The sequence below is a fragment of the Myzus persicae genome, unplaced genomic scaffold (genome assembly GCF_001856785.1).
Source record: "Myzus persicae strain clone G006 unplaced genomic scaffold, MPER_G0061.0, whole genome shotgun sequence".
NCBI classification, from domain to species: Eukaryota; Metazoa; Arthropoda; class Insecta; order Hemiptera; family Aphididae; genus Myzus; species Myzus persicae.
In genome coordinates, this window is record NW_019102426.1 from 95,151 (window position 1) to 167,239 (window position 72,089).

At 32.6% G+C, this 72,089-nt stretch overlaps 1 protein-coding gene and 1 long non-coding RNA gene across 2 annotated transcripts; one reads left to right on the top strand and one right to left on the bottom strand.

The window, feature by feature from the left end:
- Positions 1-691: 691 nt before the first annotated feature.
- Positions 692-18,257, top strand: LOC111032137. Its single transcript, XR_002604285.1, has 2 exons — positions 692-949; positions 18,054-18,257. It is a non-coding gene; the product is annotated as an uncharacterized LOC111032137 (long non-coding RNA).
- Positions 18,258-66,043: 47,786 nt separating this feature from the next.
- LOC111032138 lies at positions 66,044-68,286 on the bottom strand. The gene is made up of 2 exons (XM_022312367.1): positions 67,701-68,286; positions 66,044-67,416 (listed from the first exon to the last, which is right to left on the bottom strand). Exons 1-2 carry the CDS (start codon positions 67,867-67,869, stop codon positions 66,524-66,526), a joined length of 1,062 nt encoding a protein of 353 aa, XP_022168059.1. The 5' UTR covers positions 67,870-68,286; the 3' UTR covers positions 66,044-66,523.
- Between the last annotated feature and the right edge of the window lie 3,803 nt (positions 68,287-72,089).

Consider the following 72,089-nt stretch of genomic DNA (forward strand, 5'->3'; position numbering starts at 1 on the left):
GATATAAATAATATAATATAGTCTTTAAAAATGGTTTTTCAAAACTATGAAATAAAGATGATATTGGAACTAGTATTTTTACAAATCATAGATTTTATTAAATATAATTTTTTTTTTTTGGGGGGGGGGGTCAAGGCTTGAAACTGATATTAAATACCGATTTTGAATAATGGTTAATACCATAAGAAACCGAAATCTATATCGAGACTGAAAATAAAATCAAAAAAAAATCAATACTGGTAATCAAAACCGAAATCAAAATCGGAAAAATAAATTGGTACCGATAACCGAAAACGAAATCAGAAATAATATTTTAGGTTTCAAGAAATGCTTGTATAGGTAAATATATATTATGTTTATCAACAATTTGTAAAATGGTCCATATATGATTCACGGTAGAAGAGGGCCTCCTCTTATTTCAAAAAACAAGCTTGTATCTCCGAAGGACGCACCTTTAGTAGTACGAAAAATCCCAAGAATCAGAAAATATTGCAGTCCCCAAGGCGTGTACCTATATATAAGAATTCCAAAAATCAGATTTTGAATAACTCATTTACTAAATAAACTAGAGGGGAGTGAGCAAGCAAGGTGAATCACCCTGTATATACGTGTACACAATATACAATCACCAGTATAAGTGAGTAAAAAGGTGTATTTACATTACACTATTATACTTCATTATACTACGAACGAAGTGGTGCAATAATATACACAGAAAAAAGTCTACGTAGTTCACGATACGCGATGCGTTATTGTTGTTATTCCGTTTTGGAGTTATAATATTAAAGTAAAGATCGAGGATGGGATTGCAGTGATGTGTATACGTGATTATCGATTTGTCGATCATATGATATTATTGTAAATCCGATTGGGCTTAACTGAGGACAACCAGTCGGGGAAGGAAATTATTGAGGCAGCGTATAATATCTTAAGGTAGCTGATCGGCGTGGTACGTATACTAATTTACCGTCAATTCTGCAGTTATGCAGTCCGTACTATAACAGTCATTCCGATTTCCGACGTACTCTGTAAACAATTCGATACAACAATATGGAATTCATAGTAATAATTAACCAATACGTCTTAATATATTGTGGTTGATCTCCTTCGATTTTTGGAAATCGATTATGTAGTATACGGATTGGTTCACCTGCAAGCACGCTTCCCTCCCATTTTTTTTTTCATTTCGTAATGAATGTGTTCATAGTGATCATATTATCTTCCAAAACCATTATCATGGACCTATTATTCTTAGTACACAATGTTAAATAGCTCAAAAATAATCTATTTGAACTCTAGTTTTGATAAGACAGCAAACAAACAGTTTAAAAGGGGGGAGAATCTCTGTTAAAAAATGTACGTCTTCACGCTGATGGAGTTCATCACAGACACTCTTGTAATAATACATACACCTAGAACAAAAAATATCGAAATTTCGAAAATATGGTCTAAAAATCAGATTTTGAATAACTGCATTGTTGCATAGTCGAGAGAAAAATAAGGTGAGAGCTAGTGGCTGATTAATTCTTTAGGAGTTCACTGCAATATAAAACTATAACTATAGTTATCAGTAGAGCTCTTTTTTTTTACATTTTTGTAATTTACTTCATCAGTACAACAAAACTTTCAAATACACTGGTCTTGGATGGGGCCAAAATCAAGCTCGGCGTGGATAGTTCATATATGTTTATAACGATATAATGTTGTTATGTATTTGAGGTCAATAACGCTAATGACCAGCGAAGATCGTTATTTTCCGTTTAACTTTAACGCCATTACTCATTTACCGTAACGTAAAATAGGTACAAACAATAATAATGCATTACGCTGCACTCTTACGCTGCAGCTGCACCTCTATAATATAATAGTATGTGATAAACAATAATATTATATAAGTTCATTATTAAATATCAATACGACCGGTTGACGATTAAGTGCTCGCGTTTGCTATAACTAATTTATTGTCGAGTCGTGTATGCTGCAGATATAGGTCACGTGCTGCACCACAACAATAATAAACACAATATTATATTACCTGCACATTATTGCATTCGATGTATAGTACTATTAATTATAAAAGTCGTAATGTTTATAATATGGAACGCGTGAATACAATTATGAAACATTGACCGCGAAAACGCAATTGCCGCCGCGGTCGATTTATTTGAATATACAGAGATATAGTTCTCGGTAAAATTCGCGATAAATAACTTCGGTAGTAAAAAGCGCTCACCGGCATTCGAAATAACGTCCGTAAAAAATCTCTTCCGAAACGATAATAATGTTTTGACTCCGAGCGTGTGGGTTCCGAGAAACAGCGCGCCTACACCACTGCAGATCGCGTTTGCCGCGTATAGCAGACTTAACATTATATTATATTATATAATATATTATTGTAGTTTTTTATGGTCGCGTCGCTTAAAATAAAAATGAAAAATAAGAATCAACCGTTTTCCGGCCGAGTTGAGGGCGCACAATATATTTTAATATTATAAATTATAATATTGCACGTTTGTATGCGCGCGAAACAGCGAAGATTGCCTACCTACTTATCTTCGTATACCTATAAAATTTATTTTCACAATAATGCGTGTGACTTGGCCGCGGGATTGCGTTTTGAATATTATTATTATTATTATTATTATTATTATTATTATTATTATTCATAACGTGCTGTGTTGCAGCAGTGTGTGCGGGGACTGGAAAAAACCGCAAAAAGTCGTAAAATAGTGTAACTAATTTACTATTTATTATATTATATTGTTGCGTCGTAAACCGCGGTATCGTTATTATTAGGTACTCTACCCCCTTCCCGTCCCGTTCGCGTGTAAAAAACAATCACATTTAGTTAAAACACGCGATTTGTGAGAACGCGAGTGTGTGTGTGTGTTTTTCCTCCTCCGCACGTCTGTCTGCCGGATGCCACCGACACCTGTTGCTGCCGCTCGGTGAGCGGTAAACGGCGCACGCACATAATAATATTATATAATACAGAGCACAGTAACAATAATGATAATGGTGACGATGATGATGATGATGATGATGATGATGATATATAACGAGAGCGAACGGAGCGCCGCCTCCGACATCTGTAGAGACAGCAGAGTCTGTCCTGCAAGGAATAACATAACACAATAATGAATGGGGGGGGAACAAAAAAAACGCTGAAACCGGCAAAAGGATTATCACTAAGATGTACACACTGCACTCGTCGAGGTACGTCTCCATATGGCTTACGTGAGCACTGTACGGAGGAGGCAAAAAAAAAAAAATAATAATAAGGAAGGCCGCGAAGTAATCGCCTATACTTGGCTGTAAGTCGAAGCTGCTTCGATAAAATGCGCGCATTATATACCGAGGGAGGGTAGTAACCGCTGCCGCCGCAACAGTCGGCCACGAACTGAAATATATGTATAATAATACTCGGACAGGTGGACCGCTGAAGCCGCTTTTTTGTTAGTATTTTTTTCGTCTCTGGACTCGCGATGAGTTTTTTTTTATCCGTCGACGACCTCCACATAGTCGACCGCGTTCGGTCCATTGACCTCTGATGCAGGGTTCTGCGCAATTTGTACCTAAAAGTTAGGTTTTGATGCTATTTTTTAATATCATAACAATAAAGGTAGCGATGAGAGTTCTAAATTAAGTGAAGCGATTAATATCAGTCGAAAATGACACAGTATAATAAATACCGATATAATATAAAAAATAATTATAATAATATTCTGTAGTTGCCACAATAGTAATTATTACACCCTCGAATAGTAAGTTGGCAACCATAACATAAGACTCTTATGAAAATAATTTATAATATAATATATCCAACACATTTGTTGGAGACTTGTTGGACATATTTGGATTAATCTCCGACTTTGTTGGATTTTTCATTTTCGGAGGTAGTGCTTTTGTAAAGTTTCGCACTGCCAACTACATACTCAAACAGTATTCAAATTTATAATGTTAATTTTTTTATCTATTTAAAAAGTATTATTTTCTTTTATTCTAGTTGTATTATAAAATCAAATAGGTCTAAAAATAATAATAAGATAACAGTTATTTTATTTTATTTTTTAATTTCTTTTGATAACAGTACAGATGTATAGTTTAAATTAAATGTACTATTTTAAAGTGATGTATAATATGTAATATGTGTAAGGGCCACGCTTAAATTTTGAAGAAATTCATTCTTAATATATTTTCTTATCGAATAAATAATTATTACTAATTTATCGACATTGTGTTTTAGGTTTCTTTACATATTATGTTTAAAACACCTTATATCTCCGTTAGTTATTAGTACATAGTTACGATTAGGCTTGAAACCGATATTCAATATTAATTTTGAATAGTGGTTAAGACCGTTAACAACTGATATCAAAACTTAAAATGAAATTAAAAAAAAAAATCAATACTGGTAATCAAAACCGAAATCAAAATTTGAAATAATAAAAACCTATAACCAAAATCAAAATAGGAAAAACCGAAAACATACTTTCGTTTTCAATCCCTGGTCATTATAATGGTGTAATAATACAGGGCTTGAAACCGATATTGGATACCGATTTTGAAAAGCGGTTTTAACCGATAAAAACTAAAACCGATATCGAAACTTAAATCAATATTGAAAAAAATCAATACCGGTAATCAAAACCAAAATTTAAATAGAAAAAAGTAAATGCCTATATTCAAAACTAAAAACGAAATCGGAAAACAAAAATACCGATATCCAAAACCGAAAAAAATATGTCAAACCCTAGTTACAATTGTTGATTTGTATTCAATTACTATCCCTAGTTACTGTTTATAAACTCATTGTATATGGAATATTGTACATGGAATCATAATTTATTGCGTTGTATTAATATACGTTTTGAAATTGGGAATTTAGCACGCTCGCTGCTGAGTGAACTATTCCCCAACTATAATTTATTGTAAACAATTACTATCACATACATTCGGAAATTCACAGATTTCAAATAATATTTCAGTTGTGTATTATAATAAATATGCGTAAAGTATAATTTACTTAGTGTTCGATATTATAATGACAACCGATGTCAACCGACGACAATGATTCCTTAACCATCCGAATATGCATAATATGCAAACTACAATACATTTCGTATACGAAATATGTTCCGATTTGAAACGCTGACATATATTTTTAAACAATTGTCAGTTGTGCATTGTGCACTCGGTATGAACATGAAAATGAATTTCGAATCCGATCGACCATTTTATGAAGCTGTAGGATACAACACTATAAGCAATTTATATTAAACGTGTTGGCGTATTATGAAGTCGGATTTTTTGTATTTATTTTATCGAAATCAAGTCAAATACAATAAATTACTATTATTCACTGGACTAGTCTATTTCATCTGCAAGGATTCACATATAAAATATACTTTGGCCGTAAAATGACGTAAGTACCTATGACCTTGAAACTATTTCATATCCCTGCCTGGGATCGTTCAGGGACTTCCAGTCACGATAAAAGTACTTCACGTTTCTGTCGTTGATAAATTTGTAATAATAATATTGCAAATCCCCCCCCCCCTAACACCGTTCAGTGTTTGTTTTTGAGGTTCTCGAGAGATGTTCATAAAACTGTATTTCAATCTTCTGAGAACGTGTGAGTAAAATTAACATTTTCAATTGAATTTACATCGTTTAATGGATTTAATATTATATAATATTTTCGAACACAGTCCGCATCCATCGTTTGAATATGCACTTGTCTTCTCATACAGTTAAGACGCAGGATACATATTTTATTATATTGACACACATTTCACATATTATAATAGGTATGGCCGTTGTATTATTCCTCATATAAAAAAACATATTTTATTATTTTATAAATATTCCGAACAAACTTGATTAGAGTATAATAAGTACTAATTAAATATTTAATGTAGAAAGTGGTATCGAATCTATAAGGTACGAAAAAAAAATAACAAACAGGTTATATATTTCTTATCGAACTATCATGTTCTGTGTTTTAAATGTTCTGTAGAAATTCGATATAGGAATGAAAACAATTATTTTTGATAAGTGTTCATTAGTTTGTATACATATACACCATGATAGTGCACTATAGTACATTTTAATTATTTGTAGATTGATTATTTTCATTGAGCCAAGAAATTAATTTAAATTAAAAGGAACCTAGGTATATGTAAAAATGTTTTAACAGACATGATTTGTATAGAATGTTCAAACAGTAATGAATACAATAAACGCGTTCATTAAAACTGTTTCATTATAATTAATAATTTAACATAAATATCGTACATAATTATGTACGTCAAAAAAGTTTATGATGTTCTCAGAACTTGACTTACGCATGACCTTAGATGATTTTTAAGAAATGTAATATATATAATATACATTATGCAATATTTTAATGTTGAAACTTCTTATTTTTTAATACAAAAATAACATTTAAACAATTTGTTATATTATTTTACATTTTGCTTAATTTTATTTTAAAGAAATAATGATTGATAAAAAAACCACTGTGGGTGAGTTGATTCCTGCTGATACTTACTTAATGTATTAATTGTTTGCTGAGTTAATTTTGGGGGTCATATGACTATTTGCAAAATACTTACCCCCATTCTATCATAAATATTAAAAAGCTGGTCAACAATTTTTGATTTAGATATTAAAATGTTGTCAATCATCGTCCTAGTATGCTTTTTTAATATTATAAAAAGGAGTAGGGTTCTTTTTAAATAATGAGGGCAAAAGTTAATAACATATTATGGTTTTCTGTAATTGAGGTTTTGGTTATACTTGTGCATCTTCCCCTTATAAATACTTTTTTTCTCATTTTTACTGAAATACAATAAAAAAAGAATCAAATTATAAACACCTCTTAATTATCCCAAAATCAATTCACCTGTCTTGATTTATGTAAACAGGTACCAACATGAGAATCAACTCATACGTATGCAAAATATAACCACACATTAGGTAACCAATCTGCTGCACAGTGAGTGTCGAGTATGGATATTGTCTGACTATTTGGGGCTGTTCCACTTTTTTTCAAAAATTGACCTTTAATAGCTTACCACAAATATAATAATATATATCATAATATATCCATTTTCCAATTTAAATTTTGATATCAAATTATTATTAAAAAATGTACAAGGTTAATAATTGCCAATTATTTTAAAAATAACTTTAAATCTAACTAAAATAATTAATGGTAATTGATTATAGATCAAAAATATTAAGAACACAAGTAGTGTTGTAATTACAATTAAATGAATAAAGAGCCGGTGTCTCATAATATTTTACGCTCTATCAGGTATTACAAAAAAAATTGTACTTGTTTAATAAAAAATAATTAATTAATAATAAAACTTAAAATATATCAATAATTAATTTTAATTTAAATCACATAGAACACGTATATAAGTTATATTAGTGAAAGCTTGATAAAATAATAAAACTATAATAACACTTCACCTTAATTGTCACATGTATTGCTAACGCAATTAATATTTCCTCTACTTTTATTAATAGAAAAAAGCCAAAAGGTACAAATAAAAAAGGATTAAATACGTGATCTACAATAATATAAGTTATCAATTCTTCCAATTAAGGGTTAGCAAAATCTAAAAACTTCAACATTTATTGTGGCGGAAAATGGAATTATATATATTACTATACTTTAGTTAAGCCATTGTACCTAACAAACAATTATTTTAATAGTATTAAAATTTTAAAATAAACATCATAATATTTTGTTGTTGGTTTTGTACGTTTTCTTCCTCAAGTAGGGTAGATATTTTGACGTCAAAAGTGGAAAATTGGATCCAATTTACAACCAGAAACCTCACACATTTCTATTAGAAAGTGTCGTATTCAGGCACAAAAAAAATTTAAAAATCACATATCATCATTTTAAAACCAATACATCATTCCCTCCGCTCAGAATCTAAAATCAGTTGAATTTATTTGCGAAACATAATATTATTACTAATTTAAATTACACTGATAAATGATCAATGCACGTCTATACGCAATATGAACTTACAATCAAATAGAAATCAATAATAACTTTTTGAAAATCTGTAAAAAAAATCTAAAAAAATTCAGATTCCTACGTAAAATAGTAATTAACCTTTTTATACCAAAGTAAAATGTGTAATCAAAAATTCAACTATCGTTGTATAATGTAGCTGTTGTATAGAGGTTTTAATAGACCTAACCTAACCGACACATTTGGTTCTAATTGAACGCTCTCACGTCATTAATATCGATAATTTATTAAATTATGCATGCTATTAGTGAACGGATTTTAATGGACCGGACCCTATCAGAACTTGACCTCAGCTCGGAAATCATAAACTATGAAAATAAAATACAATACAGAATCACTAACATATCTTGTTTGGACACTTATCACATGTGAAAGGCTGAAAGGTTATTCGCTCCCGCAGCGTATAAAATAATAATAAAATATAATACAACTTATATTTGAGATAAAATAACATAAAATAAAATAATATTATGTATGGGCCGTGCGACGAACGTTCACCGGCACAATCCACCGAACATGACTTATAGATCTTTCACAAAAGTCACAACATATGTCATCGTTTGAGTGAAAATTATAAAACGTGTATCGAATGTCTGAGATGTGTGCCTTGTTATGTTATATTATTATTATTATGTAGCATATCCCCGATTGGATTTATCTGGATCTTACATGGCGAACGATCGAATGAAATAATAAAATATCATACTACTATAGCTTTTCATTTTTTTCATACACAGATGTTTACTCATGGAAAATGTTTAAATATCATTGGAAAATTCGTACAACAATTAGTTATTTAAAAGCGCATCTGAAAAATCGTATGATATGACTTCAAAATAACAGCTCAAAATGCTTCACTTTAGAATTTGTATGTACCTATCGAATTTTGAATACAATGTGTCGTTACACAGTGTTATATTATGCACATATTAATATGTACATAGGTATCTTACCTATTATAATTGGAGTTGATTCAAGTGTTGCTGGTAGACATTTTATTAAATAAATACGAAGACGTTTGTATATTATAACTTGTATACGTAAAAGAAATAGTACATTATTGGTGCATTACAATAATACGCATAAAAAATACAATTCCGAGTTTCATAAAAAAAAACCTGTAATTCGCCTAAAATGTTGAGCAGCCTATTTGCGCCAAAAACCCACGAGACGATGCCTTTGATGATGATTTACAAAAAACGTCTTCGTCGTCAGACTGTTCCGTTAAAACGAAATACATATAAGGACTAAGGAGATTTAATGTATAATTTTTTTGTTTTGTCTATTGCACTTTTGTGTTGATTCGTTGGTAACTTTTGAAGAATTTTAAAGTAAATGTCATCACATTATTATGCATTTTGTTTGATTGTATTTAATTATTAACTAGGTTACTTACTACATTATAGAGGGAAAAAAGGTGAAATGTTCGTGTTATATCGTCGAAATTATTTCGTTTGTTATCGGGATAATATTATAATAATTATCAATAATTAGCTGATTAAAAAACCATCGGGATACAGCGTTGATGTTATTTATCAGTGACCGTTTTGACTTTTAGAAGGAGAAAAAAATTTTTTTTCTACATCTTATTGGTGTATCATAAAAAATACAAATACGCTGACGGCCGATCCATAAAAGTTATATTATAAAAGTATGCCGTTACGGAAACCATAATCATAATAAATAATGTATTGAGCAGGTTCGTTTGTTTATTATTTATAGATATTTAGATTTATAGATGTACGCTATTGGTATACATGACAATAAAGCTATACTTTCAGCATCCAACTTTGCAATTTTTTACTTCGTTTAATCACTAAATAACATACAGCCCTTCAACCACCCCCCCCCTCCTACAACATTCACTACGCACACTCAAAATACACGTATTCGCTATATGACTGAGAACATTTCGGCACCCCTAATACTAGGAAAAACTCGAATGGCGCCACTGGAACCGGTGATCCTCGACACGCAGCTGTGATATTGCCCACAGAGAACTCACCCTTATCTCGAAAACACAGTATCATCGGCTTCTCTTCCTTCTACTCTTATCTATACTCGCCTTTCGAGGTACATGCATCACCCTTGACGATTCGCTGTCGTCTTCATCGGTTATTTTACCGCAATGGCGTCAGTGGCGTAGAAACAATAACGAGAAGCGGTCGCTGGACGCGAGTGGGCAGCTGTTCGAGGGTATGCTCGGGTCGAAGATCCACAGGAGGCGGCTCAGTCGCCGTCGGGTCAGAAATCATGTCGTCGTCGCCGGCGGTCATATTATAATACGAACAATAATTATTTATTCTTTACTAGTGCCGTCTTTTTTTCACACTTCTGTCGGACAATAATTATAAACAACGTAACCGCGTGTAACCCAAACACAGTTGTATTTTTTAGATTCGCCCGACAACACTAAAATTAATGGAATGGGCTCGTAACTATGTGTATTCTATTATGTATTGTGAATAATTATTACGCACAATATTAATCGACCAATTATGGTCATATTATTATCGCAACGAGAACGTCACCACATAATATTATGATTAAAATGAGTACCTCTCTACTTAAATAAAAGCTCATCACCCGAGATCGTGTATGACACTGATTGTTTTAATTTAATTTATAGCCGACCTGTTATTGTCTTATATATTATTGGATACCAGGCTGTTACCCAGGATTTTGTCCACGTAGAATTTAAAAAAAAGAGAAAAGTTTGTTCAGCAAATATTAACTCTCTGTTTTCCTGTAATAAATCGCTGTCAAAGTATGTTTCCCAGAAAACACCATGCACATTAGCCAAATGTTTTTCTAAATTAGTCCACACTAATATGCAAAAATACAGGGATTGCTATTTTTTGTGCAATATATTGTAATAATATTCTGTAGAATAGGTATAAAATGTTGTAAAATCTAATGAATCCAACCTCCAACCTTAGACAATCAAATATATTATATTAACCTTGGAAAAATCAGAGTTTTATAACATTTTGTTTTATTTTATTCGACATTTAGAAAATTTAAAACCGGAATCTCAATTGACAATTAAATTTAAATTTAAATAAACAAACCATCCTTAAACAGTTTATAGGTAAATGTGGAATACGAATTATATTATTTCTTACACAATTATTATTAGAGATTTCATTATTACATATTACCTATATGCGTTTCAGACATATTATATCATATTTAAGAATTTTAATTAAAAAAATATGCTGGTACATCTATCTATAAATAGATACATAAGTATTTTACAATTATATGATTTATGTCTTACTTTATAAATAGTAAATATTATAACAAAAATTATTAAGAAATCGTTTCATAATAGCTTAGACTTATTTTGTCATATTTCTAATTAAGGCCCTAAGTGTATAATATTACCTACTGCGTTGATTTTTTTGTTAATAAAACAATATGATTTTTCTTATACTATTATTATTATACATTATTGACATTTTACAAATTAAAAACAAAATTCAAATTAATTAATTAATTCAAAATTAAACCGTAGAGAAATCATTTAAAAAATATATATAGGTTCGTAATTGAATTAAAAAATTGCAACTGAAATCTCCCCTTTTTAATTAATAAAAAAAATAATAATATCAAACTCTTTTATATATAATCATATGGTTCCAAATTAGTAACACATAGGTCATTTTTTGTTTAATTTAAAATATGTCATCATGAAATCTACTGTGACACTCAGTTTGAAGGATCCCTTACAATTATATTATAATTTATAACCTTTATATTATTATATCAATCCCATTGCGAGATCCCACTCGGATATTTGCAAAGCTCTCTACGATAATAATGTGATAATAACAATGTTTCGATTGCCCTCGGCTACCGTACAATTTTGAGTTATTTTCACCGGTTTTGATAGGGTATAAAAATGAAGTCCACCAGGACACTTGTTGGGATTTTAAACGCAGCCCGTCGAATCCAATCGAATCGAATCGTATATCGGGCCGCAATAGGATAACATTTATGTCGTACGCTTTTCGATATTCCTTAAAAACACAATAATATAATTACTATAGTTTGTTACTATGACTATTCACTATGTAAACGTCGACAGGTTTTTTTTCTTATTAATTTTGTAATATTATTTTATTACATTTTAATATTCATCTATTTTTTTTTTCACTCTCACCGGCGTCGAGACATTCGCCGCCGACAAAGCAAGGACTGCTTTAAAAAACAAGGTCCTTATAGATTATACCTATACCTACATATTCACATCGAAAAGACAAAATAATCTCTGAGCAGAGAGAAATCTGCTGCTGCATCAGCTAATGACGATCATTCGTGACGGTATAGGGTTACGCGTTTAAATTAGAATAATATATTATGATAGTAGTTGGCCCACTGCAGCATTGTTAAACGGCACTGTTCTTTACAGCCCGTAGTCGTATACTTTACCTTAATTATTATTATTATTATTATGTTTTCGTTTTTATTTTTAGGGCGGCTTATAACGAAAACTAAAGTGTCTTATTATAATAATATTAAATTAAATTAAAAACACTCGCGTATTTATACTAGACCTGCAATTATTAATGAGGGTTTTTTCAAATATAGGTATTAACGAACCGTAAAAGGGTAACTAATTGAAGAGAAACAAAAGACGATATAAATGTTTCCCTGTCTTTAGGCCGATTAAACGCAAGCTGAAATTAATTAACGAGCAGCTAAAACTGCTGAAACGCAGTTAACCCGTATAACGATTTGGTAATTTTTTTTTATTGAAGCTCTTTTAATTTGTTTTTTTTGTCCGTCATATTTATTTACAGAACAGATAATTGCAACATAATAATATTATTATACGCGCAGTGTTACATATACGCACATCATATTATTATTTCCAGGTGCAGTAATATATTATTATCATTACAACGTCGCAGAGCTCTCTTCTGCGTACTCGTTTCCATTTTACAGGCTTCTATTCTTGTTTGTATAGGTTTAAACGCATGCAGGATGTTTCAAAATTCGGAGTTCTTCGAGTGGTAGGGTTGGGAGAGCATTTCGGAGAAACACGAAAAAGCTACCAAACTGGTTTGTTCTTCTACCGTGAACAATAATTATTTGTTACAAAACCGTGGAAAGTTTTTGCAACTATATTGCATATTATTGTGTTTTGAATAATAGCAATAATATCATTTTTTTGAATACGGCATAAGCATGCAATATAATGACATGAAAATAGCATATAATACCTGTACACATTGGAAAGAAAGTCCGCCACACTCGTGATAAATCAATTATCGACTGTTGGGTGTTAAAAGTTGTGAGCGACCAACCAATCAGTTACAAATATTTCACAGATGTGGTATCATAATAGGTAGATAATAAATTAATTATCGTCTCAGAAAATCATATAAAATTAATGAAACTCATTTCTAAACTTTACATATATTCTATTTAAATAGGAATGGCAGAAATAAGGATAGTAATTTTAGTCGATTCAAAATAACCTACAACACGTTTGACATTGATAAGTATTTTTCACAGATTTGTATATTTCAATGGCAGGTCGCCGACCTGTGGTGGGTCAAACTTACAATTACTGGAATTTTAAAAATAAAAAACTCTTTTAACGACTATCGTGATTGACAGGGGTACCCAATAATGTCTTAATAATAGATTAATTACGAACGTGTAATAATTAAGAAACTCGTTTTGCCTTTAACGTAAGAAAATAATCTAAATTTCAAATGACCTAATGCCAAAATACGATGAACAAATACACACTGGTCTTACCAGTATAAAAATTGTTATTTTACGGTTCTATAATAATATTTATACACAGGACGATTGGCCAAACATGATCGCCCAATTTCTAATTCAATAAAGCAGTTATTTAAAATCCAATTTTTGGAATTTTTAAATAAATCAAACCTTCAGATTATTTATACTACTTAAGGAGTGAACTGTAGATATACAAACTTTTGGTTTTTTTTTTTTAAATGCCGACTTTCTAAATACTGAAAATTATGACGTATTTTGTCATGGACTCCTCGGTGTGAAGCCAAACTGCTATTTTTCAAATGATAGACACCCTTCTAAAATGTAAATTATTTTGCAGATATTTTTAATGAAAAATTTGACGCAGGTATCAAAATCGAACGTTCATAATTTAAAAAAAAATGGTTTTAGTATACTAAATATAATATTTTATCTATTTTATATTTTTTTAAAACATTTTTTAAGGACTATTATCCGTTTTATAACCGAAAAACTACTAGTTAGAATTTTGAATTTGGTAAATCGTACTCGTACAACAACATTTTTCAAAAATATTAATCCACTTAATAGTTAACAGTAAAATAGGAGTGTTTCATTTGAAAAAAATAATTGTTAATCACCACAGTACATAAATAGGTGTCGTTATAAAATCTCAAGAATTCGAAAATATTATGGTCTTTACGTTTATTTAAAAATTCCAAAAACCAAATTTGAATGAATAAATTAAAAAATTAAGAAACGCATGTGAGAATGCTTAGTGAATAACTCAGAATATACTTTTGTCTTTCATAAAAATGTAAACACATTTAGTTTCGCATTTTACAGGAACCAGCGTACACGGAGTCTTTTCCCTACTTTTTCTCGTTTGACCAACACAGGAAAACCTCAAGTCATCAAAGGCCACCCTGAAAAATGTTCCTTTATGACACATTTTATTATAATTTATCATCCAATTGACGTACTATTTTGTTATACTCTGCACGTGACTAGTTAACACGACTGAAACGTCAGGCTTTAATAATAGTCTGCAGGTGGCTATGGCTGTGTGCTGTAACCAGAACCACATAATTGTGATTGTGGTGCGTATTACTAGGTAACCACTTAAATATGAAACACACACATAGAAATAATTCGCCATAGATTCACCTTGTATAATAGTAGTAAGGCTCGCAAAATAAAATGCAATTTTGCAGAAGAGGGGGCACGTTCCATCAGTGCCCTCCCCGGCCACGGCACCGATAGTCATTATAGCAACGTGACCGCGTTTCGATGTGTTCGGCAAAACTCTCGAGGTAGAACCGAGGAGGTATCTTATTTCGAAAACGCGCGTCACCGAGAACCCTTTACAACAGAATATTATATGTTAAGGATGACTTATATGAGTGTCACCGCATTTTCGCTATACTCATATAGAGGCTATGGAGTAGTGGGGGAAATGCTTCCTATAGTAATAGTATACAGAGGTTTCGTTTGAAACTGCAATTTCTTGAACAAACCAATTTTGCGACGTTTCCGACTCATAACTGTTCGACCCTAACTACGTTGTTTTAACGAGAAAGGCGTGTGTGATGGTGTCGGAGAAACGAAGTCCATCACAAGAATCATATCGTCATTATAATTATTATATTCAATAACGAGATATTTCATGCTATTGTAGTAATGATAATATTATAAATAATTTAATATAATACATTGTATATTGATTAAACAGCACGACCTCTAAGTTAGCAAACCAAAATTTCGCTGGAGTAACACGCGCATTTTTAACCGTTTAGTACAAAAGGTTAGGAGTTTTGATAACGCGCTTTTTTTTAACGGAAATTATTCGTCTAAAGCGATTTTTTTGTGATAAAAACAAGATATTTTGTGTCTGACTCTCGTTTTAATCATTACTGTGGATGTACCTAAACTAGACCTAATGATGGTTAGGCGAACGCAGATTCTCTTATATACTGTATAGTGTGCATTGGCGCGTATTGGAGTATATTATGTAAGTACCANGTGATTCGCAAGCAGTTTCGGCAGCGTCGTTGATACCACAAAAAAAAAAGGCTATAGCCCCCCCAAAAAAAATCATCACGCTACGCCTATGCTAAACTAGACCTAATGATGGTTAGGCGAACGCAGATTCTCTTATATACTGTATAGTGTGCATTGGCGCGTATTGGAGTATATTATGTAAGTACCAACTCAAATGAATATGGTCTAATTATCTACACTTGCGAACTTAACTAAATTCTAAATTATTACACTGTACATATAATAGGTATAAGTACGAACGATTTTTCCACACACATTATGTGTACCTATATATACGGCTTTTATATTTACCACGAATACGCATCGACTTTATATTTTAACGACTGCGTGACACCGACCGAACGAAACTCAAAACATTAAACTCCGAATCATCTGTTTGTAGCTCTATATATACATATACCTAACTTTAGACATTAAACAGCTTCCGAGTAGTTTTAAAAATAAATTTCACCGACGGCACAACGCACAACAGTACAATGGTATAGCTGGTGTATTCCAAAGCGATTTTCCAAAGAGCGTCACTTTTTATGTTGTAATATTTTACAGGCTGTAATGATGATAATTCAGGAAATAACAACATTTCCCGGGAAAAGAAAAGTCTAAAATGCCTACGGTTGTGTAAAATGTATCGTTTATTTCGTCCTAGTTAATTAGGAATTCTTATATAATACTATAAACGATAATGCCTATAGGAATACTATGTAAATCGTCCAATCTATAGTTGAAAATGTTGTATTAATTAGTGACAGCCATACGAATGTTTCTGTGAGATTTTTATACAATTATAATTATCTTTAATGCGATATAGAGTATTAACTCGCCTGGACCGCTCTACCACATGCCTGTATAATATAATGTTTATATTTCGTATATATATTCTGTACAATTTGTAATTACTTTATAGACTTTCACAGTTTCACGTGTTGTGATGCATTGTGTTTTAAGGTTAAAACTTTTTTAAAACGGGTCCAACAAAATTAAATAACTTTTTCCAAAAGCGGAGCATTTATATAATAGTATCATTGAAAAAATGGCATTTCGAAATTAAATAAAAGACTAATGTATTTGTCATTCTATAGTAATACAATATGTAACTCGAAATGCTGTATATAGTGGTTTGCCGTGTAAAAATAAGTTTGAATGACGAGTAATTTAGTTGAATGAAAAATAAATTATCCCTTTACTATTATATTGCCTAAAGAGCATCAGCCATTGATCATATTAATATTATTCCTGTAATCAATATTGGGCACTATCAAAATAACAAGGATCAGTTTCTACTTAGAAAAGTCTATTTCATTTTGTTTAGTCATTCTTGACAATGCCTAATATCATCATCATTTCCAATGACATATATATTATGATTTGGAAATGATGGCCGACGATATTGATAAATTGAAAATAAATCATTTCATCGAAAGCGGCTACGTCAGATCCTGCAAGTTCTGTAAACCGTACATTCCTATCTCTAAAATGTTATTTTAGAGCAAATCCAATTCGATACAATACGGTAGGTTAGAATAATTAGTAAACTAGAATGACGAGACAACTGACAAAGATAGGATAAATTAAAAAAATCTTCCTACGATAACGATACGACAAGAAATACCTATTCTCAACTATTTCGTTGAGATTTATCGTCATTAAAATATAGTTTAGGTACCTCTTGTGCCTCCACAAAACCTGTACAATTAGAAGACTATTACATAAGTTCGATTTATTCAACGCAGTCATTTTTTAGAAAACTGCAGTTTTTGTCATTGCTGCAGATTCAAACCTCTCAAACAAACGAAAGACGTTTAGTCGAATATATTACTATAATAATCCTTAGGTTCCAGTAACGTTCGTAGGTGGACTTTGACGAGGATTTATATACATATTCTATACAGGCACATATACAAACGATAAAACATATACCTACTCCCCACTACAACAGTCACACTCGAGATTATACATTATTGCGCACTACCTATATATAGCACACACGCGACAAACGGTATGTATGTACCTACCTACAATACTACGTACAGGATGATTGTCGTATTTTGCCTGAAGGATAATGTTATGTTTGAAAATACGAAACATTTTTTATGGTTCGTGATGGTTCGCAAAGCCGTAATTTGTTTTCTGATTATGATGGACAAAATGTTAATACACTTTATAGTGTTATTATTGATTTATAAATATTTTATTATAGATGACTCATCAAGAGTGAAAACTTTCAAAAGCTCAAGGCGAACCACCTTCAGAGGATGCTCGGAGCGGGCCCGCAGCAGTATACCGTGGTACACATTCGGTTGTTTAAAACCACTGATTGCAGCAGCAGCAGAGAGACATACAAATATAGTTACTTACTAAACATAAATTCTTTGAAATAAATAATATCGATTGAAAATTGAAATATTCAACGTTTTTTCCGGATAAGTTGTCGTCCTGTTTACGATTAAATAATCACCCTGTATGTATATATATATGTGTGTGTGTGTGTTTATTTCCCGGTTATACATATTAAACTATATACCCAGTCGGTAGTCACGTCCGCCAGTCTGAGGGTTCGTACGTGGGACGGTGTGCATAGGTAAACGCTCTGTACACATAGGTACGTCGTATATAAATATATGGGAGACTAAACGAGTGTGTGCGTTTTCCAGCTACGTTTCGGATGTGATTAGAATATAACGCCCGAGGAGAGAAAGAAAAATGAGGAGAAACTGCCGTACGATTTCAAAATCGAATTGTTACGTATATGCGCGGCCAAGAGAAGCAAATCGTCTCGATTTTTTCCCGGCTCTTTTATACCGCACTCGGTATTTCCGCGCAAAGATTAACATAATATACTATACCAGGTATACACAATATATAGGTACGACAACGAAAGCACATAAATCTTTGAAAAATATTCTCTTCCTAATATTATTTTTAAGCTTAAAAAATATAATTTAAACATTATGACAATAACTATTGTATATATATAATATATATGTGTATATATACTATTATTGCTATTGTTCTTACACACAATTTGTTTGGTTTTTTTTTTTATGTATTAACTTCATTGTATTTAAATTAATTTTCAACAGAATCCCAAAAAGCGGAACACATTTAACGTTCTTTTGTCCGTATACCGAATACCAGCAGGGTAATATACTGACGTTTTTTCCGTCTTAAATAACATAATTTAATGTGTATTTTAAAAAACAATTTGACAAGTATAAAGGAGTAAACCTAAAAGCATTAATATTCGTCTTATATTATAATGAAGGTACTAGCGCCGCAAATAAACAAACATTTAAACAATATTATTTAAGACTTTATTAAGTTTAAAATTCTATTGAATTTTACTAGAATTGGATGAGCGGCGATTCCGATCTATGACATAGGTCATTCCAAAGATGTTGTCCTCCAAGGTGAAAGTCACATATATGACAGGGCAGTATCTATTACTGCAGGGTCGATTCATCGCCATTTTACCCCCTAACCTTTAATGACAAATTTATTCAGAATGACTCTGACTTTTGGAATTTTTAAATATTATCAAGACCAAATATGTACATTTTTGAGATTTGTTTCTATCGGATAAGTGTGCTGTGGAAATAAAAGTTTCTTTTTTTTCAAACGGAAATCACCCTTTTAACAGTAAATTATTTAGTGGATAATTATTTGGTAATTTTGATTGACCTGTTTCAAATTTCCATTGATTAGTTTCTCAGTCATTAAAATGTTTATACTGAGGACTGTAGTCCTTAAAAATGATTTTACGAATGTAGAAAATGGACGTAATATTGGAACTAATATTTATTATACTTGGACTATTTTTACAAATTATAAATGTTGATTAATAATAATCAAGCCATAGGCCCCATATCTTACAAACCCATTATTCTTGGACCTATAATTAAAATAAATTCACTTGACTGGACAGTCCTTAGGTATAAAATATGGTATTTAAGTTTACAAATTCCAAAAAACCAGATTTATAATAACTACTTAAATGAAAAAAAAAGTGATGAACCTGCTTGCCGTTGTATCACCCTGTATATAATAAACAGTTATAACTTATACATATATACCAACATATGAATTTGGATGTTCAATAATACAATATAATATGATACGAATTAAATAATAAAAACCGCTGGACATTCTGAATAATTTTAAGCGTATAAAATATCTCGATTAAATGTTGATAATGTAGCTGTATTTTAGTACAAATGATTAAATAATGTATAACTGCGCGTCACTGTGCGCGGTATCACGAGTTCGCGAGTTAAACAGTAAAGTTAAATTCTATTGTTTTCCAGGTATAAGGGGGAATAAAATCTCAAAGAACTCGTAAATAACCGCCGCCGTGCGCGTATAATATATTATAATATTATATAGGTAGGTAAATATTCTTGTATTACTATTATTATATAATATTATACGAGACGCGAAAAAAAGCCCGTGGCGTATTGTTCGTTCATAATATTATTATTATATTCCTTTATTTGCCCGACTACAGGGATCCGGTTTACGCGTCTATAGAAATAAATCGAATATAATATTAATGTAGTGGGTGGCTCCGGTATGGCTGTGAAATCGGCTCGGAAGAACCGAGGTCCCGCGGGGGTATACAACATATTATATTATTATTATTATTATTATTATTATTATATATTATACGCGTATTGTTGTTGTGCTATATTATGATTACTATTATTTTTATGAACGTCGACGGAAATGACGCGGTGGTGCGTCGTAAAGAGATCGATTACGCTTCCGTTCCAGTCGCGGAGGCGCTATCGTTATGACACCGTCGACGGTCCGACCTGTATAATAATATTGTGTTAATAGCAGTGGCTTTGCGCGATCGAATGGCACTCATTTACCCTTGAAACTGCACTCGGGACGGAAAAAATGTAACTTTCGGGGCAATAAAATTGCACTCGTCCCGACCATAAAGTCACCACGAAGTCCAGACGTCACACGACCTGCTATTTGCCGAAGAATATCAGTCAACAAGTCTAACGTTTTGCACCTATAACATCTAAAGTGTATTGTTTTAATACATGTCATTATCTTTACCTATATTACAACGACTACAATTTCCTGAACGAAATACAAATATTGAAATAAGTACGAGTATTTACAAAATATTATTACGTCTTATCGTTTTATTAATAAATAAATCAACACATTTGCCCTATAAGACCTCTTTGCACGTAACAGGCCATCTATGTATAAGACGGAAATCGCCTTTCAACGGACCTAACAACGATGCTGACTCCTGTATAACCTAGATCCCATGTATTTCAGTTTCCCTAGAACAGAAACTTCTTAATAACCGAAATATCAGTAGAGATTCCGTTATAAGGAGGTTTTACTGAACGTGCAAATTTGCAATTCTCAATATTCAACTTTTTTTCGTCATACATTTGATATGTACAATCTGTATAAAATATTTTTACAATACTCACAATAGATGGAGAGATACACAAGAGAGCTTGGTTGGCTTGATTGGAGAGACTATTCAATAATAGTAGTTCATGACGTGGGTATAGTAGTGGTTACTAGTTGACTAGCAAGTCACGTCACCAGCTACGCTTTAATCTTCTGCCAGGGTCATCCGAAGAAGATTCAACTAAAATTAATATTTTTAAGTTAGACTGAATGGAATTACGCAAACGATATGATCAGATTTTGGTTGAGATAATAATGAGTAAAGTTAGAAAATCTGCACAGCATCAGTGTTTCGTTTAAACTGCTTAACTGCAGGTAGATCTCCAGGACAGGATTAAGCAGAAACATGCACCTTAAGTCACTGGTTTTATCTGTACACGATAATCATATTCTATGACGTTTCTTATTTTTTTTATAAACTTGTGCATATAAAACGACGCTCATCCATCATAGTTGTACGTAATATATGACACAGCAGTTTATAATACCGAAAAGTACTAGTGTATTACTTATATATTCTACAAATAATTGAAACATACAAATACAGTCCGTCTTCATTTTATAAAAGGTTTTTGCGTTCAGCAGGACCGATTTTATGTTGTCGGCTATCAATATTGGAGTATAACTGACCTATTTAATCAAATTTAATGGTAAGAACTAAGAATACATATTTTTTACGACACTTCAATTTTTGAACGAGTAATATCAAAATACATATCAAATAATTCAACTTGAAAATAGTAGTAGTAACGTAATTTGGATCTACTGGATGCAAATTTGAATGTTGCACGTTTATAAGACATACTGGAATTTATAATATTTGGTGCTTTGAAAAATCCGAGGTTCCAGACAATTGCCTTATGCCTATTCCACTTATTCAGACCCCGTATAGATCTACACAGATCGTTTAATAATCATAATAATATATTATTATAAACTCTTACATCATCGCGGGAGCCGCTGCGGGAGCTGATTGCTGCTGGGCGGCGGGGGCTGGCCAGGTTATATAACAATATTATAGGTAATGAATGCGATCGGGTATCGACGGTTAAAACGATTGATCGATGGCCGAATGCCGTGCCGAAAATTTTTTCGTCATAATAATACACTTATAGTTTTTGGTAATATTGCAGCGTGCCTGTGTGTACGAATCGAGCGGCGCGACCTTATTTCCGCGACGCTAATAACAGGCCAGCGGCCGACTGTACTAATTTGCCGAGGTTGTCTGCGCGCAAAAATGCAAAACACAAAATAGCATAAGGTCGTCTGTCCTCGTCTGTTTTTTATTTTAGTTTTCGCGGTAGGTACCCCCACGGCCCGCTTGGTCATGTCCACCCGTCTTGCCTGTCATCGTCCCGAGAGTTATATACTTTACTCACTTTATATAATATGTATATATGTTTGTGTTTTATACTCAATTTCCCCCTCTCATCGCCAATCGCCATTCGTTTGGTGAGCTCTTGAATCCTGCAGCAGCATCCGACCGTGCAGTGCAGGCATCTGTATAAATACGCGTATATGACGTATATAATATATAATATACGCACACGGGTTGACCATTTTCGGAGGACCGCATTCCGCAGACGACTACGACAACTATGACGACGACGGCACTACGCGCGATGACGGGCTGCAGAGAGGGAACGCGACCGGAGACTCTCACTGCGGCACAAAGAATACTGGCTTCGGCGTATAGGAAAAAAGCGACGAAATAAATATAAAAAAAAAAAATTGTATAAATTCAACCTTCGCCGTCTATATTCGCCTCACCCTCGCCCCCGCCCGCCCGCCCGTGAGCGTACGAGCGCGAGCGCGAGCCGCTCGCGGATTTGACGGAGAATCCGAAAAATGTCGACCTCCGATGGCCATCGCCGGAGAACTCTTAGGTCGTATTATTATAACGCGTATCCAGCTGCAGTAGTCAGCCGTGTATAGGTATGGGCCGACGGCGTTTGCTTTTCGGCAACAACGACGAGGGGTACGTTTTCGACGGGTCGGTGAAGAAAAAAAATTGCCGCCCAGCCCCCCCTCCCACGCTCAGACAAATCCAGTCTTCCGCCTCGTGGTTAACCGGGTTCAAAAGCCCCGAGCGATGTATTATTATCATCATTATCGGCGCTTCGAAGTGCTCCAGATGTAATCATCGATACAATATTGTTTTAAACTGTATGTTTTCAGTGTGGGATAGGGGGGAGGGGGGCGTTATAGTTTGAAAAACAGGAACTCGAGGTCTAACATCCCACACGGTCTAATATTTGAAAATTCGGAAAATCAGAGTTCAAACAAATTCGTTATTAAAAAGAAAAATGGGGGTGATCACACTTGGTGAATTTATAGATAGGTACCTCTATATCCATTATATGGACCAATAATGTAATATACCTATGCATATAATATAACAGTATAATAAACTAATAAAAATAAAGTTAAACAAAATTAATTATTTTCAATTCAGAGTAGGTACCTATAGTATAATTATACCGACGACTATTTTTCATAGGCAAATTCGTATTTATTTTTACATCAACAATAATAAGTGGCATCATATTCCACTTCTCTTTATTTATTACCTATCGATAAATGCAATACATTTTAATGTTATTTTTATCACTTAAATCATCATTAATCATTAACCGTGTGCAGTTGTCCGTCCAGTATTGCTGCATGCATGTCATCATATCATCACTACTTGACGATCGAGAGTCATCTTATAATAATTGGTAAATAATTATTGCATTTTCGTTTAGTGTTTATAGACCACATTACGTATACTTTATTGATAGCAATTATTATGAATGAATAATAATAAATTGTAGTCGTATTTACGCTAATCCAAAAACAATTCCGAAAACAAAATATAATCTGTAAATGATACGTCAATGAGATATTATAATGTTATATAATATCATACAAATTAAACTTTTTTAGGCACCCTATATAATTTGTAATATTTATTATTATAGTACCTAGTGATAATAAGTCACGAGACGAACGACGGCGGTTAGTTGTTTGAAGTTATGATCTTCTCTAGCGTGAAAATAAGCACCACACAACCCTGACAATCCATAAGTGGTAGGTACAAGTATTTTGATAATCTAGAAATTGTTAAATGGTTTTGTCGGGCTCGGGACCATCTAAGCACCGACAGTATAATATTATTATAACATCAATAACGCATACGTCGAGAGCAGATCCGAAATAACCGTAAATACATTACGCTATTATTATACAGCCGTCGATTAGTGCACAATTATAGGTAGGTATAGGTGGTACCAACCTATATATACCTACACAATATATTATATACTAAACCCAAGGTTTCGCCAAGTCGATCGGAAAGTTTCTGGTAACGCGTTACAGACTTACTGCCTTCGAAGTTTGCGCACTAATACATAACATGTTATATTATATTGTATCGAACTATAAGGTGAGTTCTAGTTAAGTTATGGGTATACACTTCTGAAGTGTTTCCCAAACTTTGATCTCATTTTTCCCTCGCTTTTTTTCGGCTTGACGAGTCCTGAAAAAAAACAAAAAATAATTATTACATTTTTGACGTGAAAACCACATCATTATCAATAGGAAATACTCTATCGATGTCCGCAATGTCTATACTTGTGCCTATACTTGTACCACAGGACTTCTAGTCAGAAGTGGTAAATACGATCTGCTTACGGGGCCATGTGACTATATTATAATATTATATATATATATATCTGTACATATGTCAACGAGGTTTCGAAAATTTGAGTTATTGTGCTCTGCTTTGTGGTCTGATTCATAAAAAAAAATTAAAGACAAAAAGTTTCTGGTCATAGCTTTAGTGAATACCGCGGCATTCAAAGGTAAGTACAAAATTGTTTTTCAAATACGTAAATAAGATAAGCAACGTTAAGTGTTTGTTTTTTGTCACTTAACGTTGTTTATCTTATTTACGCTCCATAAACCACTTTTGTTCAGGTATTCACTACAACTAAAACCTTTTACAGTGGTCGTAAGAGTCTCGACTGCAATCTATACTAAAACGTAAGACAATATTACGCCTATAATAATGATAAAGTGTCTTGGTGAGGCGCGGTCATAGGTACGCTTAATCTGCGGCAAAGCTCTGAGCGTACGTGGAGGCCGTCGTTGCTAGCACTCGGATGGGTGACCACCCGGGTTAATAGCGACATAAATCCTTGCCACACATGCAAAACGTGTTCCAACCAACCCCTCTCCCCCCCCCCCCCACAAGGTAACAGGCTAATGGCCACAGTAGTTCAAAAGCCTTAAACCAAATAAACTAAAAAAAAAAAAGGAATTATAATAACATAATCTATTAAGTATTTCTTTCAAATAACTTACGATAAAATTAAATTAAAACAAATTTTTAAAAACTCCAACAAGATAGGTAGCACCAGATATCAGTACCGGTTTCTGAAAATAATACTATAAAGGATTCCGATCGGGAGTCGATCGTTTAACAGTGTTTTTATAAAGCCTTCGGTAATTCAACGACCGATTTCAACGCGCTATATTAGGTACTCATATAGTTAATAATATACAGGTTGATAAGTTCCACAACCCAAGAGCAACTATAAAATGTTGACTGCAAATTATACTTTGTCTTACATGAATCAGTAAAATACAGACAGTACGAATCAAACTGAAATATAGTGATTTTAAGGTAAAAAGGGTACCCCCTTCCTCAAGTGGACTAAAAAAAACTGGGATCAATTGACCCATATTCCTAATGCACATTTAAGATAAAAAGCTTAGCCAAGCTTGAACGTACTCATTCGTTCAAGTTCTTCTTTCAATAGTGTTCAGAAGATTCTAGTTCCAAGTTTGTAACTGTGATTGACGGCTCTAGACGATATAATATAAAAACGTTTTATTAACGGTATATCAAATTACGACCTGTTAACTCCCATTAAAAACGACATATATTAAAATACAGCTAGCAAAACCCACTTTAATTATTTCTAATATACATAATACCTTTAAATAACGTATTTTTTTAATTACTTGGTAATATAATACATATGAGATGCTCTTAAGATTTGTTGGCCGACCAGTCACTACCTATTTCACAACCAATATTTTGGAAAACGCAGGTGCCAATTCACCCTAAATTTTAATCACATCAATATAATTAGTATTATTATTAGAGCCCGGAATTTAATGACCTAAAAAATACACAAAAATGCACTAAAAAAAATGAAAAAATGGCCTAAAACTCTAAAAAATGAACTTAATATATGACCAAAAAATTTACTTAGATGAGCGAAAAAAATGTATTTTAAAAATAAATATTATTATTAATTATTAATTATGAACATAATAGACTTGTGAATGTAACCGCTTCCTGATAAAACTATTCTGAAAAATCAATAAAAGCATAAATTAAAATAATTTAATGAAAAATATATCATATTTTTTTTCACCTGTACATATATTATTGCCTTGTACAATTATATGATTCTTAAGATTTTTAAACAGGAAGCTGCGGCAGCCATCAGATAAATGTAATACAATAACAATAATAATAATTTATTATTATTTTTATGGTATTAAAATCATGGTTCAGGGCTTTATAAATACATACTCATATTTTTTGGAAAACAAATTGGAGAAATATTATGATTAAATACAAGAACTCATTTCATGATGTCTGAATTCAATTTAAAAAATCTTGGTACATTTTTGTTTGTTTTTATTTTCTATATAATACGTTTTATAAAGGTTATTTGGTATTTACTGCATACAATATTCGTAGACGTTATAATATTAAAATCAATTTATTTTTATTAAATGAAAATACTTACATTTCTATTCTTAACACAATACACAAATATTCAAATTTGAGTGGATATTATTAGAAATTATTTATGTAAAAATATATCTTATGTTTTCTCCTTCACTTTAATCAATTTAGCAAGAAATAATTTTAAATCACATTTAACTATTTTTTTTCAACTTGTAGGGTTTTTCTGAGTTCGTTATTTTTTATATAACTATTATTTCAGCATATTGGCTTATAAATATTGTTACTTTCATTAGTATCTACAACGGAATGATTTTCATTTTTCAATATTGTTCCACATAACAAGTGGTATGAAATTGAATTTCTAATATTGAAAAGAAAACTTCGTTAGGTTGTATGCAGTTCGTATTTTCCTTGGAGTTCGGACACACAACGACAGGCCAAATCAATACCATAAAAAGAATCTCGTCGTTCATGTGGTTGACATAAAACACGTTTCCGTGAACATCATTATTATTATTATTGTCATTAGACGTATTTAGATGATTACTATGTAATATTATTATATTTAGATTCAAAGAATAAAACAATAATAACAACGCGATAATAGTTGTGAGAAATAATAATTAAATGGCCCCGCGTCTGTCAAATGAATTATTAACTATTAATAAAAAAAACTAAACGAATTGAATATAAAAATGATGAATTTTTCGTTGACATATCAAAATGTGATATATACATCTTCTTATTTAATAAAAGCACATCTGAAGACTGATACTACTGTTTATGGAATTTTTCGGCTCAAAACGCTCGCGAGTATTTTCTGGTCGGTTTAAAACGCGTTTGAGCGGAAGAAATCGTTTACAACCCCAACCTATTATAATAATATATACACATACTACGGCATAGCAACATGAGCTTTGGGTGAAGGAGGGCCGATCTTACTATACTTATATAGGTATAGAGGTACCCACCTATGTTTGCGCATATTCCTAAGTGCAATATTTGGGAAAAGGTGCGATGAATAATCGTCCGTCAAACATATCAAGAGTATACCGCGGTGGCACACCTACGTGATTGATTAAAAACTACGTCGTGACATAGATGTGCATACCTATGTATGTGCTGTGCTATTATAATATTATGTTCAAAGTAAATGCAATGCGAGTTCAAAAAAAAAAAAAAAAGTACTCTGATATTCGTTCTGCGCAGCAGGTTTGGTACTCATGTATATGGCTAAAAAGTTGGTAAAACAAAAATATGCGCAGCAAGTCACAAGTCTGGGCAAGTTAATGATAATTATTATAACTGGGTTTAGGTGAGTTCATTGAAAACATTTTAAAAATTTTAAAGTTAATAGTTATCCTATTTTTTTTTTCTATCACAGTGAAGTTAAAAGTTATATGGAAACGTACAATCGACGTATTAACTTAAGTCTTTTTTTTTTTTTTTGATACATTATTAAACAGTTATGTAATTTTTAATAATAAAAAGTAAATGTTTATGCAACATGGCATCATGAATAGTAATTTGATTACATGTATTATATAATTATTTATAAATTAACGTAACTTGTATTTGATTAAAAGTAACTCTTTATTAATGAAGTCGGTATCAATAAAAATCAGTTAAGTTAATGACAGTTAAATTATTTTAAAATATCAAAATGAACTTAGCTTTTATGTTTATGCCCAGGCTTGAAAGCAGGTACTATATTATAGAGCACACTGGCTGGTATAATTGCAGCAGTGTACTCGATTGGCTGATGTCTTAGCAGCGATACGCCAACGTTGTTCAAGAGTTATTCTCAAATCGTTCAAGTTTTCTCGGCATTAAGCTTCATCGTTTATATATCCAAATAATAATATAGATGCATTCTTAGTCGGGGTACTTAGAAATGAGAACGCGCGTGTATTCGACGAAACACGATACGAAATATTTTGACGAAGCTTTTTCACAACAAACTCGGAACATTTTCGTTAACATTATTCGTATAATGCTCGTAAATAGTTGATATATTGTTGATGAATGCAGAAAAACTGTAAAAACTTTCAAGGTCCTCTCAAGTACAAAGTTAAAATTAAAACGAATGTCGCACCCGTCAAACCTTGGAATGGAATGTGACTATTATTTACACGAAATCGCAGTTGAGATTCGTTATTATTACTATGATATTTGGAATGATACCGATAACTCGAAGATTGTCCGATGAATAACAGTTTAAACGGAAAACGATTACAAGGAAAAATAATTTAATAATCGATAAACTGCTCATAATTATAACTATTTATACGTATAATATTTACAGTAGTATAGAATACATTGTTTACTTTAGTACTTCATACTTTAGCTAACTTACATCAAAAGCAATGTGATCTGAAATAGGTTAAAATGTATAACACACAACATCACGATTCCAACCTGACTAGATTCTAACAAAAGTAACTAATTCACGTATACGCCATAGTACAACCCCTGTTCGTGCGATAACGTAACTTTTTTTTTTAAGTGAATTTATTATTGTTGTTTAAATAGTGACGGGAAAGAGAGCGACTTCTTCGGAAAAACATACTCAAGACAATTGCAAAAAAAAAAAAAGAATCCCCCATAGAGTTAATAAATGCTCAAAAGGTTTTCTTTTTTTTTTCTTTCAATCGCAATCATAATGAAGGAAACGTTGACGCCGTTTTAAGTATTCTTAATCCTCTTAGTTCAGTCGACATCCGATTCTGAGTGGCCCGCTGGACATTGATAAATTGTTTCTCTCCCCTTATTAAATATATTCTCAGTCTAATATCACCCGTTTCAGACGGCCTCCCTCTCTTTCATTACTCAAAATATCCGACTCTTGTTGTAGGCCTCACGGCTATATTCCGTCCATTCATTATTTCATTAATTTCCTGGCACATTAAATTGACGTCCCCGACGAAAAAAGTCGTAACTCCATTTTTACAACTGTTCAGGGTAACAATTTTAAGTTTTAAAAGTTGATTACCTAAACACTTTTTCTGGATTTCAATTTTTTTTTCTTTATATTAACTTAAAACTAAAAACAAATTAGACAATTATAAAGTTTCTTGTATATGTAGGTAAAATATATTGTAAGATTAAAAACAATGGATGAAAAATCTATTGGTGTAGGATTACAATAAGAATTGGTCGACGTGATAGAAGGAGTGAGTCCAGTGTCACCACATCAGCTTGATTAGGTTAGTTTATATTTATATATTTGTAATTGTTTTTTGGATATGGCGTTACAAATTTAATTTTGAGAGACGAGGAATGTTATCCGCTGGTAATACAGAAAATATATTTGAATTTAATAATATAATAGGAAGTTTGGTGTTTTATACTGTTGAAGTGGACATTTTTTAAGTGAACCGAAGCAAGTTTACGGAGTGAATAGTAATTTTAAGGTCCTTGTGAAAAGTGTGGTTGCCAATGTGTTACACCCCTTATGACCTTTGGTTAATTAACGTAGGCTAATTGATTGGAATGATTGAAACAAATTAGTGTTCTCAGACTTGTGTCGATCCAGAAATTCGGATTACGAAAGTCATAATTGCAAGACGGACCATTTGTTTGTAGAAAATAATTTTATTGAAATGTTCAAACCAGCGTCTTAATGTTCTGAAGTTTGCGAAAAACTTAAATGTTTTTTTCGTCAGGATCAAAAAATAACTAAAAAATAATAAAAATAGATTTACTCAGTCTCTCTTTATCGGTGACGTCGATAATAATGCAAAATGAAGCACCCTATACTTGGAGTCTGCTGTACAAAATACGTGGTGGCCGAGAACAATGGTTTTATATAGGTAACGAGACTAACAACAGTAATGCGAAATAATAAATGAACAAAAAATTGGACTTGATTCGTGTCCGGTGATGGTTTTGCGCAACGCCGAGCCGCCGCCTTATAATAATATAACGATCACCCGACCGCGGTGTTTTATTATATTATATTAATATAATATTACAGATCCCGCCGTAGGATTTCGACACGTAAAATATAAAATTTATTATAATATAATCTGGTCGCGGTCGTCGTAAGCGGCTTATTCGATGGTTTCTCGCGGGATTGAAAAAAAAAAATTAGAATATATATATATACCTACAAATAATAGTACAATATATACATAATATAATACAATATAATATCGGTATCCACCGCCGCCGACCTCGGGGTGATGGTAGCGGATTGCCACCGGTGATGATTAACAATAATGGTAATAATTCCTGTGTAAAATAATTTCGACACGTACCTCTATGTATATATGCTTATACTATTACACTATTATGTTGCGCACGCTGGACCGGTTCTTTCCGGTTGCCACACACACACACTGATAGCACTGCGCGGCAGTTTAACTCTTTCGTGTTTCGTTTCGTTTTTTAAACAATTTCTGTTTATTTTTTTTTTTTTTTTTTGGTTGCCAATAATTCGCACCGGCTTAAAGAGGGCCGCGCCGGAGAAAAGGTCACCCGGCGACGTCTACCACCCCTCCGCTCACTCGAACCCCTCTCACCCCTTCTCAGTAGTCCTCTCTATCGCCCCTTTTCTATCTCGCCTTCTCCCCTCCCCTGTCGCACGCAGCCCGCCCCTTCGCGAACAACAACAGCCGCAGCCAGCAGCGGTAGCGTGTGTGTGTGTGTGTGGGTGGGGGGGGGGGGGAGAGTGTCTGGCCGTCTAGACAGATCGATATTATTTCGCGTATATATATGCGCGCCCTCGGCCTCGGGGAGGGTACACGGTGGTGGTTCCATCCCTGTGCGTATTTATATACATATATTTTTTGCTTTTTGTTATCGCGAGCAAGTTTGCGAAGGGGTGGGTCGCAGCAGCTGTATTATACACGCCATATAACGTCAAACGCCGCCGTGGAGAGTGTTTTCGACGGCCCGGTGGTGATAGGGGTCGTGTTTCGAAAGCGATCAAAGATCTATCAACGTGTATAGGCCCCCATTTTAAAAGAAAATTTCGATCGCCTAATAATCTCCCGAGGCGCAATCGTTGAATACCAACGTCTAAACATGGCGGTGTATTCAATTTAGGAATTTTAATAGCTTCGTGGCCCGATTATTCTACTCCGCTGCAGTACCTATATGCATAATATTATCACAATTGGCTTCTAGCAGGAAAATAATATCACTACGGTATAATGCGAATTTCTGGCCGGAAAACGCATCCGACGAAAGCTCGTATCCGATGCTGTGTTGTCTTATTAAAACCGTATTAACTGTTTTTCTGCCATTAAACTGCAACTATCATACTTAAAGGTGTGCTATGTGAGCAAAAAAAAAAAATTTCAAAGGAAAAAAGGAAATGAGTTGCTTGAATTATTAATCAAAAACGCGCACAAATTCGTCAACAAATGGCATGTTTGTCTGGAATGAAACTAAAAACTGTACAAGTAAATTATTATTATTTAATCATCGATGTAAGTAAGAAACCAATTAACTATAAAGCAATAGCATTCTCGTCGAATTTTCATATTTTTAAGTCGTAATGCGATCATCACTCGTAAAAGGCAGTTTAATTTGAAAGTTTACTTTGAGTAGGTTCCCAAGTTGAAGGCCTCGGAAATTATACGTACCTACCCATTGTTTAAATTAATTATTTTTATAAAACTTTATGAATGTACACGGTCTTACATAGTATTATAATGAGATCGTTATTACTTTTCTGTGACAAATTAAATGTACAGAAGTCGACATTAAACAAACAATAAAATGTTTGACTTAGTACAGAAGTAATTTAACTTACGAGACATATTATATAAAATAATAATGATCGTCTTCAATATGGATTATAGAATATGAAGACTGTTGTCGGAGTTTAAGAATCGAGTCAGGATAAGTATACTATTATTATATATTATTATTATTATCTTGGTGTATATTGTATAAAATATAATATATCATACTAATAGTATGCTACTATAGCGTATGATCTACCAATACTGAAATTAATTCAAAAATATATTATAGTAATACATACCCCCGAAGGTCAATTTTTATTGGGGATATTAGAAAACCTGATTTTCGTGTAAACTTTTGTGTTGCCCCGAAACCATAATTGTATGTAAATCTATCAATGTAAACATCGATTTGTTATATTATTATAATAGTATAATAATTCACGGTAGCTCAATTATAATGTACCTACCTACCTTTTCGGTGCGTTTCTGATTCGAAATTGTGGTGACTACACCTATAATTTAATAATAAATGCATATAATATTATTATACCGTATACCTAGTTATCAAACGGTCTGAAAAACAAAGCGTGCCGCACGCGCTCCAAAACGGTTCCACGTCGAAGTAAATAATAATAATAATACGCCTGCCATTGTCTGGTCAATAAAATATCTTCGAAAGGGGTCACCAATTATCCTATACTTATGTACTATATTATGTGGTTATATAACAATATAAACGAAACTTTTGGACCACTTTTCTAAGATAAAACAAACATTTTCTGACACCATATTATAGTGTCTAATACGAATTGATCGTTTATTTATTTGGTTCACCTTATTTTACATTAAAAATCCTTATTAAACACAATGTATATGACTAATTCATCGATTTTAAAAATGCTCCTGCGGCTGTTGGAAGGGGCAAGAAGGACTAGACCCACCTGCACCACGACATTTCCCCATCCTCGATTTCCAGTTGTACAATAAATTCCACGTCCGCTAACATATTCTTGGAATATTTAATAAGGACCATGTTTTTAAATACTTAGATTTTTTTTTTATTTGTATATCATTTAAGGAGTGTCCCGTGGTGATACAAACTTCTTTCTTTTAACGAGAATCAACTTTTTTACTGTACACTATTATTAATGCTTTTTATTAAATTATTAAAATGTTTATACGTACCTAGCATAGTAATCCTTAAAAATAGTTTTAGAATACTATAAGATGTATGAAATATTTAATCTACCAACTACTTATAATACTCAGACAGTTTTTACAAATTGTAAAATGTTAATACATACATTTTAATTAGTATAATTTCCATATTATCGTAGCCCGGATATTTTTGAAACCAATTATCGTGTTCATATAAATTATTATCCTTGGAACACAAAGTAACTAAAAAATAAATGAAATAAAAAAATAGTTGAATTTATAGACACGTTGACATTTAAACAAATCTTATGTTTAATTTACAGGGAAAAAAGTGATCACCACATGGCACTCATTAAACGATTTTGAAAATCTAAGAACCCATTTGAAAATTTGATCCTTGAATATAGTTAAAACATTACAAAAATATTTAAAACTCGAATTAATACATTATTAAAGAAAAAATGTGGGTGAGCATACTCCCTGGGTTAGTCACTCTAAATTATTATATCTCTGGGTGTATTTAGCGTTTGGTGTACAAACTCATAACATTTGTGAATTTTTTTTTACAACAATTTTCAAACTAAACTGTTTGATTTAGAACCACGATAGTCACGACTCACGATTAATGATTTTAAAACGACGCACGTCTAGAGTCGATTATATAGTAATACTAACGTCTTTCGAACAACTCAGCTAAAACCGATTAATTATGTATATTCTTTCAATTTGGAGCGCATTAAGCTCATCAACTAATGAAACTCTTCGATGACTGTCACTCGGGACTATCTCAATTATTATTGTTTTTAACACGCAGTAGACGAATTTCAATGCGACGTCCTTCATCCGCGTTCCCACATAGCTTATTGGTCACTCCGAAAAATATATCAACGGATTTCCGGCTGTGGTCGGCAGACAGTAGTTATCGAAAAACGAAAATCACTCGAGTGTGTATACCACGGTTTACAGAGTACAAAAATATAAAACCCACAATAATACAGAGGTGTACCTAAGACCACGTAAACATATTACGTTATATAACCTCGTCGTACGTCAACAATAACAAATCCCTTCAAGTGCTACGCGGCAGGGTGGTGGTGAATATCGATGCTCGTCGTGGACTTCGGTCTCGGTGGAAAGGGAAGTATATACAATATAATATTATTAAGCATAAGTAATAATTGATAATAATTCAAGCCGGGAAGTACATCCGATGGAAATATTTTCAAATTATGTCTGTGGATAATAATATGGTATGTCGTATGCTGTAAATAGGTATCCGAACAAATTTTTTTCGATCGTTTTTGATTTAATAAACGCGATGATAGGTACCATCAAAATAATAATTGATACAGACAGTTTTCGGAGTTTACGAAATTGTACTAAATATTTTCAGTGCAATAAATATATGCGTAAAGGATGAGTGTTTATAATAATAAATCAAAATATTATTAAGTACTGTAGAAATGAACGAAACCGAATAAAACATGATAAGTAATATTATAACTATAAGCATTTTATGTAGAATCGTATGGAAATCAAAACGTAACGAACTAATAACTTATAAATACCTTTATTATGTTCCATCGGCATTGCATTGCAATTTGAATCTGACACTCAAAAGGGTGGTTGTGCGGCCATCGTCGAATGTACAAGTATGATCGCTCGCAATTTTATCGCAGCGATGTTGTTTACAAACATATTTTCAATCTTTGTCGTTGTAATAAAATACGAAATTAATCGTTCGACGTGTGACAATGATGCGTGTAATGCGTATAAAGTATATATCCGGATCGGAAGAAGAGTAAACACTCGACCGGACCACGATTAATATATTATTTTGTTACGACTGAACTAGGTTTGCGAGTGTCGTTTGTCAATAACGTAGCCGTTTTTATGTTTTATTATTAAACTCGCCACTATCGTAAAGTAATAATATAATAATATAATGTATATTTTTATTTTTTATGTTATACCAACGGACTGTTCAATACAAGCAATATTATATTGTTATTACTATTATTGTCGGTTTGTTTTGCACCTGTACACACGTCAATGTTTTTATTATTAATTTCATTTAATGTGGATCGTTGAGATATTATATAAAGAAGAGCATCATAATATTATTTGTTTTTGTTTATTAGAGGCACTGTACATGTATCAGTCTCATAAAGTATTTAAGTGAATTTATTTAAATACTTTTAAAATTCAGCATTCGGAAAGTATACTATTAAATACTGTGCATTTGAACGTATTTGACTTTTAAAATTAAAAAAAAATTGTCACATTTCAGATTTTATTTTGATGTTCGTTGTATTATTTTAATTATAGTTGAAGTTGATTAAACATTTATTTTAATATTAATTGTTTATTTTATATTTCATTAACAAACATTAATTTGTTAATTAATACTTAAGATTCTTTGAATTAAAATATAAAAAACTTTCATTTATTTTTCAGTATATTGTGATGGAGTAGGTAGTACAAAATTCTAAAGATAGTTTTAACAGGCGACATCACAACCCTGCATTAGTAATATTAATAATATTACAAAACTATTTTGCATTGATTTCAGCCTTTGACCATTATCAATTGATGTGGATCCAGGTTATTACTATTCAATATTTTTGAAACATGTGTAGGTACAACGTGTAGGTACTTGGCTATAATACTATGGAGATCCACTCAAGTCGAATAAAACCTCTGTTTTCTCATAATAATGGTCGGAACAGTCTCAACGGTACGGTTAATTTATGAAAACGTCTTAAAAGCCAAAATATACGTTCTTCGATTGAGTCCGTCCAAAGGGTCCAATCGTCATATTGCACTCATTTTAGGTGGTGTAGGCTTGCCTTTATACAGGTCGAGATGGGTGTGTGTACGAGAACTAACCTCGCTGAGACACACACGCATTGAACATGAGCAATCGGTGTCGATCGTTCGGTTATTCATTTCGAATTTTTTCCCATTGTCTTAATCGAATTTCGAAACGACTCTTCTATAATATTTTATCGTTTTTCGTTTTCGAATGCTTCTTGTTATAATAGTTGTAGTTATATACAATAAATTGTGTTCGAAAGCTTTCCCCACCTACATAAAAGTTTAGCGTGCGAATCGTGCACATTGCCGCGACAGCTGTTCGGTCGTCGTGTCGGCGGCCGTCGCGTTTTCCAGTCGAATCGGCAAAATAATAACAAATTATAACTGCATAACAATGCTCAGCTCTCACCGCGATGATTATTACGCTATAGTTTGCAGTATTGTCCTATGTAATCCTATTGTCACGAAAGTTTTCAGACAGCTAACTTACGGTTTCTGGAAAATCACGAAGACCACCGAACTCGATCGTCTATAATGTTATGATAACACGCGCCGTATACGATAAATACGGTTATAGTATGGGCACATAGGTTGGAATTTTAGGCATGCTCACCCACATTTTTTCGTTTAACTGAACATTAATTCAAATTCTAATTTTTAGAATTTTTAATTACACCTAAAGACCATATTATTTTCGAATTCCTGATATTCTGTATTTCTGTGTACTTCAGTAAGGAGTGTCCTGCGGCGTTATAAACTTCTATTTTTCAAATGAGTTCCTCCCTTTTTTTACTCAGAATTATTTAGATTAAGATTTTTGATGTACCGATATCTAAATCAAAACTCTAATGACTGATTTCCTAATTATTTAAATATTAATAGTAAATGTTAATAGTAATTCTTAAAAGTAGTTTTACAAAAATAAAAACTACATATGTAATATTAGATATGCATGCATAAAAGATCGCTCTGTATAGTGTATACTGTTACGTATAATAAACATAAGTATATGCACACTTTTTTATAATTAGTATTATTACATACCGTTTTGTAAGTCGTTAATTATTATAAATGTATAGGATTGTATATTTAGAATTTTAGAATGTTATTTGAATTGTATGCTTTTAAATATACACTATATACTTGTATAGTAGCTATAATTTGTAAGTACTCGTATAATAGTCCTCAGACATAAACTCACAACTGTATGAATTCATAAAATTACTAAATATGTATAAAAGACCAATACTATCGTTGGACTTTTATTATTTTTTATATTTTTAAACAGATATGATACCACGATTTTCGGCTTTTTCAGCTATGTTAAGTTTCAACAATCAATTCAGAAATGAAATCGTTAGTAAATTCTAGTGAGTTTAAAACTAATATAAAATCTATACGAGTTTAGTATGTATATACATTCTATAGCATCACAACCCTCACAGCTACGACGTGTAGCCTAAATGTATACATATATATAGGTATCGAAACGATTTCGCCCACTATTTTAATAATAATATATACTATAATCGGTTCATGGCGCGCCGTAAGTACTTGGTCATGGGTTTTTATTGTTAAATTTAAAGTATTTTTTACTCTCGAAATAACTATATAACGTGGCATTTAAAGAGACGCCCGCCGCGGCGCTTGATATAAATAATTGTAAATTCCAGCTGAAGTGGAATTCGCACGTGAAATAATGATATGAATACTTAAAAAGAAAAACCTCTTCGCCCGCGTGCGAACTCTCTCCGAATATATACATATTATATACGATAAATCAGGAATTCGCTGATAGCCATTAGATGCTAATTTATTCCCAAACGGTTTTTTTTGTCTCGATTTTTTTTCCTGTATTGACTCGCACTCTTGACATCAAACGACCGAGCTGATTATGCGCGACCACCGTCTCGATGAATCTTCACCGAAAATCCCGCGACGACATCAGTGAAGCTGCATCATATTATGCTATTATAATAGCAGTCAGTATACGGATATAATAATAACGCGTTCGCATAAAGTCGTGTCTCAAGCGAAATGCATTTTTTATACAACGACCGAGGGATTATTAAAACACTTTCAACGGGGCTGAGGGAGAGCAGACAACCACAAGATAAATAAATGAGTTGGATACAGTCACAATGTTGTCGTCAGTTGTTCTCGGATATACAACATAAAAGTTATTACAAGGTCTACGACAAGACAAAATGGTCGGATGATGCGATAGGTACAAATAGAATTAATCGTTGATCAATATGTATCGTTTAATTACAATACATAGTATTATAAGAACAGAAAATAACAGAAAACCGTCGCAGAAGGAGACAGTCCCTTTTATCTATCTTCCTTAAATATACCCCCCTCCACAACGAATACCCATATTATGTAACCGACTGCATTAGGACCATGCAATGGTCATTGTGTATGATATACTTATATTATATCATCCGTGAACTAACAGCGTTAAAAACCTAACACTTACCTCCATAACAGTGTTGTTCCGAATATCTTCTACGAAGTAGACATTATAATACACATTTACACAATATGTTGTCTGAAATGGACAAAAGCCTGACTCATTTTAGTATTTTTTAAAGATCGTAAATTAAAAAAACACAAATATCCACTAATTACAAGTAAATCAAGCTGAAATACTTTCAACTATATTATAATAATTTTACTGTGAGATTTATTTGTTAAAAAATACGATTTGATTACCTACTTTAAAGAGCACATGAAATAATTGAATAGATATAACATATCTTGGTATTTATTATGGAACAATATAATACGATTGTAAATTGTAAGTAGGTAAAGGACTACAAATCGAGTAAAATATCGCTTAAAAAAATTAGCTAAAACTTTATACCATAATAATTCAAAGAGTTAAATTTAAAAATTGAGTATTGATTAATATTATAATATTTTAGAGTTTCTTGTCTAAAAATAAGGTTAAACTTTTATCAATTCGGACTGCTTTTCCTCCGACTCTTTGTCCCCGGGCTTTTCCCCGGGGTTTTATCTGGACTAGTACTGATTTTATCTTTTTTTTAAATAAATATAAATGTATAATACATAATAATAACCTACGAAGTATAAGCACATTGTCGACAATATTATAGGTGTATTATTATTCAACATTTGTGTGGCGCCAGAATCCCATTAATTCGAGAAAAACCAATTTAATTCAATTTTAAGAGACAGACATGAAAAATGTTTTTTTTTGCCAACCAAGAAACAACTTTTTTAATAAACTAAAACATAATCATCATTTGTGAAATAATTTATAATATAATAATAACAATGATGTTAATAATTATTGTATACCTTAAGTTACTTTATTTTTTTCTTGATTGTTTATGTGTATTCCCCCCCCCCCTGAAAACTAAATTGATTACACATTTTTCCATTTGACTGAAATAATTAAATATTTCATTATATTCCAATTTATTGATCGTATTTTATGTTTTCTGAATAATATTGTTGAGTATAACAAGCTTGAACAGAGCAGCCGGCGAAAAGTTCTCAATTGACTCATGAAATCCGAGTATTTTATTGGTATAAATGTTGTAAGTATACTATCCTTGATTAACAAACTCAGTTCCCATAATTATTGTTGACTGTTATTATTATTTATTGTCCCTTATAATATTGTCGATATATATTAGCTTTTTCAGACTCGAGGAAATAGCAAACTAACAAACTTGGTTAGTCTACGTAGAAAATAAATTTGAATTATTTAAAAAAAATATATATATGCAACATAATTTGGTTTGACTACAATATATGAATACATTTTTAGGTGTTCCCGATATTTAAGATGAGTTTGGTTAAATAATAATGATGAAGGTAAATTTAGTAAGTTAAATAATTAGAAAATAAAGTATAATTTTAAATTTAAATATAAATTTATTATAGTAGTTTTAGGAAGGTTAGGTTAGGAATTCTTATTTGTATAGATTATTCATACAGCATATTCAAGTGTAATCGAAGAGCATACTAGTTACCAAGGTGGTTACATGTAATTAAGAATGTGGTATCCTAACAAACTGTGATAAATAACCATAACTCAAACATTTACCCATATAGGTAGCTACTATTTTAGTTTGATAATATAGGAATGTTACAAAATTGTCTTTATGGCATATAAAGTGTCTATAACCGGATATAACCAATAAGGTAACCAGTAGACTCTTCCGTCTCAATATAAAACCGTGTATATTAGGTATAATGATGCTCTATCCATGTATAATATATTATATAAGATTATTAGTAGCTACCTATATGCTGGTAAATTGTGACAAAATATCCTCGGCAGAATAAATAGGTGTGAGCCAACGATGCGTGTCGTCGAACTGCCGACATATTATATCTCTATAATAGTTTTTTAGTCGTGTAAGTACCGTTTTGATTTTGATTCTGAGCATTTCGCATTGCAGTTATCCTTCGGCGGACAAAAACCACTCGTCGGAGCCCAACCGGCGACTTTTGAACAGTCCGAGGCGCAGTGCAGTACATACATAGGTCAGGAATCTAATGCACTGAATAAATTCAAAATATGTTTGAAAAAAAAAATATAGTAAAAATAATTTGGTTCAGTTGTATTTGAATCAATTTTTAGGTACCTACTACCGATATTTAAGATGAGAAGGCACGAACCTACCTATATGTATTTACTACTTACTTCGTAAAAAAACACTTACTTAGGATTTAATAAGAATGAGGGAGTATATAAGAAGTATGTATAATATCAAGACTCCAAGACGCCATGTGAAAATGAAGTGTAATTATTGTATATCAATTAAATTGCATGGCGTGTTGCTGATAGGCAATTATTTAGTTGGTAGGTACCTTTATACTGATAAGAGATAACAAAATATCCTACGGTGTATGACTATATCCTATTGTTAGTCGTGAAAGTTTCATTGTTATTTCAGATGCTGAACAAATGCATTTCGCATTGCAGTTATTCTCCCGCGGACGGTCGAGCGAGACCACTCGTCGTAACCCGACCGGCGACTTTTGAATCTGTGCAGTGTATGGGTCAGGCATTTAATGCGCTTCCGACGACAACGACGGCGATAATGTTCGTTACACTATAATAATAATAAAAATATTAAAGATAATAGCAATTATAATAATAATAATAATAATAATAATAATAATAATAATGTGTACGATATGGCGACGACGTGCGGTGCAACAAACATATATGGGATGTATCGCGAAGTTCTGACACATGGTCAATGGTCCATATGGTATATATGTCAGAACTTCATGGTACACCCTATACATATTATATAAGTACCTATCATCGGAATCTCGGTTCGCGGACAATCGATCGGCGATCAATATAATATACCGTCGACGACGCGGCGGTGACTCAGAAAACCTGTATGTCCATCGAGAGTAAAATTCTGGGAACCTATCCTGTTTCCAAGGTAAAGTCTCTCGCTCCTATAATAGGTACGTATGATATTCAATAATATATTATATAGACACCGCGTGTGTAGGTTATAATATGCATTCTATAATAATATATCGTTTATCGTTATTGCTTATTATTATTATTATTTCAACGCTAAACGATCCGCAATAACGATAATATAATATATAAAGGTACCTGGGTACCTACATTTTTAAGCACCTCAACACTACCGTCCGTTACCAGGTTGTAGTCGCACGACGGTACCTATTACCTGCAGCAACCACCCGACATATTATTTATATACCAGCCGAAAGTCGGTGGTACTATTATATTATTGTTTATTATAAGCTGTCACGGTGCGGTCAGCCAACCTTCGAATGATTAATTTCGTTCACCGCTGCTCATAAATTAATGGCCGTATAGTGGCTCGCAACCGTTCATAGACAAATTTTATTCGTAGGCAAATAATATTGTTATATTGTACAGGGTGATTCACCAATCATGCTCACCAACATTTTTTTCCATTAGTAACGGATTTGTTGCCAATCTGATTTTTGGAATTCTTAAACACATTATGTACCTAAGCTCAGTGACAACTATTCAAATTCTTGAAGTTTTTTATACTACTTAAAAACTGCTTTGTGGTGAAGAAAAACTTCTGTTTTCCAATGAGAACCCCCCCCTCCTTTTTACTGCAGTTAATTATTGAAAATCTCAAGAATTTAAAAATATGATCTGTAAGTAGGTATATTTAAAAATTCCAAAAACCAAATTTCAAATAACTGCATTATAGGAGAAAATAAAGTGAGTGATCATGCATGTTGAATCACCCTGTATATTATGAAGCAATTTATAGCGATAGTGTAACATTGCGTAGTGCGACGATATGTAACTCAGTATATGCGAATTGTTGTTATAATTTATTATTAATTTTCATATACTTTTATTATAATATAAGTAACGAATTCGACGATAGTAAATTTCACTAGCTATTAAGTTGCTTGAAATACGATACCAGAGACTGAAAATCGAGTTATTAGTTATTTACTATAACTAAAGTTACATGATGATTTGACTCATTTATTTTCTACTGCATTATATATTTTAAAGATTATATAAATATTATTCTATCGACAATCGACGAATTTTGTATTGCTTTTAAATATGATGACGTGCAAAACTACTTATTCTCATATAAGATTTAATTAAAGTTGGTAGTAAATTAAAACATTTTAAGCTTTTAGATTAATTTTTAATAATACTCATAAATTATAAAACATTATAACCATGATCTATATGAATTATTCTCGGTAACATGAACTACTAATCACCTCTGTATTTAAATTCCAACGAACAAGTTTTTAACTTCTATAAATAAAGTTCTTTAGGATTCCAAATGAAAGTTTTTTACTTTTCACAGAAAACCTTAATACTCAGAAAGTCAGAACACAAACTTTATCTTCAGCGTAACCATTAACGATCATTAAGCGTTAATTTTAAACGTGGAGGATTTGACAAGCTTATTATATAATGGAGCAACAATGTTTCGAAACAAAAAAAAAAAATAATAAAACGGTGCGTAAAAGCTCTAATCATTATCAGTTATTATTACCCTTAAACGGACCCCAACAGAGTCGTTAATATCTTGCACAACAAAATAAACACTATGGCCGACCACGACTTACAAGCTATTGCAAAACCTCAACAGTTTTCATTGTTTATCTTTGAAACAATTAAAACTCCTTAACGATGCGTCAATTAAACGTAGAAACACTTCAATATATAGGTAAATATATATTTACTTTTTTTTTACATTTGTGGCAGTTCTAATTTTCTTTTTATTAGTTAAAAATTTTTTGTAACGTTATAATATTATAACAATAACCTTTCGATTTTTCCAAAAACAATAATAATTTATATATTAACTATTAAGAGTAAAAAGATTCAAAACTTTGAAAAAAATATATATATTTTAGATACTTAATAAAGACTTATTTTTAAAATTATTGAGTTTTTTTTCTACTATTCAGCAGTGTCTTGGAAAAATATAAACCTCTGCAGTTTAAAAATGAGAAACCTCCTATTCTACTTTAAAATATTTAGCTAATAATTTTTCTGGAATTTTCGCAGTGTTAAAATCTGAATAATCTGGTAGTTTTTAAATTACCTATTTGACTGGGTGCACTAAGAACAATAAGTTTTAAAAGATATTATGGAGGAAATATTGATTTGAAAAAGTCAGTAATTCGTGTTAATCCACCAATATTTATAGATTGTAAAAAATGGTCCAAGTATAATAAATACCTACTAGATCAAATAAAACATAATATTGTATTTTATATTTTTGTATAACTATTTTTGAGAATTGCTATTTCTACAAATTCTATATAAAAAATATTTTAAATAATAACTGAGAAACTACTCTTTCGAATTTTGAATTAGGTACATCAACGTTTTCAAAAATATTATCCTCTTAAGTTCTTACAATAAAAAATGGAGGTTATTATTTGGAAAACAGAAGTTTTTATCGTCACAGGACACTGTTCTATTACATAGACGAATAATTTTCTTGAACGGATATATCTTTTGGCCGACCATATACTGATTCACATCGCACTGTTTGGTATTGAGATTACACTGACCACAAAAACTATACCGCCTGAACAGTACACGAATACCGCGATACCAATAGACTAAAGTTCGGTGTCTACTTTAATGATCAAAAATATTATAGTAAATAATACTACACCGAAATGGCAGGAAAAAGTGATGTTTATGTTTTCAAATCTACGATAGCGCTTGTAATGATATTACTTTGGGCACCTTCTCGTATTTTCGCATGCAGAAAACCTTTTCGGCACATTAAAATTTTTTTTTTTTTAACGAAACGCATTTCCGATCAATGTGCTCGTCGTGTACACGCAAAGTGCTGAACAGCTGTTGCTCGCGTATAGGTACCTGATGTGTATCGGAAAACGATCGAAAAATCAATAAACACCTAGTGACCGTGTGCAGCACGTGCATGTGCATTGTGCAGCTGCAGCAGGCGCACGCGATATCACGACGTAATAATTATTGTGTTATTCGGCCACTTTATATATACATATTATAATATATTATAAGACATAATAATATATAGGTACCAGTATTCGTATAATTTGTGGTACGCGCCTGAATTAAAAATAATACCTCATCATTATAATATCATTATGTTCGACTCCGGTGGAATACGACGGAAAAAACCCATCGTGACAAAAAAAAAAAAAAAATGAAAAATATCCAAACACCTCGACGCCGCCGCGAGTTCTTACAATAATACTATCATGTCCGCGCCGTTTCTCCGAGCAGATAACAGTTTTCGGTTCACACACAATCTACGACGGTGTGCGTATATAGTACATAAGTGACTTTTTAAGTATGTTCGATAGTACCTATATATACAGGTACGTGGTATATGTGATATGTATACGGATACGGTATCTTGTGTACACGGCCGCGCCCGTATTTATTTAATAATTTATTCCCTCGCGGAGAAAACCGAGAGATAGAGAAACAGAGCGAGAGACACACAGACGGACAGAGACACACAGACGGACACACACAGATACAGACAGAGACTTATTATGCCTCGATAAAGCTTACACGACTGTCGTGTACCGCACGTTAGACACACGCAAACGCGTGCAATACCTAATAATATGTGTCAAACCGTTTTCGTCGCGTCTGCAAGCCAATAGAATTTCCGACGGTAAAACGAATAACATTTCGACCGAGTGCGATCATTGTATGTATATAAAAAAAAAAAATTGTTAAGCACCGTCTTGCGAACTCCGCGAGAGAAAATACTATGGTCGTCGTACACACGGTACATACATATTATTATAGTATAGTGCGGGTACCGTTGATTAAGGGATTTGCCGTTTTTTTTTTTTCATATATATATACTTGTAATACTGCCCCATACTTTGGCCATGTTATTATTGTACGATTGCAGACGATCATATAGCGCGAATTTAATTTAAAGCCTCACACGGTCGCTACATTAGACCCCGAGGCCTGTAAGCGATCTTTATGACGAGCGTGTAAACAATCTCGATTCATAAAATAATCGTAGGCCCTGCAATAATATGCTATAAAACAGTTAAAATAATATAGTCGGCGTTGTGGTGTACCTATTGGTATACACGATTCGACTTCGATATTCGTTATGGATCGATTTTCACATCCCAATGACAGTGCACTGGATCATTATAAACAGTAAATACTATACTCACAAGTCCAGGACTTAACTCTAAATCATTAATTGCAATATTAATAATGGGATGATGGCAGACGTGAACTCGCAGAGTTATTTCAACGATTCGAGCACTCGGAAATTGCAGGAATCCACGTAAGTATATATTGTGAAGCCGTCTATGATGTACAACACATTGTAGGTAGGTAACAATTGCCCACACGTAAGTTCTTCATGGAACATACACACTCATCTGTGAATTCCTACACGATTGATGTAAACTATTGAAATGCAGTGGAAGATCCTAAATGATTCAAAAATAACACGAAAATTACAAAATTTATCGCGAAAACCCGAAACACATTTCCTCACTACCTTATTCAGACAATTATTAGAACTGACAACATAATATTATTTATAATAATAATACGTAGTTGATGTGATTAACAGATTGTTTTGATCGGTTTTAACAAATGTCTTCGATCCAGGAATTCGGAATACTTACGCGTCTCGTAGTATAGTAACTCAAGTTTATTTATTTTACAATTATTATTCGTGCAGAAACATACCGAACTCTGATAATATGCGTCTAGTTACAGAACGGTCGATGAACAAAACTATCATTTTAGGGAATGTCGGTTTTTGAGTAACAGCAGAGTTCCGGCACTGAAATGAAATTGCCGAACCAAATCGTGTATGATGTATAGTTCCGGATTTGTTTTTTTTTCGTGCGATTTCGATTTTTGTGCTCTTTTATCCACCAAATCCATAAGTATCAGGGGCCGGCGCCCCCTCGTAATGACATACCAATAAATATGTAACATAATAATTACCTTCGGCGCATGTTTCAACAACCTGACCTGAATATAGGACATATAATGGGTACATAAATGTTATTATGAGTATTGCGTAATACCTACGCGGTTAGTACCTATGTATATGTATGTATTTCATACCACGGTCCGAACCAATGTTATCGCCACCAATTAGAACGCAAACTTCCGGCCCCGCTGCACAGGATCTCGCCGTCGTAATTAGCCGTCTTAAGTGATGCTCGAGGAGCAGTGCATGCGTACGGAATGGAAATAATAAAAATAATAAAAAAGTCATAATAATAAAAAGAACACTCGGGTTACATATTAGGAAACCATCCGAGAGCATTGTTATTCACCCGGCTGCGGTCGTTTATAATGAACGACGTCCCTCGCTCGACTGTGTAGGTATTATAATAAGATACACAGCTGTCGTACGCGGTATAAAATATTATTGTTATTGCACTTACTATGTGATTGTCTTATCACTAAACGGCCGTCATATCGGTACATATTGTTATTGTTTTGTTATTATGAAGGCGTTATTCTTTTTTTCAAATCAAAATAAAGCATCGACGACTTTTTTGAGGACAAAAACATATTTTTCCTATATGTTACCGCTCCTCTATGATATGTTTCCAACAAATATGTGCACGTCCGATTCCATGTTCCTAAGGCGAATCATCTTCTGAGAATTCCGATAAGTATGTAAAAATCGAATTTCGTAACAGTAGTTATTATATTTTATAGTTATGACCATATAATATGGTTAGACGACTGCAGCGTTTGAAACGGTTCACCGCGGCTATTGGCGATCCATTCCGCCGGCCGCTCGACTGAAATTTAAATGCTTTCAACCGACCTATAATTATAATTACTGCCATTCGATGCAGTGTTGGCGATAAATAAGTATGATAATACTTCCAAAAACACATACAAATTCACCGAAAAAATGACCGTTTGTAGTAGTAAAATAAAAAATCTGGCAGTAAAAATAGTAGTACCGGCGGTAAAAGAATTACACTGTATCAAATTATTGTTAAGCCCGAAATATTATCGGCACAACAATGACGATCCGCCGCCGTTGAAGTCACGATAGGACTTGCAAATTTACACCGCACACACGCGCGCACACTCGTAGGTTGTGTGTGTGTGTGTGTGTGCGTGCGAGCTAGTCAAGATACTTAAATTATAATATCAGTCAAGGCTGCCGTAACCGTTGAGGTGTTTAGGAATTATAATTATAAAAAAATAAAAAAAATCTTGTTGAAGTACCTACTTACAAACTATAATTTGCTTATATTATAATATCGTATTACTACAAGCCTCCTATATTACATTATATTGCAGTTATGAAAAGTAGTAATTGTACCATATTGTGTTTTAAACATTTTTATTCTATCCCTCGACGACGCGTGCATAAATATAGTCACTGCGTTAAGAGCGGGTAGGCCTGTATATTTGCCCCGGGCCTCCATTTTTGGTTTTGTCGAAATATTCTCAAGGCACTATGTGTCTTAAAAAACGATCGGGAATCAGAATTAATAGTAAAAATTTTTCAACTACAATTATTATATTTAATGGGCTATAAAGCAAATACATTTGTAAAATCGCGAAGTGATTGCACCTACATAATTGCTTAATATTTTTCAATATTTTATAATATGCGATGTGTACCTATGTGGTACAGTCTTGTTAACGCGGCGCACTGCTTCGGGAAATACGACTGGCTGACGATTAATGTTTGGGTATAATGTTTCCTGATATCGATACAAGTAATAATATTATTAAAATATTTTCGGCGCTAATCGCGCGTAACAGACGACGTTCTGAGGACGGACATGGTATACACCACAACAAATAAAACAACCATATTATATTTTAATAATTAATAACCATTGGAACGCCGCTGATTATTATCTTCAAACCGATGTCGACAGACGTGACTGCTCTAGCTGCAACAGAAGTGCCGAGAAAATTAAAAACCACTTGCATGAATATATTATAGTGGGGACCGGCCAAGATGTATAGGTACTTGAAAAAAAAGTAACTAGATACTAAATACTATAGATACATCGATTTTTACTTCTAGATACAAGATACCAGATCCTAGATATAGTCGATACTTATAGATACAAGATTATAGCTAGGATACCGAAATCGCTACATTTTAGCGAATAATGATTAAGCCAAGTGAAGGTATAACACATAAATAATAATTATACACCTATTATATATATATATATATATATATATTGCCAAGACAATACATTAGTGTTATTGAAAAAAATGATCTTAGATACTGTCCATCTCTGGTTAGACGGGACATTTAAGTGTGATCGAAGAGCTTCCTACATTTACAAAAGCGGTTACGTGCGATATTGAGGTTGTGGTATCCTCGCCACTGAAGATATTAATATTAAAAAAAACATAAGAAAACAAATCACCTACATTGGAGAATTAATTCAATTCAAAATAGTGCAGACACCGGATCGATAAAATTGTTTTCTCGATTATGCACCGTATATTCAAGACCACGTATTTGAACCACTGAGGTAAACGGTGACTATATTCCATCTAGACTCTTCGATCACGGGGTATACCGCTTGCATATTTTGGTACAGTGATGTCCTGTCCGAGTGCATAATAATAATAATAATAATAATAATAATAATGATATTGCCACGTCTGGGACACGATTTCGCATCACAAAATGATATGCACAGTATTACGCGAAGGTACACCTAAATTGTATTGGTGTCTACAGAGTGCTATAACACTGTTCACCAATCAACGACACACTGTTGTACGGTAATGAGATTCCTCGATTGGTATATTGTTACGGAGACGGATATAGTACGGTTAACGATGAAAAAAACACTTCAAAGCGACGCGCCGCGTTAATTCGATAAATCGTACGGATATAATATTATCATAATGATTTGGCAGCTAGAAATCGGATACCTTTCTATGCGTCTTAAATATCATCATGTACGTGGCTGGTATACAACAGGTATAATATTATGCTTGATGTGCGCGCATGGATTATTCCCCATTTATAAGCCCAAGTGAATTTCATTGTTCTCCTGCACCACATAGTAATAATAATAATAATAATAAAAAAAAAAAAAAATACACGGTACTGTGCGCGTAGGGTTTTTATCGTAAACAAACTATTATTATCGCGGACTACGAGCCTTAATTAATTTAAAACGCATTAAAATAATTGTCTCGGTTCTTTTTAATTTGATATTACCGAAAAAAAAAAACCCCCCGGTAGGATTACAGAGTACCTACTCAAAGTGCTTAATAGGTAGGTGTATTACGAATACGCGTTCATTAAATAATTGAAAACCATATGATTACCGCCACTGTGCAACATTAGCGTGTGTGTTGTGTACCCGTGTAATAAAATAAATACGGTGCGTTTTATTTATACAAACGCCAATGTCTCGGAATAATCTACTGCGAAGATTTGCGATGCACAGAACGCGAATTCCTATCGGCGTATTATAATATGAACGAAATACAATAACGATGACGGGTCGGTCTCCGAGTCCAAGGTTGTATGATATGATATTAATTATTGTATTCGTATCGAATTTAAGTTCAATGTTATTACCTACGTATTACTATTAGTGTTGTGGAGACACGGCCATTGATAGTACCAGCTACGTCCAAGTGTGCGACCTACACCGCTCCACACTCAAACTAGGGATTTGCTTATAGTTAGCAACTCGTCGATATGGATTATTATGATATTGAATGTATCAAAATAAATTATGATATTATCAAGCACACGCTTCGTTGACATTATAAAACCCAATGTACAGAGTGATCGGCCAGGCATGCTAACGCCGTTTTACTTTTTCGATAATGGTACTATTATTATTATTATAATAATGTTATTAAAAATCTTCAAAACATTTTTTTAACTTCTATTTTTATTTTTAAAGACGCTATTTCATAATTCTCGGGATTTATTTGTCCTACTTAAAGAGTGTCCTGTGGGGAAACAAATTCCCCTCCCCTAACCCATTTATAAAGTGTATTGTTGTTTAGCGGATAATTCTTCTGAAGATGTTAACGTATCAAAATCAACATTTTAACAAGTAGTTTTTGAGCCATTTAGCATTGTGTACCATGGATAATATTCCTATGAGAATGGGTTCAGAAAATATTATGGGGACTAAAGTAATTTGGACATTTTAGGAATTTATATTAATCCTTCAATATTAATAATTTATAAAAATGGTCCAAGTATAATGAATAGATATCCACTTATCCGGTGATACATATATTTTAACCCTAGTATAAACATTTCAATAGTGAACTGAAAAACTATTCGTTCGAATTCTGAATTCGATTATACTAGTACATAAACATTTTTAAAAAAATGTAGAAGCTCAATAATTTACAAGAAAAAAGGAGTTCTCATTTCAATAAAACAGAAGTTTGTATCGACACAGGAGTGTAGGTGAAGTTGTACAAAACTCAAGTATTTGAAAATATAGTCTGTAAGTATGCTTAAAACTTCCAAAAATAAGAATTTGAATAAATATATTAATAAATTAAAAAATGGAGGTGAACACATGCTTGATGAGTCACACTGTATATTAAAGTCTTATTGTTATTGTGGTAAACTATAACGACGGACTGTTATAATAGGTAGGTACTACTATAATAGGTATTATAAATACTACTAATGTTTATAATCAATGGTACTACCTATTATGAATTAAAACATAACCTACCCACTAAATATTTTTATTTTAATTACCTACACGGAATAACTACTTAAACGTCATTACCTATTAAAGTGCCCAACAAAACCCAAAGTAGATACCACACGCACATAATATTTTAATTCTTGCATCAAAATAATATTATCATGCACGCAATACATAAGTCGTACAATACAATATGTTCGGAGGACACGCGTAGGTAAACTATAACAGTAGGTAGGTATGTATATTTTTAATAAAACTATTTTATTTTAATCAGGTCTCTTACAGATACAGAATGGACTCGATTAATACACAAAATACCGTTTTCAAATAATAATTACAACAAAAAACAAATCAATCGGAACTCAAATTATTGTTATACAATCAACACTTATCTGCAATGTAGTAGGCATATTATCTACAACTGACAGTGCACAAAAATAGTAAATCTTCCCATAGCAAACCTCATAATCTAGGTATAAGTGATTTTTGGACGAAAAATGTTTGACTGTCAATAACTGTAGTAGGTATAAAATGACTACATATTATATATTATTATGATATTAACTACCTATTTTATAATATAGTCACCATATTATTCTTCATTCTTTATTATTTTTATTTTTTGTTATTGCATCGCGCAGGACGTATGCAGCCGGAACAATGCTACAGCGACACGACGTTTCGTTGTTCGTCTATTCACGAGAAAAGTTTATTTCAATCTGTTCCCGTGTAATGCTCGAATAGTCGAATGTATCGATGCAAGATAGAACGCACAATAGAGCACTTCTATTCGGCGGATGACCTTAAAATATAAGAGAGGCCTAAGACCGAAAAATGGGTAGCTGTGTATAATGATAATAGCGTTGTGTATCGCCCGTAGTCACAATAATAACCAAATATTTATAGTACAATATCGTGTTATTATAACACCGCGCACCGCAGCCTACAGACATACACTTCGGCCGCCATCAATGTACATCGATTGTGCGCTCGTTTACACAAAGTTTACGTCTGTATAAATTATTATTCGATCAATTAAACCTAGGCGGTGTACCTGCCGCACAACTATTTCCATTTACGCATATTATTGAATTACCGACGACTGTGCGCGACTTGATCATACATTAACCTTGCAGCGATAGTCGATCAGTCTCTTGAGCAATTTCAGGTGCACACGCGGGTATCTTAACATTATTATTATTATTATTATTATTATTATTAGTGCACGCTCCAAAAACTGACATCGCGAGCGGTACATCACAAACACAATAGTATAGTAATTATGGGTGTATAAAGTACCTGTACGCGTGTTTGCTTTGAAACCGCGTACTCGCGGCGGTAAGTAACGAAAACGTTGGTATATTATAAATCGAATTCCCAGTGCACGCCGACGAGTATAATATCGTAATAATATCACAGTTTATCTTACCTCTGAAATACCACTTTGAAGATTATATTCGGATAACAACAACTGTTCAGAGACGCACTTGGGGAGACTTTAATGTCCTACAGTACATGGCTATAGGGTGGGCGCTGCATTCTTCTGTGAAGACTTATTTACGGTTATAGTATTTGTGTAAGACTTATAAAATAGCTTATAGCTCACATTTACAAACCACCAGAAATCGATTTTGTACTATATTTTAATTTTGTTCCAACCATAACATTGATTTCCCGCATAATGTATATTAAAATATAGGAATATAATATTGTTTGTTTTTTCTTCGTCAATTTTGTTCATCGTGTTTATTTAGGATCACTTTATCCATTACCCAAACAACTATAGATTTATGCTGCTAAAAATTGGGACTTTTTAAGGTGAAGGAACGATGATAAAAAACAATTAATTTTGTCACCGAGTCGCCAACATGTATCAAAATGTTTTTTGTCTCCCTTGTATAACCGATGTCAGCAAATAATTATACGATATTCATATTTTAAGCTTATAACATCAGCGGCTCTATACATCTATCATACGATATTTCAAGTGTGAATGCTGAACGTATAATAATAATATACTATCATTTATGCATTATACCTATACATGTTATAAAATTTTGAAAGTATAATTTGAATGCAGAAAAAACACTTTGATGCATTTCAGACAATTCAATACAATTTTGATATCAATAATATGAATATAAATATAAATTATAAATGACTTTTCGACATATTTTGTTGAAGACGCGTCATAATCATACTCATAGTTATGCGGTGGCTTGTTTACAAATAATTTTATTTGCATGTTTACATTTTCAAATTAATCGAAAACATTACCCGGTGAGCCGAAGTGTTTTCTCATTTAACCATAATGGTAAACACTGGGCGGCCCACGCCTAAATATTCTCCAAAATATTAAAGTTCAAGTATACCTACGACGTCCGATCGAATTCCCTTTCAGACTCGAATAGAGGATATCAATTAATATTGTCCAAATCGTAATTACAGCACGAAATATATGGATACGACTTTTGAATTAGTTGATTGATCGCGGGGAACCTACATGATTAACCGCAGTACTCCGTGTTAAAATAAATTGTCAACGACAACATTAATACATTATTGAAATGTTTATTATGTTGCCATCGTCCGGCGGTCGTGTGCCTTTTAATTAAAAACTCGACAAAGGTAGGACCGTGTTCTAGGGGAATGAAAACGGCATAAAAATATAAATAATATAACGGAAAGCGTGTCTGAGCAGGAAAACGACGAACAAAAAGTAAACAATACGGTAATAATAGTATAAACACAGAGGACTATGTCCTTCGCGACGATGTATAGTTGTTGATCCGTCTACGATATTATAATAATATTATTATGCACAGGTGTTTTTTTATTGTCATTCATTTCGCGAACCAACAATAATATTCAACTTCCCGGCGGCAACGGAATTCTTAGAGAGAAAAACACCTATTTGTTTTATAGTTTTAATTGCGGCTATTTAGCTCCACGATTGGTTTTGCAGTACCTATAGCATATATTGTAAAAAAATTCTAATTAAAATATTCAGAAAAATAAACAACTACTATACCCATCGATTATACTAACGAATAATGATATAATTATTATAAATGGTTCACACCACCACATGTGCATACAAATAAATTCCAAAGAACCGACACTATGGTTCTCGCGGAAATGAGAGAATAGCTAACTATTTTGCATATAATATAACATGTAGGTATACGGTCGTTAAACATTTTTTAAGAACACTGTAGCCATTTATATTTTAATCCATCGTTGATATTGTTAATTAAAGAAAATTAGTTCAGAATTTCTAGTCTCTAAATGTGTGTGAAAAAAAAATTGTTACTACCGACAAACGATTGTGTTAATAATATAATGCTATACAGTCATCGGTTCGATACTCCGATCGATTAGTTAAATATTTTTAATTCAAAGTCAGTATTCGTCCTCAGCTAAAAAATCAACTACTGAGACGTCTATGAATACGACCAAGTGTATAATATTATTCTGTGACAGAGAATTCACAGAAATATCCGAGCTATGCACAGAGCTTCCTCTTGTAGAGGGGGGGGGTTAAATGTAATCTAAAGGCGACGTTTTAAACGAAAAATCAATATCCACAAATGCAATAAGGAAAGTTCTACAATAATGGTATAGAATTTCAAGCAGGTATGAAAAAAAATCGAATATTTCAATATAGTCATAAATGTTGGGCCGTATTTGGGTTATCCGAATAGGACAATTCTTCTAGAAACATACAATAGTTATACTGTGAACGCGAATTGAACAATTTCGGTCAGATTTGTTTGATATTTGTTCATAAATAAATCATGATATTATAATATAATATAACACATAACGCAGGTATAATCATTAATAATAATTAATAGCCGAGTATGTTAATGTTCTTTTTTTTTAACTCAGTTAAGTTAAGCCAGTGTAAGCAATTAATAAGAAAAAGACGAATGTTAAAAGTCAATTTAATTTTTGGTTAACGTAGTTATTCGAGTTAACATTTTTTTTTTAAGTTAAAAAAAGTTGATTTTTTGATTTACACAATATTACTTCATTACTTCATTTTTTTACCAACTTCTCAATATTTTTATGAAATCGATTAGAATGTAATATGTGCAACAAAATTGGGAACCGAATTATTATACTTGATTTCTTGAAATGAAAATGTAATTCGATGACTGACTTCGCGTTCATTAAAAACAAGTAGGTAATAGTTAAGTTAATAGACAAAGAGTAACCATACCTATATGGCTAGGTACCTAGTTATAACTTATAACTAAGTTAAAGTTAAAATTAAACGAACTTTATCTTTTGATCCGTTATTAACGCCCAGTCTTGTATTTTTATAGTCCAATGTATTTTGTACAGTGTTGCAAATTAATAAATATTTTATTAATATTTACCTCCACCGCTCGGGCGAACAACTGCAATATCATGAGTACGACATTTCATATTAATAATATTATTATGTGCGCAGTCGAGTAATCGGTGGCGGCGGGGCATTGCGTATTATATAATTATTGTGAATTATTGCGCGGGAAAATATAGTTGTGCGTGGTACAGCAAGAGTGGCACTCACTCTATGGCGAGGTGGAGGGAGAAGGTTCCCGCCAAAATTTCGCGGTCGGCGTCGCGACCTACGATTCGTTAGTTTGAATCGAGAGCGGTCGTGGCGTCGGACGATGATATTATTATTATGTTTAATATTTTATAATGTACAACAATTGTTGAGCGTTTGCGGTAATATCGGAAACCACAGAATCAATTTGCACCAAATCTTGCACAGATATTCCTCGATACCCTGGGGGTGTGTTTACATTAAAGTTTTTCACCCTTAATGTGTTGATAGGGGTGACTCACAATGGAATTGCTCGTTTTGGCTCACGAAAATCAATATTTGTCTGTTTATCTGCAAGATAATAATTCAACAAGCATTCTCCACGCATATTTTTATTAATTAAATGAATCCGATTTTCGGGATTTGAACACTTTTTAGGGTGAATATTGTATTTGATTATTATTCATATTAAGTATGTATAACACGCCGTTATATCATACTATGATAACATTGTACGGCGTTGTAATATTTATTATCATATCATCTTCATTTTTCGGTTTATTACTTTGTTTTTCTAGTGTAAAATCGAATATAAATATAAATAACGCTCAAGGTCACCCGCTGATGGGGCCGCCGCCGCGAATTGAAGGCGGGACTCGCGAAATGTGTGTCGTCACCGACGCCGCCGCCACCGACCTCGACCGGACGCCGTTTGTTCGGTATATATTATAATATATCGTGATTTGTAATAGGTTCTATACTGTATTGTTGTGACGGTCTAGACGCTCTCATAGGGCGAGGGGAGGGGGGGGCAAGGGTTGAACTGTAAGGGGTCGGAAATCAAACTCGGGTCCACGACACGTTGCGTCCGAAACTTTAAAAACAATTTATTTATAGTTCGACTACCCTGCTCGGACAGATTTTCATTAAATATTATTATACGAAAATCATCCATATCGATTTAAAATACTATAAACTATTATACAATATCTATTATGTACGAAAAAATCGTCGAACTCGTCAAGCCGACAATTATAATATAAGACTTCTGCAAAATCGTCAAACTTTTATTCTTTGACCGTCGACGAATTTGAATCAATATTTCTTCCTTTAATAATGAATTCATACAGTTTTTAATTTATTTTAGTAAGATAGGTATAAGTTATTTAGCTTTATGTGGGTACCGAGGAATACGGATAATATAGAATAATATAGTCCATGATATACGTTTAAAGATATGGTGGCTAAGATGAATTGAAAATTATAGTAATCTGTATTGATATATTATTATCAGCATTTTACGTTTGTAGAAATCGTCTAAGTAGAAATAAATCTAAATCTCGATTTAGACGAATCAACGCTTTACAAATAAACCAATCAGTCTATATGTGCAATTTCGTCCCAGCGCCTTGAATTTGTACAACTCAAGTATAATTATAATCACAAGTATCATGGGTGTAATATCTGTATAATATTCTACGTCACATAATAGGTTTGTTGCGGTATAAATCTACGTTTCGAATAAAATAGTACATCAATAGGCAATAATTGAGTTTTCAGATTGTATTATATTCTTAATGTAGTCATTCGAAATTGAAATGTCAAGTGAAATGTCGAATTATGCAAATACCTGTAGCTGTACACAACCGTCACGTCGTATCACTCGTATACGAGGAAATTGGCCAAACTCCTGAACCACGTGCCGCAAACGACGAGGCCTACGTGTAATATTTCGTGTTTTTCGTGTATTCCGTGTATGAATTATATTGTCTGTCGAGGCCGTTCAAAGAAGTGTGTCCCATCGTTCATTATACATATGTATATACTGTATTATATACACGTGTAAACCGCGGACGTGATCGTCTGACCTGTATAGCTAAAAAACGGATGTTTTACCCGTCCGTTCTTCTTTCCGGATGCCGCCACCGCCGCCGCCTCCACCGAGACGGGATGACGTCTTGTACATACGTAATTTTTGTTTTGGCCCGTTTACCTGCACTTGTATATAATATATTTTTATATATGAATGGGTGAGATTCAGATCAATTTTTTTCTTGGGGCGTTTAGTGTTTTATGTTTTTTATTTTTATAAGTATATACTACTAGTATACGGAATCTTAACGCTCTGCTGGACACGGCGCACGCCTCAAATCCAAGACAAATGTTAAGTTTACCTAAGATGATAAGATATGAAGAACAAATTAACAGTGTAAAGGTATTAGTTTTGAGTACTTATACAAAAATATAATCTAAGTAAGTTCCCACCTGAATTCAGTCTTATAAAGTGTTTGAGTAAATGTTAAGTATTTAATTACTTTGTAAATTAGGTAACTCTTCGGAAAGTATATTAAATAATGCCTTGGAAGTACCTATTTGTGTTTGAAAATCAAATTTGTACTTCTAAACATGTAATTACTTTTCAAAATTCAAAATAATTATTAGTCACACTCCAGATGTTTTTAAATCATTATTATACGATTCAACGATTGTATTTATAATTAAAATCAAATTATTTACGATTTATTTGAATATTCATTTGCTTTACATTTTATTAATAACCGTTTATTCTTTAATTAATATGAAAGTGCTTAATTTAAATTTGTCAGTATACAATTAAGTAGCAGATGGTTCAAATTTCAAAATTCTTATTATACTTGAATGTGACATTGCAATTTTTAATTAGTAAGAATTACTAACTAAACAATTAATTTGTTTTCCTACTTGCACAATTAAATAAGTACGTATTTTAAAAGTATTAATTAAATACATGTCATGTATTTGTATTTGTAATGTATTTTATATATTTTCTGAGAGGATCTGTTTGTTCTGCAGTATTTAAATTGAAACAAAGGTATTTTTTACAGGACTGCTAATATCATAATATGCGTATAATACGCCATAAAATTGTGTTCGAACAAACAAGTTTTGACGGAACCGAATTATAGGTACCTAGGACAGAATTACCTGCCTACTAATATAATTTTTTATTAGCGTTATGTAACACTCATTGAACCATAATTTTAACAGGTATAAACTATAAAATATTTTAAACAATAATTCTACAACCGGGATTCGATTATACCAAGATATCTCATCTCCCATATAATACCTCTTATCATACGTAAAATATTTAGTTAGGTACCCGCTCACCCGGAGGGTCCCGCTCGCCTGTCGTGGATACGATAATGTAATGTGAATAATGTTTATAACTTACAAGTATATTATGTGTATAATAATAATTATAATATGCGTTCCGTGCGTGTAGACGGAGAGGCGACAAGGGCAACGCATTTAAAACGATAAAATACACACAGAGGAGACTTCAGCAAAATGGAAGGAAAAAACGTCGTTTCGTCCATGTTGTGGAGCGCACTGTTCGGGGGGTCTTTATACGTCACACCGCTGCAAGGCCACGGATGGGTTTCTCTCAGGCTCTCACCGTAGCCTATGCAATATTATAAAGTTTGACCGTTCCTGTATTTCTTCTCCAGAACGATAATTTAGGTGTTGCTGATGAACGATAGTTCTGCAGATTGTCGAATTTAAGATCAGTTTACTGTAGACCCACACAATTATCGTTTGCGGTTTGTGAACCACCAAGTTGGTCGTAATCCTGGTTTTATGTAGTTTAAATGTTCTGTGGTATTCTTAAAATTCATCCATTATTGTAATTATGCTGAGTGTGCCTACCTATATTTTATGTGAATTTATTTTATTTTTCAATTAATTTTACATGGCTATATATGAAGTATAAACATTAATTTACCTATTATAAACCTATTCATACTTATTTTTGGGAAAATAAGCACTCGCCCAAACCGTGTACGGTCTGAAAAAACCCCGAAGCGGCAGAGGTTGACACAAATTCCATATTTTTAAAAACTAAAAAATGCATTCTGACTTCACATTAGTGTTTATTTGTTTTTTTTTCTGATGTTATCAAGATGGTATTTCATATATTGTAATCAACCGTACATAAAAAAAAACATTTGTCTTTGAATACAAAAAATGAAATAGTTAGCACCCTTGAACGTTCTTATACAATATGGAACAATAATATTATACTCATCAAATTGTGCGATTTGAAAAACAAAACTTCGACCGTGAAATTATTTTCGCGTCTAAACAACGTTCGCTGTCCACTACAGCCGCTCTTGCACGTCACTCGTGTCATGTATTGGTAAAATATTATGATAACCTAACGCGTGATGTGGACTCATATACGAATGCAGTGTAAAAGCTGATAAAATACACCGTCGAAGTCGTTTTCAAACGCATGGAACCTATAATATGTACAACAACAATAATGATGATAATAATAATGATAATGATAATACTGCACCCACCTATTTCCAGCCACTACAGTGAGCCCGTCCAGCAAGATGTTTCGTCGATAAAAAGCGTGTGTTCTGGACGGTGAGTTTACAATATATAATAATAATGATAATATAATATTAAATAATTACTGAGCTGCTGCACGATGGTCGCTGGACTGCACAATTAGTGTGGTTTACTGTCCAGAGATAGATCTCGGGTCGTATAACTCGCGTATATGTATATAATATATTATTATAAAGATGTAATTCAATGTTAATAATTGTCTTATACATTTCGGTTTAAAACAATATAATATAAATATAAAACCTAATCAGACAACCAATAACACGAACGCTTTTTTTTAATGAGCAAAGAGTTAATTAAAAAAAAAAAATAACGTCTGCGTTGTGTCGGTAAACCGCGATAACCATCGGAGTTAATCAAGTCCGTTTAATTCAGAGAATATACCCAACGGATTTTGGAAGGAGTTTTAAAAACGAAGTCGTACCTAATAATCAGATAAAATTAACACGTCTCGTTATATTACATAGGTATTATAGATAGTAGGTAAGTACCAACACTCGTTTTATAAACATAATTTGAACATAACGCCTAAGTATTAATATGTATAATTATTGTTATTATTTACTTGTTACTAATTAAATTATATATTACGATGTTTAAACACAAAGTAATTTACCTAATACATTTACGTACTTTGAAAATATTTTCGGAATTCCTGTGTCTTTAAAGACACATGTTTACCATTACTGAGTGTAATGTAAACATTGCGGAATTCATTTAAAATGCTAAGGACATTCCAAAAATCTGATAAATTTTTTTATTCAAAAAATAATTTTAAATGAACAGCTAAGCTTTTATTGACGTCACGATTCATTTTATACTGTACAAACTAAACTTTTCATAAATAATTATGAGAGTAATATCACATTATGAACATGACGTGGTATAAGTATACAGTACAGTCGTACAGATAAGAAACTATTAATTAATTATGTAATATGCAATTTTTTTTTAATGCCATTTCCGTTGCTCTAAAAATGTATAGGTACCATTGAAATGTAAATAAGTTATAAGCGTTAAATATTTCGCTTTTTGTACTGAGTAATGTATTTGAATTAAATTAAAAATGTGATGAATTTGCTAACTTTGTTTACAACCTGTGTACAGAATGTCCAAAGACCACGATATTATGATATGAGCTATTTGAATGGGTAGGTTGGTGTAGGGTGGCGGCGGTGAAAGTAAGCTGGAAAGAAACTTATTTATCCAAAACTATTATCTAACTACCTAAAGGAATTCTAAATATGTTTGCATACTCAATTAACGAGTTATGAAAATCCAAAATGGTTTAAGATAAAACATATAGTATTCCACTGCAGTAAATATATAGAGACACATATTAATATTGTATGTAGGAACATACTATACCTACCTCTACCTAAGTATTATAGCACATTTGAAAATCGTATCACAATCGATGTTACCAATACACAATGGAATCTCCATAAGATCATATTATGGTATCAAAAACGAACCCCCGAACAAAAGTCAGACGAAAAAAATCGGTAAAAAAAAGGTCCGTATAAATAAATGTCCACTAATACCGAATTGCTTTTAGTTGGTAAAAAATATTCCTATAAATTTGCTTTATATTTTAAAGATTTTTTTCGGTGATTATATTTATTTGTTTGTGTATACATACGTGTCTAAAAAAAGTAAATTTCAGGTCAAATGTTAATTTGTGCATGTGTTTATTTACAAATGATAGTAGGTACCTGCAGCGTAATATTATAAAGGTAAATATGGAATTTTTTTAATGACTTTTAGCATCTGCAAAAACCACGGACGCTACAAGAAAACTGTTGTAATATAAACCGATACAAAACCAACATACGAGTTCGGCCACTTTTACCACGCCGCGGCCGAACTAAATTGTAAACGTGTGTGTAACAGCTAAATATAAAATTCATGACCCTTGCACCGTATAAAACTTGATAACACATAGGTACGTATAACAAACAGAAACGAGATTTTATTAAATTTGGACTCGCACATAATGTATTCACACTTGTTGTGTTCTCGTAAGTCACAACTCACAACATTTCCTAAGTTCACGACAAACATAAAATGTAAATTGGTGAAGCGCATGATGTAAACCTACATAATGTGTACCACATACACGAGTATAATATATACGTATGCATATATATATATATATATATATATATGTTATATGCATGTATATTATGTATATAACCAAGTATTAGAGGATTTCGTAAACGATGTTATATGTTGTATCAAATAAACCTCTGCGTGCGATTGTCGCGTTCGTATGTACGAGTATTACATTATATACATATATAGGTGTATATAAATAATATACATAGAATACAAATAATATACGTAGGTACCTACACTTCCTAAAGACAAAAACGCGTACACACACGATGAACAAATAAGAGATTGCTACACACACACATATTTTGTGTTATAGACTAAACAGACACCGACCAACAAAACGCACTTCTCCTGACACAGCTCGTACGAAAAAAAAAAAGAAGATAGACAAAAAATACTGGTCAGATAAGTGATGGAATTTAAGGTGACTTAGTCAAATACAGTATGTTAGATAAGGATGAGAGTGGAAAAAATGCAGCGCTTTCGCTCAGTATTTGATCTTCACGCAGACACACACACGCACGCACACAACATGGTATTTTACATACACCATAATAATAGTATACATGTATAATACTGGTGCGTTAAGATCGTGCAGAAAACTGATCGAATGGGAAACGATATATGTGTAGCAGTTCTGTATATAACATTATATTATATTGTGCCTATATATTATTGTAGATATATTGTGTAAATTGATGCCTAAATGGGCAATTTAGCGTACAAAGAGTTGCTTCTAATATAAATTTAACTTAATATTAGTATATAATATAAGTACAAATTATTGTACGTCATATTGAAATTAACAATGTTTCCAATTATGAAGACATAAACCCTGAAGTTCATTTTCTCTATCAAAGTTTAAGTTCTTTCAAACCGAAAAAAAAGCGACAAATGCATATTTTCTGTTTGTTCATTTGTTGATTTCAAATTATTTAGTATTTTAGTGGGTACATATTTTGAAACTTTAAGTCCGAGGCCCTATAACGCTCTACATGATAAATCCGTATAACATATTATACATTGCTTGTTTCCGACCTTGATTTCATCGAGGTGACGACGACTACGACGCGACGGAGCGTTAGGTTCTGGGCACCAATTTGCGCTGGGTCGCAAATTACATCTGAAAACATTTTTTGGACAAGACAGAATAACACACAAAACAATAGTATTAATAACGGTCCGCTCGGCGTTGACCTAGTGTAGTCCAATAGTTATAAATTATAATATATATAATAATAATAATAATAATAATGTGTGCAGTGCATGACGGCCGCCGCACGTTAAAATTATACTTTGGTATTATACCAAAGTAATTCATCGCTGGATCGACGATATAACCTCCGATGTGGTTTTCTAAACGGTTTCAAACAATATATTATGATACCTATGTTAATACGTTGGTATCGATATAATACTAAATAAATATTAATATTGTATCGGATTTGTATCATAGGGGCTGATTGAAAAATTGTCGACTAAACGCAAACGGGTAAGGTGGCAAAAGCGTACAACGGACACGAATGCCGAGTAGAAAACCTCAGTTGAAAGAATTCAAATATAATATTATTATTATTATTATACCCAATGGACTTGGTCGTAGAATCACGGTCGCTGTCGTACCCATAAATCATAATAGCACGAAAAGCACGATGCGGAAAACGGCAAAAAGTCGTTTAAATCGCAATGTACATTATTTTAAGCTATCGTCATTGGATTAAATATTAGGGCTGTGCAATTCAATACGATACGCAGTGCATCTCAAATAGTGCATGAAAACACTCTGAAAATAAAAATTAAGTTTACAATATATTACAATGAATTTTCACAAAATATTATGACTTGTTTTATTTTATTTGTATTAAGAAATAACAATAATTTAAATTAATCGTAATAAATTAAAATAAATATTAATCATCATTCATAATCATGATCAAACATAAAATTAATTTAATTTAATTTAAAAAAATGAATACACTTACATTTCAATATTTTCCCATTACTTTTGTCGATGTTGAAAAAAGTTTTTTCTTTTTTTCTTAAAAAATGTATCTTATGTGAAAATTAACGTCACACCTCTTGTTTCAACACCTCAAAAAAAATTATTCAAATCAATCCAGAGAATAAAATGTGTAAAAATTACCCAAAAATAATATATTCAAATTGTTTTAATTTAGAATTGAATTTTGTTTGCATACTTTAATATCTTTGAGCACATTTAAATGCATATTTATTTTAGAGTTCATAAATTCGTAAATATCCCAAATCTATAATATTATGATGTATACAATAATATATTGTACTGCGAGTCCTGAAGACCAAAGCAACGATTTTTGGCTGCGTGGACAGAATTTGGAGTTTGGTAGACATCTTATAATAACATACGACAGTCTACGACAGGAGTCACCAATTCATACTTTCCGTGGACTACATTAAGAATTCGGAAAATTCTCAAGGGACATAAAAATGCAAAGTGTGTACATAATATTTATTGTAATAAACCGATTGGCCAAAACTTATGTACAAAGACAAGAAATTATCGGCTTTTTTTCTCCTTGTCTGCGGGCCGGTTAAAATTCATCCACGGGCCGCCATTTGGTGATCCCGGGTCTACGATATAATATATTAATAATTTAAGACGGTACGTTTTCGGTCGACCTGCACGAAAGCAAAATGACGAGAATACGAGATCATATTACTATATTGTCCAAATATTCAACTTTTAGATTTTTTTTGTATCCGTCAAAACGTATCTATAACTATATATACAAAGGTATATGTATACAGTATGTCCCAAAAGTCCCGTATCACCCTTAATATCTCCATGTAAAATCACTATATTTAAACGCGGTTTTTTTTACAGTACTAAGTATGAAAATTCTGATTGAATGGCATAAAATTCATTTTTTTTTTTAAAAAATTCAAAAATTTTCAAAAAAAATTTTTACGCATTTAAGAATTTAAAATTTTTAAGATGGCCATTTTGTTGAACATATTTTTTAAAACAGTTCAAAAAAAAAAAAAACTAAAATTAAATAAAAATTGACCAAGTTAGAGCAGGTTATGTTTTTGAATAATTGTAGTAAAAAAATCAATTATTGTTTCACATTTCAATAATGAAATATCTAATTTCAACACACGACAATACTTTTGTATTCCTTATTAAAGTTTTGATTTGAATAGAAATAAAAATAGCCGTGTTATATCGTTTGCTGAACAGTGAAACTGGTTACCTATTTTTAAGTATTTTAATTATCATGAAGTGAACCTAAAGTTACGGTATTGGACATAATCTTACAGTTATAATTAATGCGATTTATAATAAAGATAGAGCTAGTTGAGTAGAGTATGTTTATAAATAATTGTAATAATAGTTATGTAGGTATGCTGTTTTTAATGGTAATCTGTAAACATCTAATTATTAGTGAAGCTTTTAGGAAAGATTAAAATTAAAATTCAGATAACATTTTTAAACTTGATTGCTAAAAGAAAAAAAAGATTTTATTACATAAAAATGAAAATAATTCATTACATTTATATTTTTATAAATGTTCGAAATGACCTCCATTATTTGCAACACAGAGTTGAAGTTTTTCGACCCAAGCGTTCTTAACATTTCCTAATGTCTCGGGTAAGATATTTTGAATATTTTGTTCAATTTTATGACGAAGATCAGGCAATGAACACGACGGATACACAAAATTTTTTAAATAACCCCATAAAAAAAAATCCATCGGTGTTAAATCGGGGGACCTAGGTGGCCAAAGCACTGGACCCCTTGTTCCCATCCATCTTCCCGGGAAGTGCTCATCCAGCCAACCTCTCACAATATTTGAATTATGTGCTGGTGCACCATCTTGCATAAAAATTGGCTCTATTCTGTTTGTATTAATTAACTGAGAAATTATTGGCCACACACTTTCTTCTAATAAATCTCGATACTTTTCTCCGTTTAAATTACCTTCTATAAAAAAGGGTCCAATGATCTGCTTATTCCAAATTCCACTCCAAACATTTATTTTTTCTATATTTTGGGCATGAAATTCTATGGATTCATGTGGGTTTTCGTCAGACCAGTGATATGTCCAGTGTCTACTTGTTTGTCCATTTCTAATAAAAGTAGATTCATCAGTAAAAATTAATTTATCTATAAATAGTGGGTCCTGACTGATTCTGTGTAATGCCCATTCACAAAATTGTAAACGCCTTTCTTCATCACCCGCATGAAACTGTTGAACAAATTTTGTTTTATATGCTTTTATTTTATTTTTTTTGAGTATTCTATGAACGGATGATTTGCTCAGTCCAGCCTCCACGCACCTATGACGTACGGATAATTTTGGAGCTACAGCTACACTTCCAAGAATGTTGATGGTATTATCTACGTTTGTAACACTTTGAGATCTACCTGACCTATTTCGTTCATTGACATTACCTAAGAGTTAAAATTAAGTTATTAAAAAAATTAAGAAATAAATAAAATAATTCAATAATAGATACACAGCTTAACACCCACTACCTAATATCTACGTGATATTTAGCTTAGTGTAGGAAAAAATTAATTTCTTAGAAATATGTACAGTGGACACCACGTCACTTATAAGACTTATGGATATAAGGTTCAGTCGCTTATTAGACTAAATCGTCTGAAATGGTTCGGCGTATCCAAATACCAAAATTTGCAACTTTATTATAAATTTGAGAATCATGCAATTTTACCTGTTTCCAAAAATCGAGACATTAATCTGTTGATAACATTGTACGATGGTTTTTTACGATCAGGATACTCAATTCCATAACTATAAGCAGCTTGTCTATGACTTTCGTTGTTTCGGAAGTAACACTTCACCATATCAATGTACTCATGTACTGAGAATGTATGAGTCATTTTAAATATTGAATTAAATAAGTAAGAAATAAGAAATTATAGTTAAAGACACAGTACGTACTGTACGTATGACACTAATAGCAGTAATAGTTATAAAGAAAGAACACAAGATAATAATTTTAATTATAATTTACCAAATTGCGATATGCATAGGTATTATTATTATAAATCGCATTAATTATAACTGTAAGATTATGTCCAATACTGTAACTTTAGGTTCACTTCGTGATAATTAAAATACTTAAAAATAGGTAACCAGTTTCACTGTTCAGCAAACGATATAACACGGCTATTTTTATTTCTATTCAAATCAAAACTTTAATAAGGAATGCAAAAGTATTGTCGTGTGTTGAAATTAGATATTTCATTATTGAAATGTGAAACAATAATTGATTTTTTTACTACAATTATTCAAAAACATAACTTGCTCTAACTTGGTCAATTTTTATTTAATTTTAGTTTTTTTTTTTTTTGAACTGTTTTAAAAAATATTTTCAACAAAATGGCCATCTTAAAAATTTTAAATTCTTAAATGCGTAAAAATTTTTTTTGAAAATTTTTGAATTTTTTTAAAAAAAAAATGAATTTTATGCCATTCAATCAGAATTTTCATACTTAGTACTGTAAAAAAAACCGCGTTTAAATATAGTGATTTTACATGGAGATATTAAGGGTGATACGGGACTTTTGGGACATACTGTATAGTTATAGATAAGAAGTATAGGTACACACTCGGAAAAAATATTACTTTTATTATTCTAAACTGGTGTAAATGTCTTCTATTTTTTTTCTCTTTCCGTAACATATATATACATATATATAAGAGTACCTATACATAATATGTATATTGTACCTATGTGATGTATGTACATATATGCGCGCACGTATAACGATTTCCGGAATGTCGTTACGCCCATTTGTTGTTATCCTGAGGTTACACTGCCGCCGTACAAAAGACGGTTATTCTAATGGGGAAAGGAGTCTACTTAGATATTATGTCGTATATATATATATTGGTACCGTACGCGTATAGCGCCCCGGCCGCTATTTATGGCCGTGCTTGGGTCGCTGGTAGATATTAGGGTACCTATAACGATCACTGCTGCGTCACCCCCAACCCTTTTACCCCTCCCCACCGTGGGTCCCCGGTGTGTATCCTAGGGTGTATCCCGGAAGATTTGACAGTTTTACGTCAAAATTACATTTTAATATGCCCATGTCTTCCGCAGACACATACAGCGGTACACTCTGTACACCGTCAATATTTCGGACTTGCTGCGCACAAAACAAGCACAAATCGCCGAATGTACATTCATCATCGGCAAAGTATAGGAAATCGAAAATGGAAAACGATCGTTTAGAAACGGCAAAGTCGTAGGAGGACTCGATGACCGCACGTGACTTCACCGTCTTACTACATAATATTATATTGCAAATATTATATTACATTGCAAACATTGCGAATTTCCATTCAACTGCAGGGTCCATATGTTGTGTTGTTAGTTTTGATATTACGCAGTAAATAGGCATATATTGTCAAACTTAAAGGTAAGAACGTTTTATCCGAGTTCTGTCTTCGGGTTTTTTTTTATATTCTAATTGTAAAGCCATATGAACGTTTGTAAATTGTAACATTTTTTACATGCGTATGACTCGCTTTAAAATCAAAATATTAAAACAGAAAAACCCACTACATTTTGATAATCTGCATAAAACGAAATCACATATGTAATCTACGTCACACTGACAACTTCAATTATTGGAATTTACAGGATATTACCATCAATTATAGTACATACGTACAACCTGAATAAATAACATAGACTTTTAATAACATGAGCAATTGGACATTTATTACAATATTTCTGGTTTTTACATATATATTGACTGCACTCATCTATTCACAGAGTATTGTATAGGTACAGATAAAAAATTACAACAATATTAGTATACAATTGTTTTCTTTACTCTATGTGCATTTTAATATTTTTCTTGAAGTATCTCTATTAAAATGAACCTGATTTGTGAATAAAATACATACAAATAAAAAAATGAATGTTAATTATTCTGAAATACCTAGCGTTAGTCAATTTTTGTAGCTGCATGATTGCACTGATTGCATACAGTTTGTTATTTTGTCTTGTTTTGTGCGGTACAAATAATTACAACCTCAGAAAGTGGCGCAAGTCACATATGCCCCGATCGACAACTGCGCAGTAGTAACTGCTGTAGATACCTATATAGATTGTACAATATAATAACGGCCTGGTATAGATATTATTGTTGCTACGATTATAATATTGTTTGTATAGAGACTCGAGTGGGGCGTGTGGGGTCGTGCGGTGGCTCCTGACGGGTGCATGCGCACAATGTAAGAAGGGGAGAAAACGATAATTAATTTTCTCGAGTTTTTTCGTTCCTTTTGCGCTGCTAATGGTTTTTACACATTCCTCGGTGCCGTATATACTATCTATCTATGTATATACAGTCATCCCCACGCGCGTGTATACGCGTAATGCGCATATTATGCCATTATACATACATATATACACACCTATTGTATGGGTTGCAGGCGCGTAAGAAGTTTTAAATTGCGGTTAATGCAGACGGAAAATTCGGGGTAAACGTACCTATACCCACATATATATATATATATATTCGTAATATATTATATTATGTGTACAGATCGCGAGCGTCGGGGACGGTAGGTGTTGCGCCCATTGAACACGTTCGCGTAAAAGAGAGATATAGTGAGTGACTAGGGTGAGGGGGAGAGAGAGACAGACCGACGCCGAGACCGAGAAAAAACAATCCTCTCGCGAGTTATTAAAATTTGGACGAGCGCCAGCCGTCCGCAGGCGCCCAGGTCCGTTTCGCTCGCGAAAAGTAACTATATACCTTTATATATAATAATATATTATGTACAGTGTGAGAACAATAATAATAACAATACAGGAAGGGGTTCGAGTGCGGTTTTTGGAGCTACCCCCCCAGAGTTCACTCGCGATTCATGTACCTACTGCACGACGTGATAAATCTTAATTCGCCCTCGTCGCGATCCATTGTCTCGTCTAATTACCATAACGCGCTCAACGGAATATAATACTATATATTGTATAATATATTGTATAATATAGACGCCACGGAGGAAAAATGTGGTTGAAGGTATAATATAATATGTAGTTAAGCATAATGCATATACGACAAACTAGGACCAAATTTGGGGGGGGGGCTCTAGCCCTCATATTTTACTCTCGTTGATCTATGTGTAAGTTTCACCTTCGTCCTTCCTCCATAAGGTGGCTTATACTTGCAAATGGCTTGTAACGAACAAACAATTTACATCAATATTTGTCCTGTACCAATATAAATCACCAAGCAAGCACACTATTTTTCCCTTTAATAATGTATCATATCTCGAATTTTTAAATATCTTTAGCTTCATAATATGTTATATCATATTTATTAATAATTATAAAATCAACTATTAATAATATCATTAATAAAAAGGGTTGGTTTTCGTTCACAGGAGTAACACTTAGTTGTGGACGATACCAACTGGTACCAAACGGTATGACAAATCTAATCATTTCAATTTAATCTAAAAATCAGTTTAACTTAATTGTTCTTGGCCAATTTTATAACTATTTTTTTACCTTTATCCTATTATGTAAATATATAATAACCATAATATAGTTATGAGTACTAATTTATATTTCGTCAAATTATTTCAAACATAAAAGTATTCATCTGATACACATACACACACACACACATTACGTCATAATAATATAATATCATAATGACACATTAAATATCGGTCGACATCTTCACACACGACTAAACTGCAGCGTATTTTAAGTGTTGAAACTCTAATAGTATGAGTACTTACACTCGCCTTCTGTGTCACGGAACAACAAAAGAAAATGTCGACGAAATTGTTTTTCCTAATCAACATATCGACTTCGGGTGCTTCTTGACATGACGCCTTGACGTTCGGGTATGATGGAAACGTTTCGGTACACCGCCTTATCATCGGCATCGACGTTTTCTCGTCACTACAACAGCCGCAGAAGCCGACAATTATTATATAGTCACACGTCGTTCTTACCGGTCATCCAACGCCTTGTCCGTGACTAATTTGACATTTCTAATTATAATTCTCGAGTGCAGTGGTCAGTGGCGGTAACGTGTATGCAAGGAATAATAATGTAATAGTG

What these genes read in the sequence shown, in the direction of transcription:
- LOC111032138 (XM_022312367.1), bottom strand. Translation starts at nt 67,869, where the DNA reads ATGACTCATACATTCTCAGTACATGAGTACATTGATATGGTGAAGTGT. An exon ending in GTCTCGATTTTTGGAAACAG is followed by an intron (nt 67,417 to 67,700) that starts GTAAAATTGCAT and finishes TTTAACTCTTAG; the next exon opens with GTAATGTCAATGAACGAAAT.